Source organism: Castor canadensis, chromosome 6 (assembly GCF_047511655.1).
Source record: "Castor canadensis chromosome 6, mCasCan1.hap1v2, whole genome shotgun sequence".
Lineage (NCBI taxonomy): Eukaryota > Metazoa > Chordata > Mammalia > Rodentia > Castoridae > Castor > Castor canadensis.
Window position 1 is genome coordinate 119,816 of NC_133391.1, and position 69,743 is coordinate 189,558.

Genomic DNA, 69,743 nt, shown 5'->3' on the forward strand with positions numbered 1-69,743 from the left:
CCAAAACACATCCTAACAGGTCAGGGACTTCTGGCTTCCAGGACAAAAGTCAGGTCATCTGAGAGAAGGGCCAGGGTATTTTCTAAAGAAAACTCAGCACCCCACAGCCCTGTCAAGGATCTTCCAATGGCACTTGGTGGCCTTGGCACCAGCATGGACAGGGGTCAGATCCTCTAAGGACCCAGCAGCCTGGAGCAGTTCTGCCCAGAGGGACAAGGAGAGAAGTCTCCACCCCATGAGGAGCCTAGGGAGGTCAGGGTGGGGTCTCAGGAGCCCTTCTCAGCTGGGCTCTGTCAGTACTGCCCACCAGTACTCAGGTGACAGAGTTGTTCTGAGAGTGAGCTACACTCCCCCTCGCCCACCTGGCCTTTGGACACCTGCTGTCACATACCATCTTTTGTAAGTGGAGTGGAGCAAGGACGAGGAGCACTGGCTTTCAGAGATATTTCAGCCACTGACTGTTGGAGCCAAGTAGTGGATTCAGCTTTGCAAACACTGTTGCAATGCCGTGAGGCTGAGCTGTGCAGTGCAGATCTGAGCCCCGGTGAACCTGAGCCCACAGGGGGAGGGCCAGCCAGCCAGTGTCCGGCCAGAGTGAGCAGGGAGCACTACTGTGGCCTCCACCACTGGATAAGCCTGGATGGGGGCAGCTCAGCCTTCTGCCAAAGCATGGAGAGACAAGGTCGCCAAGGAAATGCACACATGTGTCCAGGAAGCTAAGGAAAGGAAGCAGGAGGAAATCTGGGACAGAAGCCCTGCATCCTCAGCTCAGCAGTGTGGCCAAGGCTGACCTGCATCAGGGCCAGGAGACCCTGGGGTACAGTGGTGAGCCCACGACAGCAGCTCATCCACAGGACTGGAGCAAGAACAGGGTCCCCTCTTCAGGATAGAGCACCCATCTGGGCTCTGTCTGCAGGGCCTAGCAGTCCCATTACTGTGATCAATCAGGCAAGGTGTGATAAAAGCCATCTGTCAGTCATAATGCGCAATGTTGCCTTTCCACAGAGCCATAAGTCACCCTGGGACTCAGCCAAGAAATGGCCTATAAAACTCTGAGTGTGACCTCAGGGCACACTTCCGCACACAGACAATATTCCAGGCATCTGTCCCTGGGATTTATCTGTGTGCAGTAACTTTACAGTCAACAATATTCCTGTGTCAGGGTCTGCCCCCTTTCTTCAGCGGTGCCTGTCCCATTAGCAGCATGAAAGCGTCTGTGACGTGACGATGGCTCTGGGTCTCCTGTCTGGTGATGAATGGCACCATTATGCTCACTGAGCTCTTCGCCACCACACATAGTGGTGGCCGTCCACCGCCCAAGTGTGCCAGGGTGCCAGGAAGAAGGAATCGTCTGTCTCAGAGATGCTTTTTCCTGTGGGGAATGTTGGCAAGAGTATGTGTCCTGGTGGGACGTGTGACCCCAATTCGGGTTTTGAGAGCACATACGGGTTCCGCAGGAGACCCCCTGGTCATGATGGCCAGGCTCAGGCAGAGCCTGGTGCGCACAGAGGATGGACCACAGGAGGGGCCTGTGGGAGCCGAGGGCAGCTGCTCCTGTATTTCTCCCACACGGAGCAATGGCGCAACCTTATGGGTTTGGCAGAGGAGGAAACGGGGCAGGATGGTTGAGCATGGGCAGGGGCCTGCAGCTGCTCTGGCACCTCACTGCACTCCACAGCTCAGCCACTCCAAGGGTGGGGGAGCCAAGCACTGAGTGGGAGCTGACACCCCCATACCAGGTGCCTGTGCCATCCTCAGGCTTCTGCTCCAGGCCCAGAAATTGAGGGCTCAAATCAGGTTCCCTGTAATTTATTCTCTCATTTGGATTTCTCATTTGCTTCTAAATACCCAGTCTTATTTGCCTGATATTTGCATTTTCCTCGCTAATCACCAAACCTGCAGCTTGCATCCACACATAAAGTGTGCCTTTTGACCTTACTGGATGCCTCCTCCTGAAGTGACTCAGGAAGGGAGGGGTGACCACATTGGCTACTTGGCGGCCACATCAGGGCCACAGTCCTGTGCTTGGTTTAATGCTTGTTGGACAGGAACCTGATGTCCACACCTGTGCTGTTGGAGGTCCAGTGGGGAAGGAGTCAGCCATAGTATATGGAGTACTCAAGGCCCTAGAGATGCCACTGGTGCTGCTGAGAAAAGCCTGGGGACAGCTAGGGAGCCACAGTCTGGGGTAAGTCAATCTCTCAGCCTGGGCCTCGGCCTGTGACAGGGAGCTATTGTGCCACACAGTGGTGAGGGCTGAAGGGTGGCCTGCACACGGTTGCTCACAGCAAAGCCCAGGGTCCTCTGGTCAGATGCATGCTCAGCTGGAGTGCCACACTGGGTCCCCAGAATGCAGTGCTGGGGTTGGACATGCCGGCCTCACGCCACTGGCATATTCTACCCTCGAGGTCGGCAAGGCACTGGGCTCTTCTGCACACACCTTCCTACTGGACATCTGCAAGGCACCTCACCCCTTAGGGCTCAGGGAGAGTAAGTATCCCTCAGCGTGGAGTGCCCCAATTCCGAGGGGCCTGCTGCACCCAGCAGACATCCAGCCCCACCAGAGATGCTTCTCCTTTTATGGGGTGGTGCCCACATGCTGCCCAGGCAGCTCTTACTTCCAGCCTCTGCCCTGGGCTGGGAACCAGGCTTCAGGGAGCCATGTGCCCTGCTCCTATCCTGGGGACTCTGTTGAGCAGACTGGTTATTTTGTAAATTCAAGACATCATTTCATTATGCAAAAGCATAAATTCACTTCCCTCCATGAGAAAGAAGGAAAATGTGGCCCTGAGGTCAGTCTCTTAGGAAGGTTGGTGTTCTCTCTGCAGCGCGGACAGTGGAGAGCTGGGAGACTCACAAGCTCTGTTCCTTGCTCCTGCAATGAAGCTAAGCATAAAATAAACTGGGTATGGTGGCTCCTGCCTGTAATCCTAGCAAGGAAGGAGGTGGAGGCAGAAGAATCTTTCTTTGAGACCAGCCTGGGTTACAAAGTGAGTTCCAGGCCAGTCTGGACTACATAGAAGACTCTGTCCATCGAAAAACCACTCCCCTCAAATTTTATTCACACACATAACTAACATACAAATGAACAGGAGGAAAATGACACTGGATAAGGGATAGAGGGGACCCTATGGGAGGGGAGTACCCCTGGAAGGCATTTTTGTGAGGATCTGTTCCTGTGTACCTGTGTTCCTGTTTCCTGTGTACCTGTATTCCTTTGTTTCTGTGTACCTGTGTCCCTGTGTGCCTGTGTTCCTTTGTACCTGTGTTCCTGTGTACCTGTGTATCTGCGTACCTGTGTAGGTGTCTTCCTATGTAGGTGTGTACTGTGTACCTGTGTAGGTGTGTACCTGTGTACCTGTGTTTCTGTGTAAGTGTGTGCACCTAGCATGGTTCAGTGAACAGATAGCTGATTCTCTGCCTTTTGGAATTTTTTGACATTTTTCTTATGGTCCAAAGATGGATTCATTTTTGTGACTGTCTGATCAGAAAGAAAATACACTGTGTATTTGAAGGATACAAAATGTACAAAATAAAGTCAAGTTTTTCCGTTGTTACATTTGCATGGTTTCTGGATCCTTCATCTGTGACTTTTACTTAAAACAAAGCAGTTCTATTTTGCAAGGAATCCTGGTCAGGGGTTGGGGAAAGGATGGTATGGATGGCCAGTGAGGAGGCTGGCTGGTGGCAGCCTGTGTCAGTCCCCAGCATGTGTCCCCCACCTGTCCCCAAGGTGCCCCTCAGACTCAGCTTGGAGGTCAAAGCTCCTAGTTGGCTCCCTTTGCATGAGAGCACCATATGATTCCAGTGTGAATCCCGACAACAAGGCCAGTCTCCCACAAGTACCACAGGGGCAGACGGGAGGTGGATGGCTGCTGCCCTGTTCCCACGAAGGGAAACACACAAGCACTATAAAGCGTGTGATGCCACAGCTGGCCCCCAGTGCATGCTCGACAGAGGTAACACCACTGTCCCCCTCCTGCCGTCTGAACACCAGTTCTCCCCACTCTGGCCAGCTGCCCACCGCCAGCTCCCAGAATAGTCTGTGGGCAGAGCTGGCCTGTGGGCAGCACCTCTGGAGCTTCCTGAGGCTCGTGGGTGAGGAAGCCTCAGAGAAACACCATAGGTTTCAGAGAGGCAGGAGCTGTCCTGAGCTAGGAGGGACCCTTCTCCACCTCATCTCGCCCTCAGGCTGGGGGGCTCCAGGCCTGGAAGGGGTGAGGGATGCAGGGGCCCAGCCAGTTCGCAGGCTGCACTACTCCCCTTCTCCCATCCAGGAAGGAGTTCTGCACCCTTCTGGACAGTTCCCCAGCCTCTGGGGCATGAAAGCCTATCCTGTCCTGAGCCTGGGGGCAGCTGGGGCTGGGCATAAGCAAAGCCTCTGTCTGCATGTGGACCACTTGTCCCATTGGCCTGAAATTCTGGAAACTTCTCCTCCAGATCCTCTGTTCCCACACTCCACAGCCCGAAGTCTCTTCCCCATGTTGCAGGCAACCACGCATCAGTTCCTTCAGCTCTGCTCGTTATCCCTGGGCACAGCCATCCATGCATGGTTCCTTCTCTTGTTCTCACTCGCTGCTCTGCCTGAGACTCCAGTCCCACCTCTGCCACCTGCCAGCAGCTTTGTTTGAGGCCATGGCAGCTGCTCAGCCAGGCTAGCCATGACTTCAAGGGCCCAGGGTCTTAGGACACCAGGTGTTCCTCTGAGAACTCCTACTTCAGTCAGGACTCAAAAAAGCAATGGACTGATGGGGGCTGAACTGAGTAGACACCTTCTCAGTCACCCCTGTCCCCAGCGGTCCACAGAGACCAACCCTCCAAGGCCCACACTGCTCGTGTGCCAAGCCCGTCTCTGCCTGAAGTTCCTCCTCCCTCCCTGGCTCACAGGGAACCCTGAGGTGTCTCTGGTCCAGCCACACTTGTCTTGTGGGGACCCTGCCAGCCCTGCATGACACTCCTACAGCCCAGTCACCCTCTTGGCTGCTGAGCCCACCAAACTTGGGTCTCCCTAGGCAGGTCTCCTTGGCACAAGTTGACAGTAAAATGCGGGGAGACAGGAGTCCCCTTTGAGTGTCCTCGGGACCCCTGAGAGCCCCTGTGGCCAAGCGCAGTGTGCAGGCTCCTGCATACCTTCCAGGAATGGTGGGATCCATCCCGCCTTTTCCCCCAGCCTCTACCTGTTTCTCTGCTCCCTTTCACATGCTGGAGATCAGAATATGCCCCTAAATGAGACTGTAGGAGACCATGTACCCACATGTGACTGCAAGAGATCAGAATATGTCCCCAAATGTGTGTCCTTGGCACACAGATTATTTGGAGAAGTTAAATTGAGAATCGGGAGCCACTAGAAAAGCCCCCAAAGCCAACAGAGTTGCTTGCATAGGAGACCATCCACGCAGGAATGGCTTCTGCAGGAAGAGACCAGACTTCTCTGGCCTCGTGTCTGGAGAATGCATGCAAGATCCGCACCAGCCCTTCCCAGGCCTCCCGCACCCTCTGTGCTTGCTTCATGGACAATGATATTTATGACTGGAAGCAGCCATATATCCTCACCGAGTGGCTGGGCCCGAGACACCTGTTTTTAAACACCCTCTCCTCTCTGTTGGCCTCATCACAGGGCCTCACAGTAGAGCCAGAAAGGGTGAGGGAAGTTACTTCTCCCTACGTCACAGAACCCTTCCGACTGCCTCCCAGCCACATCATGGCCATGCGGGTTAGAACCTCATCTCTCACCGGTGTCTGGTCTGTCATCTGCGTCCCAGGGTACCCACACTGCTTCTGGGATGCTCTGGGCTCTGGGGCCTCCCGGTGCATTCCCCAAGCATAAGTCACTGTACCTGCTAGGCCAGTGGTCCTCTTCATGAGTCTGTTCCTGGCTCCAGCACCCAAGCCTGCCCTCCAGGTAAGCCAGCTCCTCCCAGCCCTGTGGTGGGGCTCCCTCATCACCCCACCCTTCCCCCAGTGTGACCCAAGCAAGATCAGCAGCTTGGTACGCCTTCCTGTCCCCACCCTCCCCCTGCCCATCACACACAGGACATAGTTCACAGTCTGACGGTCACCTGCAGACCTCTCGAGGGCCTCCTTGCCCCTCGAATGGCCCCTGCCCTGCTCTCACTGGACGTGTTCACTCAAAGCTCCCCACTCAGCTCCAGCCTCTCCAGCCTCCTCTCTCTCCTGAGTGCCTCACGCTCTGCCTCAGGACTTTTGCACTTCAACCCCCACCTGGACAATCCACAGACCCTCAAGAGGCATGCATAGTCCCTTGTTAACAAATTTCCACTAGATGTCACCTTTGGGTCTTCCCGGCCACCGAGAGAAAGGAGCAAGGTCCTCACAGGAACCCCTGACGTGTCTTATGATGCTTTATTAGAACACAAGTCTTAGGAGGATAAAAAAGGCAAAACCATTCCCTGCCATTCCCTGGTTTCTGATGGGGCTACATGTGGTCAACAGGTGTCCACTACCCTGCAAGCCTATCCTGCCCCGGTGGGGCCTCTGCCCAGAGAACAAGAAGGCAGAGGCTCATGAGGCTCAGGCCCTTTGTGTGTCTGTGTGTCATGTGTCCCTATGCATGTCTGTGTTTCTGTGTATCTATGTGTGTGAGTGTACAGGTCTGTGTGTACTTCTGTGCATGTGTGCTCATATCTGTGTGTACCACTTTATGTCTATGTTTGTGTGTCTATACCTTCGTTTTTGTGTATGTGTGCCCGTGCCTGTGTGTCCATTTCTACCTCTGTCTGTATTTACCTGTGTGTCTGTATCTACCTCTGTGTTTATGTGTCTGTATGCGTTTATCTACCTATGTGTCTGCATGTCTGTTTCTAACTATGAGTCTGTGTGTCTGTTTCTACCTCTGTCTTTGCTCTCTGTGATTCCATGAATGGACTAAATCACATCAAATCACTCCTGAGGTCAGAGTAAAAGGAATGTATGTCGCATTCTTTCCTCTGTGGGGTGTGCTCTGTCCTTGGAGACCTTGGTTGCAGTTGTCACCTTGGCCTGGTGGCACCTGACCCCACGATAGATTGGCTGTATTTCCTTCCCTGGGCACTTGTTCTACATCCTGTCCCCCAGGTGGACTGTGAGCAAGGCCTCACCTGAAACCCCTTCTTGAGGGAGTACATGCATCTGGGACAGAGGAAGAGCAATGAGAACAGAAGATAAAATGGTGTCATCCAACAGTGATGAGGTTGCTGGAAAAATAGAGAGTGGGGCAGGGAGGAAGGGGCTCCATGACCTGGTTACCAGGCAATGGTTTTCTAGGGTGGAGGGAGTGACCTACCATCCAGTGGTGGTTGGGAGCATCCGTGACATCATGAGATCCCAGGGGATCCCAAGGAGCCCCCCCCTATAAACCTATGCCCCCCATAATTCAGGTCAGGCCACTCCACAACTGTCCTGAGGACACTGACCATAGCTCTGCTATTCAGAACCCAGAGACCAAAGGATGAATGAGCAGGAAGGTGCTGGCCGGCATCTTCCTGGGGGAGATGTGGGCTTAGACCCCATCTCCCCCTGCCACAGGTCACCTGTCCCTGTTGACCCCAGGCCTGGGAGGGGGACTCCCCTCTCACCCCCCACCTTAGGGCTAACTTGGCCTTTCTGGAACCTGCCAGTGTGCCTGGAAGGGAGGGCGGACTGGCTCCATTTCCAGTGTGAGCTGTGACTGCCCAGGTTTCCATCTCCAGACCACCTTCACCCTCAAGTCCTGTTCTCTAATCACTACAGCTCCTGCTCTAGGACAGCTGAAGTGGGCCCTTTCACCCTTCCAAATGGCCTAAGAGACGTGTCCACTGACCAGCTGGGCTGGTACCCTCTCCATTGTTCAGCATGTAGCTTGTAGGTGTCTACTGAATATCCCCATGGGGCCAAGAGCAGTCAGTGGTAAATATTCAAGAGTTAGGTGCCCAATGTGCTTAAAACCCAGAGAGGGCAGAAAGAGGTCCAGGTAACACAGCAAAGGGAGTGAGGGACAAAGAAATGGCTCCCCACCCTGGGACCACCCCACACAATCCCCTTTTTCTCTATTCTGCTAGAGTGGCTACTAGGCCAGGACCCTCCTGGACCTGCTTTGGACATTTGCAGGTGCATGGGCTGATCCGTGTGTGACCCTCCTCTACTTACCTTCCTATGATTTTAGGCAGACATGCACATTGATTCCTATTTCCTTTGCAGGGGGTGGGGGTCTAGAGATCCAGAAGCCCTATAGCGACAGAAGTGGCCAAGTTGTAGAAGCAGCGCTCCCTCCCCTGGGTGTGCGCCCCGATTTCGAGCCTGGGGTGGGAACAAGGGGCAGAGAGGCAGAATGATGCGCACAGCTGTTCCCGGGTGCTGCTTCTCGCACCCCCGCGACTCGGAGCCCAGCTGGGCGCGGCGCAGCCAGGGTTAAGGCGCAGGCGTGGTCCCTCGGGGCGGGGAGGGCCGGGCTGGGTAGGCGGCCGCCACAGGTCCAGGCTTCCCCGCGGACGCGTTCCGCGTCCTCTGCGCGGCGTGGCACCGTCCCCACCTGGTCCTCCTCCTCGCGGGCAACGGCGCCTGGACCCAAGCGCGGGGCGCAAGGTCGCCGCCCCGCGGGAGCTGGTCCGGCGGCGCAGACGCCCAGCGGCCTGGGAGGGACTTGGCCTGCTTCTGGCCACGGCCATCTGGGAGGAGCCGCGAGGCTGCAGCTGGCGGTGGCGCCGGAGGTCCCGGAGAGACGGCCAGGCCCAGAACTCGCTGGGCAGAGCCGCGGCCGGCGCCCGAGCTGCCGCCTCCGAGCCGGGCCTCTCGGCCTCTGCAAAGCGCGGAGGAGGCGCCGCGTCCTCGGCGGCCCAGCGGCGGCGGCGGCATCGCAGGGCGCGGCCAAGGGGAGGAGAAAGCGGAGAGGGAGCGGGCGGCCGGGCCCCGCCGGGCCTCGCGGGGCTGTGGCTCCGCCAATCTGCGGGCGCTGACGCGGGGGGCGGCTCCGCGGCACTCGGATATCAGCCTGCGGGGCGCGGGGCTCCGGGAGCTCGGCCGAGCGGTCGCTGCGCTCCGGGACAGCCGCTGCACCTGCCCGGCCCCGCCGCCGTCCCGCGCGCCCCTTCCCCTCGCCGGCTGTCCGGGCCGCAGCCTGACCGAACCCAGCCCAGCGCGAGGGGCCGCGCGTTCCCGCGCCCAGCGCGCAGCGTGCCCCAGCGGGAGGACCGTGCGGTGGAACGGACCCGGCCGGGATGGACAGCTGTGTCCTGGTCCTGAGCGCCTGATGAGTGCAGGCTGCGCCCCCTGCTACCCGCGCCCGCAGCTCCGCGGACGAGGGCTGCTGGCAGTCCCAAAGAGGCCGAGAGGCAAGGGCCCCCAAATGGACCGGAGAGCCGATGCTTTGGCGGCGGGTGCCTTCCACGTCGTCCGCGACCGGGGACAGCCCCGGAGCTAGTAGCTGCACCCGTGCCGAATGGACCTTGACCCGAGAGGCGGCGACGCGTTCGTGCCGAGCTCTGACTGAGGGACGCGGGCGGAGCGCGCTCCCGGAGGGCGCCCAGAGTCCCGGACCCCGCTTGTCGGCACGGCCATGAAGATGATCCTGGTGCGCCGGTTCCGCGTGCTCATCCTGATGGTGTTCCTGCTGGCCTGTGCGCTGCACATCGTGCTGGACCTGCTGCCCAAGCTGGAGCGGCACACCGCGCGACCCTCCGGGGAGCCCGGCTGCTCGTGCGCTCAGCCCGTGGCCGAAGCGGCGGCGCCCGGCTGGGCCCAGGCGCGGAACCGCCCCGGGGAGCCCCCGGCGGCCGCCGGCGACGCGGGCTGGCCCAACAAGCACACGCTGCGCATACTGCAGGACTTCAGCTCGGACCCAGCCTCCAATCTCACGTCCCACTCACTGGAGAAACTGCCACCCGCAGCCGAGGTGGCCGAGCGCGCCCCCCGTGGTCAGGAGCCCGGCCCCCCGCGACCCCGCGACCCTGCGCACCGGCCGCTGCTGAGGGACCCCGGGCCTAGACGGCCCCCGCTGTCCCCTGGCCCCAGCGGGGAAGGCTCGCTCTTGGCCCGGCTGTTTGAGCATCCGCTGTACCAGGGGGTTGTCCCACCCCTGACCGAAGACGACGTCCTGTTTAATGTGAACAGCGACATCAGGTTCAACCCCAAGGCAGCAGAAAGCCCTGACTGGTGAGTGGGGACTAGGGGTTGCTAGTGTGGAGTTGGCAGGTCTGACCCCAAAAGAGCAGAGCTGCCCTTCCAGAAAAAAGGTGCTTCCCCAGGAAACTGCTCTTTCACACCCAGGCATTGTGTACACAGCTTTGGGGACCCCTTGGAAGAGGCCAAGTAGGGGTGTACAGTGGGCAGGGCAGATGCTCCTCTTGCTCTGGGCAATGCTTTTGTCTCCACAATGCCTTCTAGCTGAGAAGGGCAGCTGGTATGTGCCCTGGTATGGGAGGCCTGGTGGACATCAGGAGCCAGGGGACCTAGCTCCACTTACAAGGAAGAACTCTGGCCAGACCTAGCCTGGGAAGCCCAGTCAGGCAATGAATGAAGGAGATGGAGAGCCAGGAGTGAGGGAGTAGAAGCTGCCTTTCTCAGGAAAGGGGCTGGGCTGCTGGATTTCAGATACTTGGACCCCTGGAGAAGGCCTGAATGTGTCTGAGAGTCTTTAAAATCCAGTCACTAAGGACCGGATCAGCAGAGCAGTGTGTGAGCAGCAAGGAGATGCAATACAGAGGCAAGGATGTGAAGGGGCCGGGGGCAGGAACATCTTCTCAATTGCCCTGCCTGGAGCCCTTCCTCCAAGACCCTGCCACCCTGATCCAAATGAGCAGATGCTTTTGGAGATCAGTAAAATATTAACTACCAGCAAGGCCGGAACAAAAACTACCTGCAAAGGTTTCTAGCAGCCAAGGGAAGGGCAGGCTTCTAAAACATCCCTGGAAACCCTTTCTTCCCTGAAATCCGACCAGACCATCTGCTTTGTGCCTGCACGTGTGAGCTGTTTGGTGACCTCTGAGCTCTGCTGGCCAGATTCAAGGAAATGCCCAGAAACTTGGGTCAGAGCAGTGGCCCTAGACTTGGGGGAAGGGGTGGCCCAGGGCGAGGAGCCAGGATGTGGCTCCTGGGACCCTTCATGTCCATCACAGGACAGAACAGGGACAGAAAGAGCCTCGCCCGTCAGGGAATCTGTTAAGAAAGTTCCTCTTTTCCCTCCAGCCCAGCAGGCAGACGGAGGGGCTGTTCTTCCTCCAGACTGTCCTGTGACCACGGAAATAAGGACAGGCCGTGTGGGCAGCAGGTCCCCCTTACAAGCCTTGGCTGGAGTGAGTGGCTGTCTCATCCCTCACTCCCCACCTAAAACTGCCCTCATTAAAATCAAATTTAGCCCTTTGCATCATTCCTGCCCCTGTTCTTGGAACAAAAGCAGAGGGCTGGGAAGGTTTCTGGTAGACTGGGTGTGCCTGTAACTTTCAGGCAGTGTGGTTAAGAGGTCCCCCTGGCTTTTGCTCCCAGGAAGGACTAACAGCCCCCCGCCCACACACACCCTCCTGACATCATTCATGCTGGATGTTTTTGGTGACCCAGGGAAGACACAGAGGATAGATAAGCGCTGACGCTCTGGGTCTCGTCTTGCTGTAGTTATAGCTGTCTGTGGTGTCTCTTGGGGGTAAACAGGAATTACAGGCCTTCAGGTGTGTTATTAGGTGGTAGAACTACAACCTCGGAGGAAAGTGCAGACATTGCAGGCCCCTCTTTGAGCAGGGCCCATTAGCAACAGACCTGCGCTTTGAACCCAAAGTCACAAACCCCAGCCTCAGAACAGGCTCCCCTCACTCGTCAGGATCTGGCTGTCCTCCTTGACTCTGAACCGTCTTCATTTTTTGTAGGCCACACGAAGGTGCTGAAGGTGCAGAATTCCTGCCCACTGGGGAGGCAGCAGTGGATTTCTATCCCAACTGGCTCAAATTCCACATCGGTATTAACCGATATGAGCTGTACTCCAGACACAATCCGGCCATCGAGGCCCTGCTGCAGGACCTCAGCACTCAGAAGATCACTAGCGTTGGTAGGTGCTCCCCCATACCTGCGGTGCATGTGTGCTGGCCAGGGTCACACAGGGCTGGCTTCTTGCACACATCTGGCAGGAAGCCAGCACTTCTGGAAGAGTTACAGGCACAAGGATGGAGGGGAAGAGGGAGGGATGCCCTCAGCAGCTGGAGTGCTGCCCTGCCACTGCAAGGTGAGCTGCAGCGAGACGGATACTCCCAGCCCTGAGAATGAGTCCAGCCAGACCACCAGGAAATTTCTTCCACGTTACAGAAACAGGGACATCTCTGGTGGCTGCAGCCTTTTCCTCCAGAGCCTCATGCAGTCGCTCTCTTGCTGTTCTCCTTCATGAATGACAGTGTGTATGTACCTGACTGAGAACTGGAGGCTTGCTCCCCTCAGGGCACAACAGGTGCTCAGGGGTCTCTCTCCCCTTGTCAGGGAGTGACCAGGATGGAGCCTGGGCATCCAGATTGGGGCAGTTTGAAGGTGACAGCTCTAAGGACTTTGCAATCTGCTGAATCAGTAAAAAAAAAAAAAAAGAAAAGAAAAAAGAAAGCATCCAGTTTCTGATTTCAGAGAAATGTGTCAGAGGTGGTTTCTGAGCGCAGAGGTTTGGTATCATTGTTCTTGGGCTGGGAGCAATTGTTTGTTCAGGTCCCTTAGTCACCCGTGGCTCATGAGGCTGCAGGGCACAGGTAGAGGAGGGCCTGGTGCACACAGCCAGGGTGGAGGGCAGGCCTCTGCACGTGTGTGGCTGCAACTCCAGGTCTGTCCTCCTTGTCTGCAAAGCGGTTCTGCTCAAAGGGCTTCCTCTGGCTTTGGGCTTCAGTCCAGCTGCTGACACAGGGCACTTAGGAGCTGCCCACAGACCTGCAGGTCCCTCTGTAGAGGTGTTTGAGGCTCAGCTGGGCTGTTTGCTGGGCTCTTACCTGGCCCAGGAAGTCAGGACCAACAGCTTTCCCCAGGACTCAGTCAGTTCACCTGTTAAAGTGCTCTTCCTGCTCACTCACTGCCAGGAGGGGTCCAACACGCGTGAGCACCCCTGGCTCTATGCTGAGTCCAGGGGCTTCAGGATAAGTGGGGGAGCAGTCCTTGGGGATATGGGAACTGTATCACAGCCAGCCACAGTGGGTCGCTTTTACTCTGGAATGTGGTCACAGCTCCATCTTTCTGGGTGCATCCTGGGTCTCAGACCCATTCTGGGTAACAGGGGTTATGAGTGAGTAACAGCCCTGAAAAACAGAGCAGTGCCTGCCACACAGGCCTCAAGGAAGGGTGCAGGCCACAGATGAAATGCAAGGAAGGCTGAGTGGGGAGACGGCTGCATGAGCTCCAAGGCTGGCCAGCCCCTGGTGGGCACTGCAGTTCACCATGTCTCCACACTCATTGGCACCTGCTCTGTGCAGAAGGGTGGAGATCTGTCCCAGGAGCTTAGGGAGCTGGAAGAGGCTGGGGCCTCCAGGGCCTCACTGGCAGCTTTGCCACTTGATGTCTCTCTGGTGGCCTGGCCTTGTGACACCCATTTGATCTGACTCTCCCAGAGAGAGAAATGGGTAGAAAGCACCCATTGCCCATTGCCAGGGGACCCCAGCTCTGGGCTCTGGCTGGACCTCAGGCTCTGTGTGCCCTGCAGTCAGCCCCAAGCCTGAATGGCTCAGCTCAGCTCACCCCTAGACCACAATGGATGACTGGTTCCAGGTCAGCCTTCCTTAGCAGGGGAGGCCATCCAAGCACAGGATGGGTTCCTCATTCTGCAGGTGTCCAGCAGGTGTTAGAAGGTGGATTTCTGGGTGGGTGTTGCCAGCTCTACCAGCCACTAGCCAGAGTGACTTCAGGCAAATAGATAAAGCCCTCTAGTGCCTCCTACCTGGAGTAGAGATGATGGTAACCTAGGCCCTGTACCTGCAATCCATCAACCAGACAATAACCAGACCTGCCCCGACCTGGACTTATCTGGGCAGAATCTGAAATATTGAGGTAGTTGTAAAAACAGGCTTTCTCCCAGAGTCGAGCAGCACTCGGTCTCTGAGGGATCAGAGGGTTGGTTTTGGGCTCTGCCCCCACTGCTAGGCTGGGCATGTGCATGGGGTGTGACTGCACTTTGAGCACTTCCCCTGAACCCCCACACCCCACTGTCCCAGAGGGTTTGAAAAGGTGGCTCTGTGACAGCTGCTCAGACCCTTCAGTGAATAAATACAAGTGAGGGATGTGAGCAGAGACAGGCAACTCTGCGGGTCTGCATGTGTCAGGCCAAGCCTCCTCACCCGGGGAGCCAGGGCTGGGCAGGCATCTGAGTGTTCCCAAGCCCTCACCTGACCCTGCTGCCCCTGGCCCACAGTCCCTAGGTGTGAACTCACACCCCTCCTCTTGAGGAGGCAGGCAGCCCTCACAGAGCTCTGGGTGTCCAGGCAGTCTTCCTGCTCTGCAGGATGGCCCTGACCACGCCACAGTGTCCCTTGAGAACACACACATTCCTGGAGGTGGCTGCCAGCTATGGCACCCTGGGCTGGCACTGCTGTGACCCAGGGCAGGGAAGAGCCTTGGGAGGCCAGATCTGCACAACTGGGGACACCGAGGCCCGGGGAGAGGTGGGCTTGCCAAGGACAGCACTTCCTTTCTTCTCCAGATTCTGTCGGGTCCCCCGGTGGTTCATTTAATCTTGAAGTTATCCATCTCAGTATTAAACACAATCCCAGAAATATTATTGTAATGTAGAGCCATGCCCAAGAGATTCTGAGTCCTGCCTTTCTCTCTCTCAGAATGGTCCCATTAAATCGTCCCTGTTCAGAACCACTCGATCCAATTCATGAGGCTCTGTGTGGCCTACAGCACAGCTGGCTGCGGCCAACAGAGATTTATTTATAGTCAGGCCACTGGCTGCCTGGTAACCGGCCTCTGCTTACAGAGGTTCCGCACATTACCCACCTCTGCTCAGCGTGAAGCCAGGCCACAGTGCCTTTGGCTTGAGCCGGTGATAATTAAATGGCTATCATGCACAATTATGGATGCAAAGAATAAATGATACAATTGACTTTGAAAAAGAAGAAGAAGTCACTGTAGTATGTGAGGATCATACTACTTGAGCCTGTGGCCCAAGGAGCAGGCTTCACAGCTCCTCTGTCCAGAGCAGGACAAAGCCAATGTCTAGGAAAACGCAGCTGAACAAAAGAAAAGGGCTCCCCAGGAAGGAAGTCCTCCGAGCTAATTGATCTGCCAAGAGGAAGAACGAGCCTGGCTGGAACCTAGGATAATTGGCCAGGAAGCTTTGAGGAACAGCACGCCCTTGGGGGGCAGCCCCAGGAGGCTCTGCCCATGGGTGCCCTGTCTCAACAGATGGAGGGGACAGTGCCAGTCCCAGCAAGGCTACAGGCACCTCCTATCCCAGGCGGTCACTCCCACTGTGGGTCCCAGGGCCTGGCTCGGACAGGAGAGAGAGACCTAAGTGCTGGACATACGAGAGCCCAGCCCTACAGGGCCCAAGTCCCCTCCAGAAAGGATAAGGACCCCTTTGAAGGCCGGTTGTAGGGTGTTGTCAACAGGACAGCCCCCAAGAGGTCAGGAGCCAGAGGTCAGGTCCACCTGCCGTGAGGACTCAGGGTCACCCGGGCACATCTTCTCTACATAGCCCTGAATCTGTAGGAGGGTATTGACACCTCACTGACTTCTTCCTGCCTCAGGCTGACATGTCTCCACCAGGGCGGAGCTGCAGTTCCTGGTGGCTGTGACTCTGGAAACAAAAGTGAGCTGCTTGGTAGACAATGTGATATAAAGAGCGCCAGGCTGGGGGCAGATGGGCAGAAGCAGCCCGGTGTACGCTGAGGTCTGGACAGTGGAGCAGGTGGCAGCTCTGCTCAGCCTCTTCCAGCCCCTCACGTCAGAGCAGGTGCCACCCTGGGGCGTCCACCACTGACAGACAAGTGGATGAACACCATACCTTTTTCCATGGGCACAAGGTCAGTGGGCACAAAGTGGAGGGTCTTTTTGGTTTTTTTTTTTTTTGGTAGCACTGGGATTTGAACTCAGCGACTCACACTTGCTAGGCAGGCACTCTTACTCCTTGAGCCACTCCACCAACCTTTATTTATTTATTTTTTTTGTGATGGGTTTTTTTTTCAAGATAAGGTCTTGAAAACTATTGCCCTGGGCTCGTCTTTGAACTGTGATCCTCCTGATCTCAGCCTCCTGAGTAGCTGGGATTACAGGTGTGAGCCACTGGCACCCAGCCCATGAGGGGTTCTGTGTCTCCACCAGAATGCACAGCTGGTGTGTTGCCGGGGGCCTGGACTCCAGTTTCCCCCAGAACCACCACTCTCCCTACTCACCACCTTCCTATCTTCAGTAGGAAAACCTGAACTTGTGACCCCTGCTGGCCCCTCCTGCCTGGGCACACAGTGGGGTGGTCCATTTAGCTCACAGGCTGGTGCAGTGTCCACATCTTTCACTACCCAGATGGACTCCTTTAGCCTCTGCTGTGACACCAGGAAGTCTGTGTGTCATTGGTTCTTGTGGGGTCTCAGCTCAGAACAGAATCTCCCATTTCAGCTGCAGAGAACTTTGAGGGCTGTGTGGTGAACCCAGTCAAGACAAAGCCTCACAGTCCTGGAGCCCATAGGCACTGTGAGGCGTTGTACCCTTTATTTCTCAATCAGTTGTTTGCCCCCTAGTTATCTATGGGGTCAGGGAAAACATGAGGATTCGCCTAGAACAAGAATGATTAAACTAGCCAGGCACCAGTGGCTCACGCCTGTAATCCCAGCTACTTGGGAGGCTGGGATTTGGAGGATCACAGTTGGAGGCCATTCCAGGCAATAGTTCATGAGACCCCATCTCCAAAATAACCAGCACAAAATGGACTGGAGGTGTGGTTCAAGCAGTAGACCACCTGCTTTACAAGCACAAAGTCTTGAATTCAAACCTCAATCCCCACCAAAAAAAAAAAAAAAATGATAAAAGTGCTGGGAACGGTGGTTCGTGCCTGTAAATCCCAGCTACTTGGGAGGCAGAAGGCAGAGATTAGGAGGGTTGTGGTTCAAAGCCAGCCTGGCCAAAAGGTTATCGAGACCCCATCTCAGTAATCTGGGCATGGTGATGTCCTCTGTGATCCCAGCTACATAGAAAGTGTAGGTAGGAGGGCCGTGGTGCCAGGCCAGCCTAGGCAAAAACTCCCAGATGCTACCTGAAAACGACTGAAGCAAAAAAGGGTTGGAGGGGTGACTCAAGTGGTAGAGTGCCTTCCTAGCAAGTACAAGGCCCTGAGTTCAAACCCCAATACTGCCAATAAATAAATAAATGATTAAGCAGACCAGATTTGCATTTGTTATCTAAAAACCAGAATTAAAATTCCTGGAAAGAGCTAATGTGCTGGACCAGCTTAGGGAGAAATAATTAAATCCAGAGACTCCGGTACTAATAGGGCCACTAATTTATTAATCGTCACCTCTTCTTCTATTTTTGTCTACCAAAAACGTGGCAATGTTCGCTGTAGAAACTTAGGAAGCACCGATGAGGATGCACACATGCATCCTCCTCCTGAGAGGTACCCGGGGCTCTGTGCCTGTCTGTGCATCACGGTTAAACCCCATGGTGTCCGTGTTTCCAGAGGAAGCAGCCTGGAGGATAGACACTTTAGCGGCTTGCTTAAGGGTCGACTGTCCACACCCTAAGAGGCCTGTGGTCCCGTCAGGAAGGTGGGAAGGTGTCCTATCATGTGGGCATCACCATCTCCCTCTTGCTGCATCCCCCTGGGTCAGGTCCAGGCACTGTGGACACCGGGACCCCCTCTGCTGCAGGGTGTGAGGGGGTGTGCTCATGTATGCATGCGTGCATGCATGTGCGCACACCTGGCTGGCAGGTAGGTACACCTGCCCAGGCATCTGCCTGTGGGTCCACCCTGCAGCTTGTCCCAGCTGGGAGAGTGCCGTTGCCAAAACCCAAACTTCATAAGCAGGATGGGGACCCTTTGGTTGCAACCAGAGGACCCTGCTGCCCAGTGGGTAGAACCAGGAGCTGGCCCTGCTCCCTGGGGGGCGCCTGAGGCCACAGGTGACCTGTTTCTCTCTCTCTCTTCCTGCAGCCATGAAGTCGGGGGGCACACAGCTGAAGCTCATCATGACGTTCCAGAACTATGGGCAGGCACTGTTCAAACCCATGAAGTAAGTGGGACGCTGGATGGGGGCGAGGAGGGGCGCAGCACAGACAGAAGCCCAGGAGGAAAAGGCAGCATTGCCCCCAAGAGGGCTGAGCTGTGGGCGGTGGCTGGACGGGCAGCCAGACTGACCTGCTCCAGGGCCCTGTCTCCTCACCCACATTATACACCCAAGAACATCCTATCCATCTTCCCCGGTCAGGTGGAGTGTTGTAGGGTCTGGGTGTGCGGACACTCTGGGGAGGGGATGCACTGGCCGGTGGGCCCAGGGGCTGCAGTTGCTGGGCCTCTGTAGGCGGCATGGTCTCTGTGTCACACTCTGCCTGCTGCCCCAACTTCATGGCATCCAGATGCAGTGACTGATGATGAGGCCCAAACACCCTGAAAGGCCATCGTGAGATGAGTGACGGCTGCAGTTTGTCCTCTGCCCACAGCCTGCCCTGCGTCAACAGTGTCCATACAGGAGTACTGTATGGCACACAACCCCCCAGGGATTGCAGCACATGCTTCTGGGGTCTGTGACGTCCACTGTGGTCACCATGGGTGTGGACACCCCATGTGACCTGAGGTTGTTCTGAGTCTCTGTTGGTTCCAACCAAGACTGTATTTATCCTGGCAGGAGAGACATTGCTGTTTAAAGCATGGTTTGCAAACCCAAGTCCCACGAGGACAGCAAGGTGTGGAAGTGAGGTGGCTGGGCCAGGTGGGGACTGTGGCACACTGCAGGGTGGGGTCCTGTAGGAGGGCCGCTGTCTGTAGGCTCTCCAGGTCTCAGCCATTTGGCTTGAATTTTAATTTTCAAGATAAGCTCAAAATATGGCTTGTTTGGGTTTTTTGCCTGTTTAATCTCCAATTGTGTGTGTGTGTGTTTGTGTGTGTGGTACTGGGGCTTGAACTCAGGGCTTACATCTTGAGCCACTCCACCAGCCCTTTGTCATGATGGGTTTTTTTGAGATGGGGTCTTGTGGAACTATTTTACCTGGGCTGGCTTTGAACTGCGATCCTCCTGATCTCTGCCTTCTGAGTAGCTAGGATTACAGGTGTGAGCACCAGCACCCGACTTAATCTGCAAATTTGCAAAGTGTCAGTAACTAGTCTAGAAGCACTGAAGGTCCTCTTGTCATTCCTAGGTGTCCTGGCTGGACTCAAAGAAGGGACAGTGCCCTCCCCAGATTCCCAGGGGGTCTGTCCCTGATAGGAGCAGTGTGGACGGCCAGCCTGGCTTTGCCCCCCGACCCTTGTGACCTATGCATCTAGAGGGGAGCTGGGGCTAGGGTTGGGGTGGGGTCCTCCTGGGACTATTGGAGGTGGAGGCCAGGCTAGGAGGGACATGACTACAGAAACAGGATTGAGATCCTGCAGCAGCTGTGGAAGCTGGGAAAACTGAGGTCCATAAAGATAAAGGATGTGTTCAAGGCCTGGGGTAGAACGCCTGCCTAGCCATCTCAAGGCCCTGGGTTCAGTCCCTGCTACCCCCCACCCAAAATAAAAGTATGGATAGGGTGTGGGGCACAAGTGTGCCCACACCAAAGACCTGTGCGCTGCACACCACCTGGACCATCCCCCAGTTGCTTCCCCTGGGTCGGGGCCAAGCATTCTGGACACCCGGGACCCCCCACCCCCCGACTGACCCAGGCCAAATCTGCCACTGACTGTGGTCACGTTACCACAGCTGATGACCCCAGTGACCTCAGGCTGGGCCCAGAACCTGGGGCTGCTTCCTGCAGGGTTTGTGCTCCCTGGTGGATGTGGTTTGAATACAAAACAGCTGTGGTTTATAACCGTGAATCAGGAAATTAGAATTCACATTTGACAGTTCTCTTTAGGAAGGGACTAGCCCCCTGGGTCCTCAGTACAGAATGGTGAACTAATTAGATGGATTCAGGATTGTTCCACGGGGATTTTTTTTTTCTCTTTTTGCAATATTGGGGTTTGAACTCAGGACCTGGTGCTTGCTGGGCAGGAGCTCTCACTTGAGCCATACTCCCAGACCTTTTTTTCTTTAGTTGCTTTTCAGATGGGGTCTTGCAATTTTGCCTAGGTCTAGCCTCAGACCTCCATTGTATCTGGGACTGTGCCCGGATTGAGATGAGATCTTGCTGACCTTTTGCTTAGGCTGGTCTAGAGCCTCAATCCTCCCAGTCTCTAATCTGCAATCCTCCTGATCTGCCTCCCCAATAGCTAGGATTACAGCAGTGAGCTATTGCACCTAGCTCTCCTTTGGGATCTTAACGGGTGTGAGTGGAAAGGGTCCTGAGGGGCAGCCGGTGGTGGCAACACAAAGTGGCAGAAGGGAGACCATCTGAGATGTCGGTGGTCACACACAACCTGCCAGGTATGGTGGTGCATGCCTGTAATCCCAGCACTAGGAAGCTGAGGCAGGAGGATTTACGTAGCCAGCCTGTCTCAAAAATCCAAAAGAAAAACACAACCAGCACTGTAACTCACGAGCTTCTAGGTGTTTTTGCTCTGGGGTTAAACTTCTTTTAAAAACAGCTGTATTGAACTAGAATGTACTCACTATAATTCACCCCCTCAAAGTCAGCTGAGTCAGTCACCCACTTAAAGTTTAGTATTGTGAAAGTTGCTCAGTCCCTCCCTTCCAGCACCTGACAACCATTCACCTCCCTTTTGCCTAGGTACGAGTTTGCTTATTCTGGGTTTTCACAGGCGTGGAACCACACCACATGTTTGGGCTTGTTTCACGTGACATTAAGTTCACACAGTTCCTCAGCACTGTAGCGTGTGTTGGTTGCTTCATTCATATTCATTGCTGAGTAATATTCCACTGTATGGGTGGGGACTGCCACTTCTTGTTCTGCTGATGGGCATTTGGGTTGCTATTACTGTTTGTCCATAACCATTAATACTGCTTTGAACATTCACGTGTGAGCTTTGGTGAACACGTGTTTTCAGGTCTCTTGGATCTGTGTCCTGGGGGTCTCTGGGTCTCATGGAAGCTGTTCACCTGTATGTCTGCCTTCCATGGTGGCTGTGCCATTTTGTAATCCCACCAGCAAAGCATGGCTCTGACTTTTGCACGTCTCTGCGAACGCATGTTGTTACGTGTTTCTGATTACGTCTGTGCTCGTGAGTGTGACGTGGCACCCTGGGTGAGTAATGACGTCGAGCAGTGCGTGAGCTCGTCTCCCGGTGGCACTTCTCCTTTGTGGACATGTCTGTCTGAGCTGGTGCCCTCGGTTTCAGTCAAGCTATTTGTTCTATTGTTACTGAGTGGTAAAGAGGCCCTTGTGTATTCTAGATACAACACTCTTGTCACTGAGGTGTCTTTTTTGGGGTTTCTAAGATACACAGATTTTTTTTTATTGTTGCTTGTGTTTTCGTGCATTATTTAGAGGTTTTTTGGTGAGACGGTACTGGGATTTGAACTCAGGGCTTTGCACTTGCTAGACAGACACTCTACCACTTGAACCACCCGCCATCCCTAATATTTAAGTTTCAGTATTTAAAAAACATGCTTGTTAGGGAAACCATGGCTCAGCGGCACCTGGTCGTGGCAGAGTCGACAGGGCGGCTGGCTCTGGAGACACAGCCAAAGGCGGCCATTCATCACGAATGCCTTCCCTGTCTGTTCACAAGGCCCGTAGGAAGAGTTTCCGAGGTCCTTTCAGGTCTAACCTGGAGCCAGCCACACACTTCCCTAAAGCAGCTGGGAGAAGCGAGGTTCAGCAGGCTGGGTGGGATCGGGCAGACGTATCCACAGCCCAGATTGCGGCCTGCTTCTTGGAAAGGAACCTTCCAGGCATGCCCGCAGCTGCCCATGACAGCGTGACCGCCTCCCTGCAGAAATACTCATTTAGCAAACTCTACAGACTCACAGAGCCCCTGGCGCCAAGTGCTGGGGATTCAGACGTGACTCAGGGCCAGGACTCTTTCCCCTGGACGTGGGTCCACTCCAGGTGCTCCCTAAATATTGCTGCTGCTCGTGGGGACAGGCCAGTGTATGTCTGCCCCCACAGTCTCTGCATATAGGGAGACATGTGCAAAGGGGAAGAGCAGGTGAGGTGGGCATGCAGGTGACCTGTACTGCCCTCCAGAAGGTGCAAGCTGAGAGGAAGGATGGCCAGGGGTGGGAACCCTGAGGCCAGGGGGTGAGGGTAAAGGTCAGGTGAAGGTCGGCTCCTTCCAGGCCAAGGCAACAGCTGTGCAAAGGCCCAGAGGCTGCAGTGATGCTTTCAGGGACTGAGCAGCTTTGTGGTTGTACTGACAGGTGGGGTCACCAGCACAGAGATGTCATGTCCTTGCTCTGTGTGGTGGCAGTGCCAGGAGAGTAAGGCAAGTGGGTGACTGTGGACAGTCAGGTGACTGGACAGTTGTCATATGGCTGTGGGAAGTTGTGTGGTTGCAGACAGTCAGGTGGCTTTGGGCAGACAGGTGGCCATGGACAGTCATGTAGCTGTAGACAGTCTTGTGGCTGCAGACAGTTGGGTGACTGTGGACAGTCACGTAACCGTAGGCAGGCAGGTGGCTGTGGTAAATGACAGAGCTCTCTAGGACACATGATTTCGCTGGTCTTTCCCGTCACCCATGTACAGGTATTATTTTTATTAGGGACTCTTCTTCATGGAGGAGAAGACCGAGGCTCAGATAGGTTAAAGGTAAGCAGAGAGCAGGCCAGGGAGTGGGTCCCAAGTCCCTGGCTTTGGGTTCCAGGTGCTCCAAGCACCATCCTGGTGAGGAAAGGTGGCCGGCAGCCATGGGCCTCCATGCTAACTGGGAGGCTTCCCTGGGGAGGCCTGGCCTTCCCATTTCTACCAGCGGGGAAGGTTGGAGGGTCTGCAGCCTGGAGAAACCCTGACCACTCCAACTTGTCCCATGTATGCCTTGAGACTGGACCGTGGTCCTCAGGGCAGCATTTCTGCCCTCCATACTCACCTCTGTGATCTCCCGCTCCTGGTCAGCTCTGGCCTGTGGGCTGCAGGGCCTTCCCTGTGCTGTCCACTTTTCTTTCCTTTCGCAGAAGATAGAAGCGTGCATGCATGTGTCTGTGTCCCCCCAGGGAAACTGAACAGCTATCTTGAGGCACAGGAATTCCTTGTGGCTCAGTCACATAAACATCGTCAGCTACAGAGAAACTTTGGGCCATGGCACAATTTCTAAATGCAGAAACCTGAGCTGTCTTTCTGGGCTGCGGGGCCTGGCCCCCTGGGAGCAGACATGAGCAGCCCACCCCTCTGTAATGTCCTGTTGGTTTGAGACGGGACCTCATCCCATCTGATCACCCCCTGGGACCCAGCTCAGCTCCGGGACCCTGGCCAGATGCCTCCCCACTGAGCTGATGGGACCGGGGAGTGTGGCTGCTCTCTGCGGGGTGGCCAGGTACAGCTTGGAGACTCAGGGAGCCTGGCGTCGGCCTTCAGAATACTGATTGCTGGGACCACTGTGGAAGCCAGTGCAGCCCTGTGCCTTTGCTGACCCCATTGGATGAAGGACCCAGGCCCATCTGGAGTATAATTTAGGTCAGAGACTGGGACAATCACCTTCTGGGGTCATCGTCCCCAACCATTATCACTCCTGTAGGTTGATGATATGATGGGTCACAGACTGAGCCCCTCCCTGGTGTCCCCTTTCTCTCTAAAACTTTGTCTGGCTGTCATGATAGGGAGAGGTGACATGCACAGTCCCTGGGAACTCTCACAGCATGGGTTGCACTGGAGACAGGTCCTGAGCTGATGACCTTGGGCCCAGCGAGAGGGCACACGTGTCCCTGGGGATGCTTGTTGTAGCTGGCGGCTAGGGTGTCTGCAGGAGAGGCCCCGTGTCCACGGCGCACGACCGCGGCGAGAGAGGCATGGTCACACCCTTTGATTGATGCTCCATTGATGCCCCCATCAGATAAGCCATGTGGGACATAGTAGGGCAGGACTGCAGCCACTGCCGCTTTGTGGGGGACCTTCAGATGCTTTGTGGGGCTAGGTGTGATACAGGTAGGGACTGGAATGTCCCTAGGCCCCAGTAGCAGGGCACCCTGGGACTCACTGACCCACCCAGATCCCATCTGCTGTAGGATTTAAGCATAAACAGTGCCGCTGGCCTCAGCCCTTCCTGACCTGCACCCTGGAGCCCCATGGCCCTGAATGCTGGAGCCGTGGTGGTTTTCTCGGGTTTTGTTTGTTTTTTGGTGGTACTGGGGTTTGAACTCACTCTGCCACTTGATCCATGTCCCTAGCCATTTTCTCTTTAGTTGTTTTTTGGGTAGGGTCTTGCTTTTTGCCTAGGGCTGGCCTTGGGTGGTGATCCTCCTGCCTACAGCCTCTCATGTAGCTGGATTACAGGTGTGAACTGCCATGCCAGCAGTTGACTAAGACAGGATCTCACTAACTTTTTGTCTGGGCTGGCCTCAAACTGCAATCCTCCCAATTTCCACCTCCCAAGTAGCTGGGATGACAGGTGTGTGCCATTGCACCTGAACTTTTTTGTTGTTTTGAGACAAGGTATTAATATGTAACCAAGGCTGGCCTCAAACTCATGACCTTCCTGCCTCCGTCTCTTGAGTGCTGGGATTATAGCTGTACCACCAGAGCTTTGTCCAGCTGATGACCTCAGTGGGTCCTCTCTGTGCCTGGGGCATAAACATTTGACACTACTATGTGGCCTGCAATGTCCCCAGGAAGACACGACTGAGCTGGAATAGATGGAACCTCCAGGCTCCGAGCCTGGTCTCCAGGGGAGGACAGCAGAGGCTGAGTGATGACTGAGAGATGCCAGTGGCCTCCCCACTGTGCCCACCCTTCCCACACTGTCTGTGCAGGACACCCATCCACAGCCTGGCTGAGCCCGGGGCTGGCTTCGGGGCCCTTCCTCTGCAAGACCACCCTTTGCTACCACTTGCTGACTGATGTGATGGGAATGGAAGTGACAGGTGACAGCCAGAGACCCACAGCTCAGGCTCATTTGCCTGAACCCAGGTGGGCACAAGATATGACCTGCTCAGAACCTCCAAAGGCATTAGTGGCTTGGCTAGGGTTAGCAGTGAAGGTTCCCACTATAACAACTGGGTTAGGGGTGATTAGGGGACCTCTGCATGGTCCTGGGGTGAGCAGGAGACCACTGTGAGATCCTGAGGGTGATCAGGGGTCTTCTGCATAGTCTAGGATGAGGAGGGGACCTCTACATGGCCATGGGGCAAAAAGGGACCTCTGTGTGACCTAGAGTGATCAGAGAGACCTCTGTGAGGCCCTGGGATGAGGAGGGGACCTCTGTGTGGTCTGGGTTGAGCAGGAGACCTCCACAATAGTCATCCCGGGGTGACCATAGTAGAACCTTCTAGGCACAGGCTCCACAGACCAATGCTTGGGGCAATAGAGTGCTTCCTCCAGAAAGGGAGTGGTTAGGAATTTTCAAGGATTTGCTGTCCTGCTGATAAATAATTCTTCTTTCCCTGCACTGTGTCCCCTCCAGGCCCCAAAGGCAAACAAATTGCCCAATCCCCAGTGGTGGGTGTGGGGCCAGCAGAGGCCTGGGTTTGACCAGAAGCAGACAAGGACCTTTTGTGTCCACTCTGGGCTTGGGCCACTTCCCAGCCTGCTCCTCACCCCAGCTTTGGCTGCCACAGGGCCTTCTGGTTTCAGAAGCTTCGTCCTTGTCCTCAGTGGGGACACCAGGCCAGGATCCTTAGTCAGCTCCTGGTCCACTGAATGAGGAGCCGCCTGGACACCTCCTGCCCTCTGGGCTGCTACAGGGCTTGCCACACTGAGGGCAGCTGGGCCACAGCACACAGGTCCTGCCTCCCCTGTCTGAAAGATGTCCCTGTAAATGTGGGTGACCAGGTCTTTGTGGGAGACCAGGTCCGTTCTCCCGTGTCCCAGCCTCCACCCAGCATGTCCATCTGACTGACTCCTGAGTGTCCACCATGAGCAGGACACAACACAGCCCCACCTTGCACAGAGCTCAAATCCCAGAGGGAGACAGTAACCGTGAACAGACACCGGGCCAGGATCAGACGGGAAATCTCATGGGGAGAACTCAGGCCGAGGAGCAGGGTGAAGGTGGGCATAGGGACAAGCAGGGTGATTCCAGGGATGTCACCGTTCCTCCCACAATACTGGCCAAGTGCCTGTTCTGCCTCGCTCTGGCCATGGTCGGGAAGGCGGTGTTTACACTGAGGGCTGAGCAGCAAGGTCGAGACAGGCAAAGGTCAAGAGCAGAGGCAGGAGGCCCTGCAGGAAAGAGGGCCTGCGCTCTGAGCAGTGGGGTGGGACCCATGACCCATGGCCTGTGGCACAGGAGGCCCTGCCTGGAGCCTAAGACGCCCTCTTACTCATCTGATGAGGAGGCAGGACCGTGGCACCCTTTCATTTTCTCTGGGCACCGGTTGAAAGCCATGCCAAGCAAGGGCAGGCAGTGACTCTCCCTGAGCACATGGGGCAGGAGTATGACAGGCATTGGTGGCACAGCCACATGGAGACACCGACTGGGAGCAGCTCTGGGGCAGGAGTGGGGGCTACGTAGTTCTTTAGATCTGGGCTCTTTTTTTTGGCGGTGCTGGGGTTTGAACTCAGGGCCTCGTGCTTGCTAGGCTTGCTCTACCACTTGGGCCACACCCTCAGCTTGAATCTGGGCCTCAAATAGACACCATCATTACTTACTGGCCCAGGTGGAGATGCTGGGTCATCTCTAGATTTGTAGATTATTTTTATAGTTAGAGAAAAATGACTCGTATGAATTTGAAAACCCCACAAGCAACGGTCCTGAAAGGGGCTTCTGAGAGACCGTGGGGCCCCTCAACGTTGCGGAAGCGGAAGTGAAAATCAGAGATTAGGAACTCCAGGAGAGCTGGGCCTGGCCGCCCGTGGGGAACGTGCCCCAGCTGAGCCTGCCCGGCCCCCGCAGCTCAGAGCTACCCTGCGTCTCCCTTAGCTCTTTGCCCACCAGGTGCCATCAGAGGACTGGGCCAGCCCCACACTCACTGAGGACAAGTGGACTGTGGTGAGCTCCACAGAATGTGGGAGACAGAGGGGAGGGGAGCTCATCTATCAGGAGTACCATTTGGGTTCTCCAGAAAAGGGTGTTCCCTCACCACACCCCACTTTGTTCAGGAGGCCCCTGTGGCCTTTCTCCTGATGTCCAAGTGTCACTATGACCAGCTGCCCAGACTGCCCTTGCTGCCTCTGCTTCTTGACCACTTGAGTTCTCTGGGTCCCTGGAAAAGGCCACCAGGAGTTCAGGGGATCCTAGATCGTCACAGGTATGTGTCCAGCTCTGCTGACTCTGAGCTTGCTGTAAAGGTCTCTTAGCCACCCTTACAAGAGCTGTTATGTCATCATTATTTGTTTACAGATGAGGCCCCAGAGCAAGAAAGGGGACGCACCGTACAGCCACTCAGCTGCACAGCCAGGTCTCACTGTGGCCTTGTGACCCTGTGTCGAGGCCAATGCAATGAGGTATTTGGGGTTCATCATTCCTTCTCCCCAGGGCCCATGTGGTCAGCACAGCTAGTCACACTGTGCCCATAACTCTGGGGACTGAGTGGAGCAGAGCTGGTCCTCAGTGGCAGGGGCCACACCGGCCCAACCAGCCTCCAAAGATTCACTTAGGGCCAGAATGTCATTGACTGAGGCCATCTGCCGTTTCCTGCCCTTAGTTAGCAGCTAGACATTTCTTTTCTTAATATGATAAAGGGAAAGGAAGTAAGGAACAGAACACAGCAGTGGCAGAGCCCAGCAGGGAGATAAATAACTGGTAAGACCCAGAGAAGCCTTCAGAGCACGCAGCTATGGCCGAGCCCCACTCTCCTAAAGGGAAGCCAAGGCTGTGCCCGGAGCTGCTGGGGCCAAGCCTGGGACAGCCAGCAACCCGGCCTCCCCTGCTGGCCTCCCTTCTGGCCTCCTCCTTCCAGCCTCCCTTCCTGGCCTCCTCTCCCAGCCTTCTGGGATACCTTAGCCTGCTGCCTGGACACACAGGGGAGCAATTCCTGAGGGCTCATAGAGATGTGACCCTTTAAAGAAAATCAAAGTAGCCATTTCCCCACAAGATGTCCTGAACAGCAGTACTGAGAGCATCATCTTGGGTTCTTCTCTGGTTAGTAGACCAGGGTGCCTGTTTGTATGGGGAGCAAGCTTCTAATTGTCACAGAAGGGAGGGAAGATTAAAAGAAAATATGGTTTTCATTTTCTCCATTCCGGGGAGAAAAATGAAAGTCAGGGATTTCATTCAGAAGCAGTTTGACCAGCGCTGGTCATTTTTAATGACCCCAAGGGAATCCTGAAGATTTAAGGTCCCCCGTAAGCCCAGAATGGGTGAGACGTGAGCCCTTCGTTCTGGATTTGGTGTGTTTCTTCTATTGGTATTTTCTAAACCTCTAGGGCTCCCTGGAGAGAAGAGATAGCAGTAACCTTGTGCTGAATATTTAATCCTCAGCTCAGTTGTGAGAGGTGCCTCATCTTTTTATTACCCTTAAATAAAACGATGAAGCATGGAGCTGCGGTGCAGAGAGAAGCATGCACCTGTTTCCAGGCCCCCGAGGGAGCTGTTCACTTCCACCTGCGTCCTCCCCCCACCCCCCAGCCACAGGCACGAATCCTCCGTGAGCAAGAGGAGGGGTATTTTTGCTTTTTTGGTAGGACTGGGGTTTGAACTTATGGCTTCTCACTTGCAAAGCAAGTGGGACTAGAGCCCCACCTCCAGTCCATTTTGCACTGGTTATTTTGGAGATGGAATCTCGAGAACTATTTGCCAGGCTGGCCTCGAAATGTGATCCTCCCAGTCTCAGCCTCCCAAGTAGCTGGGATTACAGGCATGAGCCACTGCACCTGGCATCAGGAAGATTTACAAATACAGGAGATCTCACTTTCCAGTCACGTTCCCCTCTTTGCTTTGAAAATCAAATCTGCCCCATAGCCATTATCTTTAAATGGAAATGACTCAGACTTTCCTTGTTACTGACCTTTGATTCACTTTCAAGGTGATTTTCTTTAAATTGGCCCAAGAGGGGGAAAGAATCCTCTGCCCAGCCAAACAAACCCGTGAGTTTGTTCTCCTGTCCCACTGTGAAGGGCAAACACTGAGCTTCCTGCAGACCACAGGAGGGGTCCATCAGGCCATCGTGAAGGGTCTTAGGGGTCATCTGAAACAGCAGCACCTTGCTGCTTGGTTCTGAAGCTCTGACCGTGTCAGGAAGAAATGCACATCCTGTGTGATGTCTGGGGCAATCCAAAATCTTGCCAAGAGGAAGAAGTAGGTCTTGGGGAGCCCCTGCCCTGAGCGTAGTTTAGATGTGATGGTTCCTGCCCTCTGGGTGCTGCAAAAGATGGTTTCAGCAAAAGCTGAGAAATATCCCACTCCACAGAGACCTGGGGACTCTGTAGCACAGCAGGTCGCAGGCACCGTGAGGCTCAGGACCTGTGCCCAAAGGGGACACCCCCAAGGTCTGGGCTGTGCAGGACTGGCCTCAGCATGGGGTTAGGGAGCTAGGCCTGCCTCCGGTCCTTCACCTGCAAGAGTCTGACCCCGTGGAAGTGGGGAGGCCAGGAGGATGATGAATCCCGGTCGGCTGTCAGCAAGCTGGCATGTCCACGGAACAGTTGTCTCAGAGGACAAGCAGTAGGTACAGACCACCTGTCACTGGAGCCAGCTCTGCAGTCTTTGTCTGTGTCATCCTGTGTCCACCAAGTCTGGCCTTGCTGGATGGCCACTGCTGGGCATTTCTGTTGTTGACACATGTGAGGCCTGGCACCCTCCTGGACACATTTACATAGAATAGCCAAGCCCGCACCGCTCCATGACCCCACACTTGGGGACACCCCATCCCTGACTTAGCCTGACCATCTGCCAGGTAATTCAGAAGCCAAAGGGCACCAAGGCCTGGTCAGGACGCCACCAGCTCACACAGGCAGGCTGCATCCTGACTCTCAAGCACCGTGCCCCCCAGAAGCCTGCAGAGACAAACCTACCAGGACAGCCAACGGGATGCTTCCTACCCCTGGCAGAGGCCTGTCCTCCTTTGTCAGAGCCATCATGGTCTCCAAACGCACGCAGGGAAACAGGCTCCTTCCCAGGGCCAAGGCTGACGGAAGTGCATTCCCCGCCACGACGCTCTGCTTCTGCGGGCTTCTCTGCAACCTGTTTCCACTGGCGCCCAAGTGGCTGTCCTCCCTGTCCTTCCTCAGTTTCAAGTTACCTGTGACCTGGGCCACAGCAGGGGAAGAAACCCTTATGGCCGAGCCCAGGGGCCACTCCTGTCTGCAGCTGTTCAAGGCCATCCCCCGTTCAGAGGTAGCTGACCTGCTAGGGCAGGCGGACACCCGAGGCAGACGGACACCCGAGGCAGACGGACACCCGAGGCAGGCGGGCACCCGAGGCCTTGCGTGTGCACAGTGGCTTCCCTGCAGGGCGATGGCGGCAATGCCACATTCAGCATGAAACTCCGTCTAAGGCTCAGGCTGTGCTGAGCAACTGCTAACAAGAAGCCCCCTCACCTTCCAGAACATTCACCGCTGAAAACCTGGCATTAAGCAGCTTAATATATCTTGTAATGACGAGGTGGCTGTTTTCTGCAGAGTGAGTGATGGGAAGATTACCAAGACAGGAGGCTAATTTTCACCTCCACGCCGTCATTTGGTGAGTCAGGGATCCACTGTGTACTCAGGAGGAAAGTGGTGGATGTTTCCTGACGATTGGCCCTGGGGTGGGACACCCCAAGATGTCAGGTCCTGATCCCCAGAACCTGGACAGTTCACTGTATTTGAAATGGCACCCTCTCTTTGGAGACGTGGGGAAGTGCGTGGCTTGACTAAACACACCACATGTCCTCATAAATAAGAAGAGCTGGGGCGAGACGTCATGTGCACCCGAGAAGCCGTGTGAAAGTGGAGGAAGGGACAGGGTGATGGGGCCACCAGCCAAGGGACACTCAGAGCCTCCAGAAGCTGGAAGGGGCAGGAAGGACCCTCCTGGAGCCCCCAGAGGAAGCCCAGTCCTGTGACGTGGTGACACTGGACTCCTCCTGATTTCTGGACTGAGACGGTATGCACCTCTGTTGTCTTCAGCCACCAGCATGTGGGTACTTGCTGCTGTACCCCAGAAATTAGGGAACCTTCCATGTCCCCATGGCTGGGCCAGCAAATAGTGAGGCTTGTGTGGAAGGTGGATGGAGGGTGTTGGCCCGGCAGGCGACTCACCAGCCGGTGACCTCAGACACCTTCTTCAGTCTTGCTAAAATGGGACTACTGAGCACGCATCACAGACCCATGAGGGAACTGCTTGTCAGAAACACACCAAGCCACCGACCACCTCACCTTCCCACCAAGCAGCACCCCAGGATGGTCGCACCAGCCCAGGATGTACAATGTGGTGCTGGACAACCTCTCCTGTGACCTTCCTCCCCATGGAACGCCCTGACACCTGTGTTTAAGCATCATCAATCCTGACTGAGCAGAGCTCCACCAGCTCACATCCTGCTCCAGTTCCCTGGAGCAAGCCCACTATCATATGTGGCCATCCCCACAGCCTACCATGTTCACACACAGTGCTGCAGCCTCCTTCTTGGACAGAGGAGTCTGCAGGAACCTGTCTGCTTCCACCTCAGGACCTTTGCACATGCTGCCTGGGATGCTCTGACCCTTGTCTTTTGGTGTTGGTGTTGCCATCCATCCAAAGAACAGACTCACCCCACTCACAGGTCCAAAAGGAGCCTCAGAGCACAGCCTGGTTTGCAGGTAGTGACTGGAATATGCTTCTGGTCCCTTAGCCATTGGCTGAGGCTGCTTTGATCCAGGACAGGGGAGCTGAGCCCTCAGAGCAGAGGCAACATTCACTTCTGTGTGCTCTGAGGAGTTGGCAGACCAGGTCTGAGCCTCCACCTCGTCTTGCTCTAGGTCACTGCTCCCCACAGCTCAGAGAGAGGGTATGAACGAGCCAGCATCTCTCTACACTCATCAAGACACCCCCAGGGCCATTTCACTCCCCACCACTGCTCCTTCAAGGAACTGGCAGAGTCCATCAGAAAACTTCTGAGTCAGACATGGCTATGGGAACACTGAGCTGTCCACCTGCAGGACACACAGGCCCCGGTATCACAGTTGTAAGGCCCAGCTGGTGACTAAGATTGCTATAAGGCTGGATGCCACTGAACACCCACTTTAAAACCTCTTGGGAACTCAGCATCTGTCATTTTACCCCTTGTGCAGATGAGGAAACTGAGGCATGGAAACGGGATCTCCTGCCGAGGCTACAAAGAGGCACAGATAATCCAGAGCTTCCCATGTGGAGCCCAGACCTTTCCAGGATGGATCCAGACCTCTGTCCCTGGGGAACCAGCCTTCTGAGGATGCTGAAGCCCTTTTGGGGGGCAGCCAGCACCTTCATCCTCACTATGACAGCTCCAGTGCCTGGGAGTCACAGTGCCCAGAGGCAGCTCTGATCCAGGAGGGAACACAGACTTTGAGGATCAGGTCTGACTTTGTGACCCTCGGGATTTAGAATCACAGACACTGGTTCCCAATGGCCCCGCCGTTTTCTGACCATGTGATTGCAAATGCTCCTCCCCTCCAGCCTCAAGTTCCCTGTCTTTACAAGGAGGACAGCAGTGGACTGTGTGGGCCCCGGTAAAGACTAATCGGCTGCCCAGGGACAGGCATGTGCTCGTCCCTGGGATTTTGCCCCTCTTGGCTTTTTCCCAAACAGCAGTACCTTCTCTCAAAGCATTGTGCATTTCTTAAAAGTGGCACAAATTCTGTCACAGAGGACACAGGCGGGAATTCTGCCACCTTCCCAATTACACAGCCAAGTCGCTTTGCCAACGATTTGGTACTGGCTTCCTGAGGTCGTCATGATGAATGTCACAGATTTAGTGCCTCAAAGAGCACGAACTCCTTGTCACAGTTTAGGCAGAGTCTGACACAGATGACAGACTCCACAGGCCTTGGGAGGCCCCTCTCCTGCTTCTTCTGTGTCCTCCCACGTTCCGTGGCTCATGGCTCCTTCCTCGATCCTCAAAGCCTGGGAACTCAGATGTGGACATTTTTGAAGGACGTTATTTAGCCCCACAGATTGCCTGGGAGCAGTCAGCAAAGAAGTCATTCTCACTGCAGTATGGATTAGCACTTCCTTGTTGTCTTCAGAGCTGAGGGAAGTTGTTCTAAAGGAAGGGGCGTTGGGTATGTTTGGCCCTGGAGGTGAGGGAGAGACAGTGTGGACAGCTAGAAGTGGTGAGAGGCCTCTAAGAATGTGAAGCCCCTCGAAGGTGTTTTAATTCAGACTTGTAGGTGTCATAGTCGCTGAGCAAACCCTAGAGTCTGCCTGCTGCATTTCTAGTGGCCTTTGGGGCCATTGTGGCCCTCCAAGTACCAGAGGTATGACGTCTGGCCTCTTGAGAGAAGAGGCTCTGGTTTTCTACCCTCTCAGTCACCATGACTGCATTAAAAGGCCACCTCAGAGCATGGCTTGTGCCTCACCCCCAGCCCAGCTCGGTGGTTTTGAAGTCAAACTTGAAACCTCCTCTTTTTCTTGCTGAGGACAGAGGCCAGGCAGGTGTGGCTGACTCTGACCTCAGAAGCAATCATGGGGAGGATCATGGGGACTGATGGCTCCCTATTGATGGTGGTGGACCCACAGGCAGCCCCAGCTCCTGGTAAGGATAGAGTGAGACCCAGGGACACCCCTGTCCCCAGGTTTCCAGGATCCTGGCCACAAGGCATCAGTGCCTCAAGGCTGCCTAGGGGTCTCTGTACAGAGCCTCTTGTGGAGGGGCTTACACAATGCCCTGTGGACCCCCAAGTGCAAGCCCCCCAGGACCTGGTGTTTTGCCCAGTGACCCAGCATGTGGGTCTCCTTTGGGTCTTTCCCTCTCCGATGGTCCTTCCAGAGCCCAAGTGAGGAGAGACAGCCCACTGTGCTCTTGGTGGTATGTGACCGTGTGGAGTCCTGACCTCCATCCTGAAATTCTATCAGCACAGCCTCAGGGCCCACCGCAGCTCCGAGGGCCAGCCAGGTGGGCGAGGCCATGCAGGGAAAGGGCCATGGGCCACTTGCTTCTTCTTGGAGAATCCTGGCATATTGAAAATGAGGAGTGTCAGAACACGTTCTGGAAAACTGTGAGACATCCTTGTCATTTGTGTCTAGCATACCAGTGACTGCACCACCACCACTTGGCACCCTGTCCTCCCCCAGATAGAATTCAGAAGTGCCTGCTCCTGCGGGTCTTGATGAACACACACAAAGCAGCATTTGGGGGCAGATGGCACTGGAAGAGGGATTCCTGCTAGTTCACCCGTGCTTATTTTTACCTACTTCCTTCTGTGAACTGGTGTTTACCTGTCCTACTGCAGAGAGCAAAGCTGGGCCTCTCCCCTGACCCTGAGGGCCAGCCTGGCCAGGCAGCTGGTCTGGAGTGAGAGGTTGTGCAGCTAGAATGGGCCAGCGGCCTGGCTAGTGCTGTGGGGCCACACTTCTGGGCCTATGCTGTAGAGAGTGACTGACAGATGGGAGAGGTCACCTGGTCTCTCCTCCGATCTCCTGTGACCTGGCCAAGCTGTTAAGGATGTGACTTTGGGCCCTGGGCCCTCAGATGTTTGGACAAGGACCCTCCTGTTCCAGGAAGCATTTGTCCCCAGCCAGCTAAGTTTCTGATAACATCTTTCCATCCTGAGAGAAGAGGTCATGCCTTTCCCCTGCCCTCCACACCTGGGCACACCTTTCCCCTGAACCCTGCCAGGTGGCTGAGGTCACCAAGTCTGTCCCCTGCCTGATGAGGTAGGTCCAGTACTTTTCCAGTCTGCTGCCATGGGAAAGAGGCTGAAAACGTCCCCAAAAGGGTGAGAGTGATGTTGTAGCACCTGATGGTCTCCAAGGGGACGTCCTGTCTCATTACAACCTCCACCAGCCACTCATCCTCACAGGTTGTGCGAAAAGGTCCAATCTCACCGCTCGCTCCCACAGTCCCAGGGACATGCCCAAGTGTCAGCACCTAGCACCCTGGCCCTGAGAAACCCTTTTGCCACCTGCCCAGCGACACATCTCAGAGACCAGAGTACACTCAGCCTTTGTTGGCTGCTGGGGACCCCACTGGGAGTGGGCAGATGGCTACATGGAATCGTCATTTCCCCCATGTGGTTTGGGCAGCTGAAGGACCAGAGTGGACCCTGCACTGAGGGTTTTCTCCTTCATGACTGGCCGTCCCTTTCCCCCTCAGTAAAGACCTTAAACAGGGAGCCCTGCTCGGGACCCACCTCGCACTCAGTACGTTATGCTGACCAGGATTCTCTCATTCTCCCCTCACTGCCTCCAGCACTTGAGCATTCACTGTGTGACAAGGCCCTCCTGCCCTCCAGGAGCCTCGGTGCCAGCTCTGCCCAAGGCCTTATCAGCACAGATTAGACTGGGCGCCTGCCAGAGGGTTCCCTGCCGGAGGGAGGCCTGAGACAGCCCCAGACTCACTGCCACCTGGAATAGACCAGAGCTCCACATGGCACTGATGAGGACGGCTCCCTGGAGCTGCCCTTGGACAAGGCTCAAAAGTCAGGTGTGGAGGCTGCTCCAGACCGAGTGTCTCTCAGCATAATAGAGGGGCTGGTGTGGCAGGGGTGGAGTCCAGGGACCGGGGGCTCTGCAGTGTTAAAGCTGTCACCACCTGGCACACTGACCCTGGAGGATATGCAAGTCTAGGCTCCTTGCTGACTGACTGGGGAGCCTGGAGGCTTTCTGTGCTCAGAGTGAGTTTTGTGACAGGGCTGACATGTGGATACCCCAGGAGGCATAGAACCTGTCTGCTCCCCCCACCCACAACCCCCCAAGTGACAACACAGGTGAGCCACAGCCACTCAGTGGGACACTTAGCAAGAGAGGCCATCCATGCGAGGTAACAATCCTGTCTCTGTAGCTGGGCAGTGTGCCCCTGTGTGGATGTGCCACGGGCTGCCACCTGTGATTCATGGGCACTGGAATTGCTTCCATTCTTGGCAATCAGGTATTGTATTGTCACGGCCACTCGAGTGCCTGCCTCTGTGACACCACAGGCAACAGGACAGGGGCTGTAGGGAGCAAGGCCTGGAGCTCAAGGTGGGCCCTGGGCTTCTCTCTTCATGATGTGTCCTGGGAGACGGTGGAGGCAGCTGGGGGGCTGGACACGCATGAGTCAGGACTCCTGAGTCCAGAGCCTCGGTGTTCACAGGGGTCACATCAAATCAGAGTTGTTCACTGAAATAAATGCGGCTTCCCAGCCCTCAGGATCCTGATGCCACAGGCCTGGAGTGAGCCTGGACCTCCTCATTTGTAATGGACCCCTCTCCCCTTGATTTTACTGCAGGCAGCCCCAGGACCTGGTTTTGAGAAAAGCACTCATAAAGTGTGGCCACCTTGCCAGAGCCAGGTAGCTAGGGCACCCTGCAGGCAGCAGGTGGGGTCCTGGCTAAAGGGGTGGGGGCAATGGTGCCCTTTGCTGCCCTCTGCACACATATCCCCAGGAGCATCCAGCAAGCAGGTGGGGAGGGAGGGGTCCCCCATTGGGTATGAGGTCATTTGTGACCCCAGCACACAGATGACCCTGGGGAGTGGCAGCTGGGGATGGCTCCTTTCTCCCTTCCCCTCACCTTTATCTGAGGACCCTTTCAGGAATCCTCTTGTGCCTTTTCTGTCATGCAGAAAGGGAAACAGGCCCACGAGTAAGTGCTGTTCCTGCCCCTCATCAGGGGTCAGGGGTCAGCAAAGCAGACACTCAGCGGGGAGGTTGGACTCCTGGCAGAAGGCAGGAGAGGCACCCGCATCTGGGTCTAAGTTGACATGGGATACATACGGAGGCACTGGAAGTAAGGTTCTCGGAGCCTCTTTAGAGAGGCCCACGGGGACAGAGCGTCCCTCACCCCTTCCTTGAACTCCTGGGCTGTTCTGGGAAAAAGGGCACCAGGAAGCCAGGGAAACCCACAGGCTGTGTGTGGCCAGCTGTGTGTGGGGGGCTGGGACAGCCGCCCACTTCTGTGAAGGGTGAGAGGTAGATCCTCCAAACTCAGGGATGCGGAACCAGGAACTGTTCTGGGCCAGGCTGGAGAGGTCTCAAGGAAGTGCCAGGATCCTGCCTGGAGCTACAGGGCTCAGAGCCACCTGGATTCCAGGTGTGGGACCTGCTCAGAGGGCCAGGCAGGGAGAGGGAGAGGGAGAAGAAAGACTGCTTGTTGTTTAGCACAGTGCACAAATTTAGCCTCTGCAGCGAAGTGTTCAGCTGGGTTTTGGCCCCAAGTCTGTGCAAGTGACCACAAAGTTGGTGGTGATTGAAGAAACAAGGAAGCAAGAGATGGAGGATGCAGAGAGCCAGGAGCCACCCCATGTCTCCCACTACTGCTTGCTCATCCTTTGTTCACCTGCTGTGCTGTCAGGCCTCTGGCTGTGCTCAGGATCCAGAGGACAGGACATCCCTGCCCCCAGGCCCTTCCAGCCCTGCAGACAATACTCCCCAGTGTAGCAGGTGCCAGGAGCTCCGGGGGACAGAACCTTGCTCTGTCTAGGGACAAGGAAGGACCTGCAAGGGGCTGAGCCAGGCTGGAGAGGAAGACCGGCAAAGGCTGGGACTGCTGGGGTCTCAACTTGGCCTCCCTGGGAGGGACAGCAGGAGCAGGAGCTGGCCAGGATGCTTGTGACCTGCAAGGAGCCTGCAGAGTTTCCACCTGATCCCCCAGGGCAGGGATGGGCCATATTTGGGGGTGAAGTGGCTGGGCCTTCTGTGGCCTTAAAGGGTTGGCTTGTTGGAAACCAGCTCCTTCCTCTGCCCTTAGGCTGCTGCCTTCTGTTTGCATCATGCACAGAACTGAGCCATGAGCACCTGCCTGAGCACCAAGCCCTGCTCATTCTAGGATGGACAGGGGCCTGGCCCAGAGCTGGCATGAAACTGCCACCAGATTGTCTGCCCCTGTCCTTACCAGGAGCAAAGCAGATTCAGGCAGGAACTGCCAGATGGGTTTCATTTTAGTGACTGGATTTATACAGTTTACTGTGCTGCAGCTGGGCTCCTAGGTTCCTTTTGAAGTGGGGAAGGAAGCAGACTGTCTTCACCCGGCTACTAATTCAAGTTCCCAGCCCTTCTGTGCAGCTGCATCTGGAGAGGTCAGTGGAGCTCTGTTCTAATCCTGGTCTCCAAGGTCCTCCTGCTGACTCTGCCCTGTGGGATGGAGCACATGTGCACACAGCATTAGTGTGCATGAAGTTGTGTGTGTGCCTATAGTGGGTGGTTAGAGCTTAACCACCCCTCATCATGGCCCTGCCCTGAGTGGACCCTCACTGGACATCCCCTGGGTCAGCCCCTCCCTGGGCCCAGGCCTACTTGAGCTCCTGAGGCCCTGCTGTTTGTGATCACTGAGGGCTGACTCTGAGGGGGCCAGGCCAGCAGAGTTCCCAGTGGACATCTAGTCTGCATGTGAAGATGAAGGTCCAGCACCCACTGACCACCAGCAGTGCCCCAGGCCTGTGTACACTCCATCTCCCTGAGAAGCAGGCATTCTCATTCCTCCTCTAGAGCCTGGACACAGGACTGGGGCTATTACATAGCCGGTCCGTGGCAGAGCCCAAAGGGAGCCACAGACCTGGACACTGTTGTCCGTGCTGCTGTGGAAGTGGTCCTGACAGGTCCATCTGCAGCCTGAGGGCCCAGGATGGAAGCAGTGAGGGGAATGCATGCTGTCATTGACAAGTGATGAGCACAGGGCAGGGAGGTGCAGAGGCCCCCAAAAGACCTGAGTATCCCAGCATCGGTGGCCAGGGAAGCAGCCTGACAACACATAGGTGTTTGGGGCACAGAGCCACATGGCCCAGCACCAACAGATGCACCTATTTGCATATAAATTAATTTAAGTGAAATTTGAAAGCTGGATTCTCAGTGGCAATAGCCACATTTTGAGTGCCCAGTAGCCACATATGGCCTACGGCTGCCATTGTGGATGGTATAGATGAATAAGCCCATCACCAAGGGAAGTTCTGTGGGCCTGGGCTGGGCAGGCACGGAGCACATGGTCACAAATCCAGCTTGGGGGCAGAGCCCACACAAGTACACTCAAGACACTTCAAGTACCTGTGTCCCCAGATGTGGTGGGGTCAGTTGTCCCCAAAGAAAGTGCCCACGGGAGAGCCTGCTGCTAGGGGGTCCAGGAGCTACTCCAGGCTGAGCTGCACTGAGCCAATGGTGAATACTCCCTGCCCATGAGCAGTGAGGGAGCTCAGCACCACTTGGGTGGCCATGGGTAAGGGACAGGCTGTGTTCCAGAGGGCGGGGGTGGGGACAAGGTGGAGTAAGTGATGTCATGCCTAGCACCCATCCCTCTGACTCTGTGACTCTGCACTTAGCTTTTCTGATGTTGAGGGGTATCCAGGCCATCAGGGGTGCTGCCAGGAGCAGTAGCCAGGTCTGAGTGTCCCTAAGTTATGGATAGATGGGTGTCCCACCAAGGAGAATGAGCCCAGAGAGCAGCCCCTTCAGGGGACCTACTGTCCCCCAGGTGCCCACTGACCTGAGGCCATGTCTATGCTGAAGGAAACTTAGACATCATAACCGACCCACCTTACAGATGGACAACTGAGGCCAGATCAGGGAGGGACTTCCTCAGGGCCTAGTAGTGTTGGTGGCAGAGCCAGGGGAGTCTTGGGCTCCCATCTGATGGGCCTGTCTGGCTGTATATCCATCCATCCCTATGTCCACTGTTTGTCCAGCCAGCCTGTGAGCTTGGTGTGTTCTACCATCACCCTGGCCCTGAAGGAGCAGAGGGGCAAAGCAGGGTGGATCCTCCCTCCCCATGTGCACAACTGGGAGCATTCAGCACTGGCCAGAATTTCACTTAATGCCCATTCTGCCCTACTGTCCAGGGCCCTACCTCTCACAGCAGCTCTGGGCTTGTCAGGGGCTGGGGCCTGGTTTTTTGAGGATGGGCCAGCTCTGCCTACATCCTTCCTCTGGGCAGACAGGGCATGGAAGGTCCCAAATCACTGAGGCAGGCTGGCCAGGGTTGCCCAGGGAGGGCAAACTAGGAAGTACCAAGCTAGTGCTGAGGAGGTCAGAATCTGCTTCTCATGAGGAAAATGAGTCTGCACTGCACCATGCCTGCGTCTGCATCCCTGCACTAGGGGCTAGAGTCGTAGGCTGTGTTCAGCTTCTGCCAGGTGATCTGGGCTTGCTGATAGTTACTACTGAGGTCAAGCCCTCTGTGATGCTCAGGGGCCAAGTCTCTCATCTCATGGGACATTTCCATCTGTAGAATGCCAGGAAGGATGGGCCCTTGGGACTGTGGGATCCTGGCTGTGACAGTTGATCAGGCAGAGGGCCTGCTGGATGGAGAGGGACCCAGGGTCCTGGCCAGGCTGTTCCTTAAGTAGATGGTTGAAGAACTCCTCCTTTGTTGGCTGGGTCTCCCACACATCTGTCCTGGGTGCCCGGCATGTGGCATGCATGGCCTGCACAGCAGGGCTTCTGCCTTCCTGTCGGGCCTCCAGGAACCCCTGGACCCTAACATGGGTGCCTCCCATAGTGAGTGGTAGACAGTAGGGAGGAGTGACACTTGCCCCTCACATCTCTCCTCTGACCAGGGACACGAAGTCACAGGCTTTGAAACATTACTGTCATTCCCAAGCACTGAGGTCTCCAGTGTCTCAGGCTGCTGATGACAGACTGCTGGTGAGTGGGTAGGGGGGCTAGGCCAAGGGGCTCTTGCGATTTCGGGTCAATGCAGTTTGACCCAAATGCAGTTTGGAAATGTTAACATCTTGTCACCGCAAATCCTGCCTGAGAGCAGCAAGGTGAAATCTGGTCCGCCTGCGTTCCTGCCTCTGCCTCAGGCCAGTCCGGGGAGGGCTCAGCCCTCTGCCCTCTGAGGATTTTCCAGGTCCACACCAGCCAGGTGTCCAGGTGTGCAAACTCAGGCCTGGTCCTCACACTTGTGTCAGCCGGCTTCCCACACTTGGATACTAAGTTTAGGCCTGGACACTACCATGGCGGACCCCACATGGCCTGGCCACGTTCCCGTCCTTCAGCTTCTCAGACTGGGTCCTTCTTTCAAAATATGCAGCCAAGCTGCGGGGCCTCTGAGCCTCCAGCCCCATAACTGGCCGAGGTTACTGTCACACACAGCTGAGGATGGAGTCCAGGCTGCAGGCAGTGGCCACAGCTCAGCTTGGGGCTCTCTCTGTGGGTATTCCCCAAAAGCTGTGCACAGCTCTGGTTCCCAGAGCTTCACTTGGTCCAAGAATGATTTCCCCTTCAGCCTTCCATGAACCAGTGTGGACAGCTGGGTGTGTGGGGGGATAGGCTGTTTCTGTGACTCCGCGGACATGCGTCTCAACAGGACCTTGGCTGGGAATGGTCCTGCCCGTCCATAGGCCACTTTGGGAGCTGTTGAAAGCACAGTGCAGATGCACACTGCGAACCAAGTTCACTGGCAACCACACTAAGGTGGTTGTCATGGCTGGCCATGATGGTGTCTCAGCCATGTCACAGCTGACATTGGAGGGGACTGGTGGGCAGGGTGGGGAGGCTGGGACAGAGGTGGCATGTGGGCTGAGGTTCAGGAGAGAATCTACACAGTGGAACTGCCTTGTTTTTAAATGTGGGCAAGTGAATTCCAGTTTTTTAAAAGCACTATGGGTGAAACCAAGCATGTTGGCCTGCTGGGTACAGTGTCAGCAGCTTCTGTAGCTGGGATTCCTAAGGAGAAGAGTGGCTGTTGTGCCTAAATCAGAAGGAATTGCTGACTTCCCACAAAGCCAGAACATTGGTGCTACTGGATCTTAGTAAGTTTGAAACAGAAAGGCCTAAGGACTGAGGCACAACTCCCATACTGCCAGCTTCTTTGAGCCTGGCATCTGCACAGTATTCCCCTAACGGCCCTGGGCACCTCAAAACACTCCCCTCCAAACCCTCTAGTTGCAGAACCCGGCGTTCTGGGTTTTTTTGGTGTGTTGTGGAATATGGAATTAATTTCTTTGGAAAATACTGCCATCAATCACTAACATGCAGGAATAGGTGGTGGTCTACCTCTGGCTCTGTGTCACATGTCATCAGGTGGCTTGTGGCTCCAAAGTGTCCCCATCTGCTCCCAGGCAGAAAGGGCCCCACGGTGGTAGCACCTCATTTGTGCTAAAGTTGGTAAGGAGTTTGTCGTACAGCTGGGTGGACTTACATCCAAATCCTAACAGATCTCAGAGGGGCAGGCGCCATTACAAGCTGTTGTCCAAATGAGGCCTGCCATCCCTGCAGGACTGCAGACATCAGGAGTGCAGGGAGGGGAGGCATGCCAGCCTCATCAGAGCCTTTATGGTGTGAATGTCACTGCCAAGGCTCCAGAGTGGGGTCTCAGGGACTCTGTCACCCAAAGTCCCTCCTTCTCTGACTGGGAACCCCAAGTGCTGTACGGTCCTGGGCCTAGCATTCTGGGAGACACACAGTTGGCTTAGCCGTTTGGACATGTGAAGGGAAAGACATCCTTGGTGGAACAGGGTGAGCAAAGATGGGAAGGAGGGCCAGAAGACACGTACATGAAACCTCAGGTGGTTGTGACCCAGCAGGAGAGCGGGGAAGCTGTGGCACAGGTCCAGTGCCAGATGCCTGAAAGACCCCACATCCTTCCTTCCAGGGAGCTGACAGTGACTGTGCGAGAGGTTGTCCCACCTGGTCCTGGCCCCAGAAAAAGTCTGTGTCTGGGTTAAGTTAGGGGTGACCCTATACAGCCAGGCCTGTCCTCCTCTGCCCTTGATGGCAGAGCCCTGGCCTAGCATACACAAGGCCCTGGGTTCTATCCCCAGCATTGCAAGGTCAAGATAATGTATTTACTGTAAGTTTAGATCATTTGTTTTTATCTTTGATGATACTGGGGGTTGAACTCAGGGCCTTGCAATTGCTAGGCTAGTGCTCTATCACTTGAGCTAAGCTCCCAGCCCTTTTGGCATTAGTTATTTTTTGAATAGGGTCTTGTGTTTATGCTCAGGCTGGTCTGGACCAGGATCCTCTATTCATGCCTCCCGTGTAGTTGGGACAGGCACACACCACCACGCCCAGCTTTTTATTGGTCTCACTAACTTTTTGCCTGGGCTGGCTCGAACTGCAATCCTCCTGAGTAGCTGGGATTACAGGTGTAATTCAGCCACAGCACCCGGCTTGATTTTTAATGATGACTGTGACAACTGGTTAGCAGAATTCTTAGAATCAATGTCAGCTCCAGAAGCCAGCCCGAGCTACATCCAGCACACAGTAGCCTTTCTCCTTCAAACAGAGCTCGTCCCAATGACAAACCCTCTCTTGTGTTTGCCCCTTTTCCTCTAGGCAAACAAGAGAGCAGGAGACACCCCCTGACTTTTTTTATTTCTCGGACTATGAGAGGCACAACGCAGAGATCGCTGCCTTCCACCTGGACAGGTGAGTCACCCCCTGTCCTCTGCAGTGGAACCACCCAGTGCCAGGCCCATGAAGGGTTCACCGTGCAGCAGGTCCACTGGTTCACATCCACGAGGAGCCACAAGCCTGGGCTCTGGGGTTCACAGGGCCTCACCATCATTCGGATACCACCGTAGCTGCTCTCGTCATGCCGTGCTCTCTGTTCTCAGCTCATGACACACACAGATGGGTGACCATCATAGGTCCATCTCACAGACCAGAACACTGAGGCTCTGATAGAACAGTATGCCCAGAGATGGCCTCTGTCCTCACAGCACTTGTGATCCTCCCGGTGTGCCTAGCAGAGAGCAGCACAGGCAAATGGCAAATGATGATCGTTTGGGGAAAAAAAGGAAAAAGAAAAGAAGGCAGAGGGAGAGGAGGAACTGCCAATCACAGGTCTGACTTTTCTGGGAGCCCAGGAAGGCTTCATGGAAGAAGTGGTGTTCATGGTGACAGCAGGAAGGAGACCCCCTTGGTGACCTGTGTCCTGCAGGATGCCCCCAGCCCAGCAGAACATGGTCTCTGTTTAGGTTCTGCTTGGCCCTTTGTTGCTGGGGATGTGGGGGATGACGCCTAACCCTATGACACAGCCTCAGTGTTCTGTGCCCTTGGGGTCAAAAGGACTGAGGGACCCCTGCTCAGATTGCAATAGAGGGCAGAGTCTCCACCTTTGCCATCTGGACCCTTCCAGCTGACCTCAGACCCAGCTGGACATGGCGTGTCAGCTCTACTGTCCCCCAGACAGCTGTGGGTCACCAGGGCTGGCTGGAATATGGAGTCCAGTCTGCACCTCAGACCCATGGACCAGAACGGGGTCTGAGGTGCAGCCTGGACCCACCGGCTCCCAGGAGACCTATGTGAGGTTATAAACCTTCTGTGGTGACTACAGAAAAAGTCAGACTTCCAGCTACCTAGAGCAGCTCAAACCTGGCAAAGCCTTTCTGTGCAAAGAACATGGGGGCCTCAGGCCAGCAAGGCCACTTCTTAAGGAATGGGGACCCATCGGGCAGACTGGTTCATAAAACAGGGCAGCAAAGTCCACAGTGCTTCTGCCATTGGGGAAAGTGGCAGGATGCTGGCCTATGTGGGATCCTAGGGCCTTGGTCCTGGGCATGTGGCCTGTCCCTCCCTGCCTGGCCACCTCTGCACAGAGCACAACTGACCATGCCACACAGCCCATCCCAACATCCTGTGTCAGCAGAAAAGCTGGCATCCAGCACCTCCATTCAATTAAGTAAACAGCAGTGTGCACAGGCAGAAAGAGTCCTATTAACAGCGGTTAATTTAATTTAATTTTGTTTTAAATTTAGCCCTGGAATGAGGGCATGTTTTAGTCCCAGGCACCTGGCAGAGCTGACACTAGCATGTCAGGAATGGACCACAGTCCAACTGGGTGCATTTTGTGCTGGCACTGATGGTACCAGGTAGAACCACTGTCCAAAAGTAGATGTAGACGTCGATGTAGACGAGGACAGGAGAGGTGAGAATTAGCCAAGAGCCGAGAATTAGCCACAGAGAATAAAGACTCCTTTCCTCCCTTTTCTCACCAGGATCCTGGACTTCCGCCGAGTCCCTCCCGTGGCGGGCAGGATGGTCAACATGACAAAGGAAATCCGGGACGTCACGAGAGACAAGAAACTGTGGAGGACTTTCTTTGTCTCTCCAGGTAGCTATGCAGGGCCGCCCTCACCCCTGAGAAATCTCTGCAGAATTCTGTCCATCTGCTCAGGAGTGGGCTGTGTGTCCTCCATGTCCAGGGGTGCTAACCTGCATAGCTGTGGAGGGCTGTCGAACATGGCTGGACCCTCCCGACTGACTCCTTTCCCGTGCCGGGCACAAAGGTGTTTCCACCCTGTGTATTTTTAAAGGTCTCCTCCAGGCAGTCTGGCTGTGGGAAACCTGTTTTCCAAAACATCCCAGATCCTAAAACCCAGCAGGACCCACGCCTGGTGACGGGCTGGTGGCCTTCAGCTGGGGCAGGTGGTTGTGAGCTGGTGCCTGGCTCTCGGGGAAATGTGGTCTAACTGAGGTGCTCGAGTTTACGAGCCTTTGAGACTTTATGTCATGAACCCCAAGTGCACACAGAAACAAATCCTGTTCCGTTTATGGTCCACCTGTGTGCTTGGGACCCAGCATTAGAAAATCTGCTGATCCGTCCAATCTGTCCGTCCTCACAGTTCTTCCTTGGCCTGTACCGAGCCTTTCATTCCTGGTCCCCTCTGCCACGTGCTTGGGTTGTAGGAGCCCCTTCTGTGTCGGGTCCATTCTCAGAGGTGCTGGGTGGTCCCAGCAATACTGTGTGATGAGGCCGTGTGGTGCATCTCCCACCGCAGGAAGGCTGCAGCTGCACCTCCACCTCCTCCAGCTCTGCACTCCGTGCAGATAAGTACAATTAAGGCCTTTGATTAGCTGAGTCTTCAGATATGCACACACAGAAGCCCGACCTAAAAGCTCATTTCTTGTAGCTGCTTCAGATCGATATACTCTGTACTTTTTCTTAACTGCATCCATAAATTTGTCAGAATCGAGGGCCATGAATCCGTCCTTTAATTAAGCTCCATTTTCATCAATGAGAGCTCACCCTCGTCCTTGCATGGCCTCTTCCTCTCAGAGCTCATTAATAAAAGTAGGACAGAAACCCCCAAAAGGCAGAGAAGAATGTTCCCCATTCCCTGGTGCCCTGATGCCTGGTCTGCCGTGACCAGCAAGCCAGGACTGAGTAAGAGCCTGTGTTGGGAGGGTCTTTGGGGTCGGGGTCAGGAGCTCGCACCCACAGATGGCTCAGGCCCACCTGAACGGCCTGTGCTATTAGCAGAGGCTTCCCTCCCAAAGGGCTGAAACCACCCCCAGTCTGTACTCCAAGGCTTCCTGTTGGGATCCTGGTGTCTGGGCTCCTGCTCTCTTCAGTCGTGAGAACTTAGCCCCAAATCCCAGTACCTCCACCGTCCAGCTCCCGCCGTCTGCCTCCACTTCCCATAGGGTCAGACCACCTTTCCATCTGGCTGTGCACAGTGATAAATTTCAAAGTTTCATGAAATTAACAGTGACACCCTGTACTTGGGTGTCCCCACTCTGGTTAGCAATTAACAACTCCTGTCTGGCCCAGTGCTCCATGTTTCAGACCAGGCTGCCTTCCTGGGCTCTGAATTCAAGATAGAAGATGAGAGCTGGCGGAGCAGCTCAAGTGGGAGAGCACCTGCCTAGCAAGTGTGAGGCCCTGAGTTCAAACCCCAGCACTGCCAAAAAAATAAAAATTAAATTAAGATACAAGAGAAAGACCATCACAGACTGGGCAGGAAGGGGTCCGAACGCCCCATCACTGCTGAGAACACGCAGGGAGGACTGTGTTATCTCTACCTCAAGTTACAGCCCCGCAGGCTTAGTGTCACACCCTGGGCAGTACCACTCCCAGATCCCTCAGACAGTGCATGGACAGGTGGGACAGCCATTGGGAAGACCACCTCCGGAGACTCCACCTCTCCATATCCCAGCCAGCCCTGGTGGCCCGCAGCTGTCTGGGAGACAGTAGAGCTGACACGCCATGTCCAGCTGGGTCTGAGGTCAGCTGGAAGGGTCTGGATGGCAAAGGTGGAGACTCTGCCCTCTACTGCAACCTGAGCAGGGGTCCCTCAGTCCTTTGGACCCTTTAGAGCTGACCCGACAGTCAGGCCTATGAATGGCCCCTCCAAGGGCACAGAACACTGAGGCTGTGTCACAGGGTTGGGCATCATCCCTCACATCCCCAGCAGCAAAGGGCCAAACATGCACATCCAGGCCCCGGGAACCTGGAGCCATGGGAGTCACAGGGCTCCTAGCGTCCCACAAATTCCTGTGGGTCAGAGCACAACCTCCACAGGACACACAGTGACTCAGAACAGGTAGAAGCAGGAGAGCAGCCGGGTGGCCACCCCATAACAGACCAGCAATGAGGTCCAGAGGGAGGGGCAACCAGCACTGCGCACAGCTCTCTCCACCCCTGGGCACAGCAAGTCCAATCTCCCCACCTCCCCTGGCCTCGGCACCCCAGAGCCAGCGCTGGATAATTACAATGGGAAGATCAGAGGGAGATCAGCCTGCCCAGCCCTGGGCTGGACCCTGATATGGTTTAACCAGCAGCTATAAAGCCATCAGAGCTGAGGTGGCAGCTCCATTTTCAGGAGTGAAATCTCTATCCAATCTCTTACTGACCAGAGCTATGAAATTGGATGGCTCTGGTGGCCTCCCGTCCTACCTAAGCTGGGCTTGGGTGAGATCAGAGTGAAAGGAAAGGCATGTCACAGCCCACTCCTTCTGACACATGCAGATCCGGTTTTAAAGGGGCACCCAGGGCAGGGAAGACGGTGCTCCGAAGCCCAGGTGTGAGGCCAGCACCTCTCTGTGCTCCCGTCCCTCACCTGTGCAGTGAGGGTGGAGCTGCATCTACCACAGGGACTGAGAAATTATACAAGGCAACTGAATAAGCCAAGCTGAGATCGCCCCACAGTGAGAATGGGTGGGCTTTGGGGAGAAAGGGAGTGCATCCATTCAGGGCTGGGGCTCCAGGTCCACCTCCTCCAATGGCCTGAAGAGGGGGCCCATGAGCTCCCTAGGGCCCTAAGTGCTCAGTTTCAAAAGTCCAGTGGTCCTGACCGAAGGGGTGTGAGCAAGCAGAACAGGCCTGTGTGAACATCCCACGGTCAACTCAGTAGGAAGCAAGTCTCCAAGGAGAATGTCTGCCCTTTTTGCCCACCGTGGAACATGGCCACCATGCCACACAAAGGCTGCACACATTGGTGGACATGTATTACTCAGGTTGGCACTCTGGCCACGACAGAAGACCAGGTGGAAAACCTCGTCCCCTCTACTTACATTAGAAGTGGACACAGGTACAGACAGTTCCCATGATCTGATGACCACCCGCTCAACCCAGGAGCTGTGTCCTGTCTTGGAGGAGGCCACTCAGGCACTTCCACCAGCATAGGCTGAGCACAGGCGATCAAGGTGTATGTGACATGTCAGGACACATTCACAGAGTCAGGCTGGGCTGTGGCTCAAGTGGTAGAGCACCTTCCTAGCAAGCGTGAGGCCCTGACTTCAATCCCCAGTGCCACCAACAAAAGAAAAGGATAAGAAACTCACAGAGCAAGCAAAGGAGTATGTTCCATGTAGAGTTTGGGCTTTGAAAACTAGGCTGTGACCTGGACCTGCTTCTCACAGCTGTGTGGTGTTGTGACAGTTAACTTCCCTCTCTGGAGTCCCTACCCTGCACTGGGGCTGGAGCTTAGGCAGGTGGCCAGCCTGGGTTTGTAGAAGGACTCAGAGTGATCCATCTTCCTGCAGTGGTCCTGGGAGTCCATGGCAGAGCCCACCCCACCCCTCCTATCCGCTCCCCGCCCACACCACAGAACTACTCAGCACAGAAGGGCGTCGGCTGTGGATCAAAGCCGCCCCGCTGCACTTGGCTCTGGAGAAGCAGCGATGGCAAATCCAGCATCAGAGGAGCGTCTAGAAGTGCAAGCAAAGCAAAACCAACTTGGATGAATCCAAACAGACTTCGTTTTCTAAAACAAGATCAAAGCTTCCTCGCCAGACCCCATGCTTCAGAGGAAACCAGACGTTCCTGAGGGCTTTTAGAAGAATCTCGCTGGCAGAGCCTTACTGACAGATCACACAGGGACATCCAGGTCAGCTGCTGTGCTCAGAAGTGACCAGCAAAGGCCAGCCAGAAGACATTTTAAGAGCAACACTGGACAAGGCACTTAGGGTCTTGCACTTATGCCAGGGCCAGCCTGGACTGCCTTCCTTCTGTTTATGTTTTCAGCATGGCTGGGATGGCAGGTGTCATCACCACATGCAGCATTTTACCAGTTGAGGTGGGGTCTCATGTTTGCCCGAACTGGCCTTGAACTATGATTCTTCTGATCTTTGACTCCTGAGTAACTGGGATTACAGGTCTGAGGCACTGTACCCACCATATTGAGCAGTACTTTGCTGTGTGAGGACTGTGTTTATCTAAACCAGCTAATGGGCATCTGTGAATATTGTGGCTGGTGCTGCCTTGAGCACAGACAAGCTTCTCAGTGGTACTATTTCTGTTAGATGGGTGCCTCACTGGATGGATGGCGTTGCTGGATATTGAAGTGACACTGTGTTTAACCATTTAGGTAACACAAGTTGTTTTCCCAGCATCTGCACTGAGGTCCCCATGCCTCACACCATCACCAACACTTGCCACCAAACAGCCGTGACTCACAACATCCCAGTAGGCAAAGGTGGCATCCACTGTGGAGTAACCATGAGCTCCTTGGCCATTTGTGTTTCTTCTTTGGAAAAAGATCCCATATTTGAATTCACTTGTCTTTTCGAGTTGTAAGAGTTTAGATTTGAGGTTGGCAGTTGGTGGTACTGGGATTGAACTCAGGGCCTAGTGCTTGCTGGACAGACGCTCTACCACCTGAGCTGCACTCCAGTCCTGCTTTTAGTTCACTTTGGGTGCTTTTTTGTGGATAGAGATCCTCCTACCTCTCTCTCTGGAGTAGCTGGTATTACAGGTGTGCACCTCCACGCCCAGCCCAAGAGTTCATCACATACTGTAAATACTCGATCCTTACCAGATGTACAGTTTGCAAGTACGTTCTTCCATCTGTGGATCACGGCTTCTCTTTCTTCACAGAGTGAATCATGGCGGGGGGTGGAGGGCTACTGAACTTTGATCCCTGAGTTCTGAGGGTGAGAAGGAGTCAGGTTGGGTTTTGGCTCTGACTCTGAGCCCCATGGCCCTATCTGCTTTGCTGGGCCATCTCCCTCCCTCCTGTGACATGGGGTTGGAGGTGGTGGCTGAGGCCACATGAGGGCAGTGCTGAGTCCTCCTCGAGCAAGGCCAGGCAGAGCCCTGGAGGGCCCCAGGATAGCTTATGGGGACAGAAGTCCCCCTGGGGCCATGTCAAGGGTGTTACTGGGGAAGATGGCTGCAAGTGACCACTCTGTCCCTCTCTCCATCCAAGTGACCACTCTGTCCCTCTCTCCATCCAAGTGACCACTCTGTCCCTCTCTCCATCAGCCAACAACATCTGCTTCTATGGGGAATGTTCCTACTACTGCTCCACGGAGCACGCCTTGTGCGGGCGGCCCGACCAGATAGAGGGCTCCCTGGCGGCCTTCCTGCCCGACCTGTCCCTGGCCAAGCGTAAGACATGGCGGAACCCCTGGCGCCGCTCCTACCACAAGCGCAAGAAGGCAGAGTGAGTGTGGGGACCTGGCCACTAACGTCCCTGCTACAGCGAGGAGTGATGGAGGGGACGGGTCATCCATGGCCCAGAGAAGGTCAGCTTGTCCATGGTCCACAGGCTGAGGAAGGCTGGGCTGTTTGCGGGCAGCAGGTAGAGGCGGGTTGTCCACAGTCCCAGGATTTGGGCTGTCCATCCCCAGGGCAGAAAGGGGTAACACCAACAGCAGATGCAAGCCCGGCTGGCATGGCACGATGACAGCGCGTGACCAGACAGCTATCGAGGCTCCTGTCTGAGAACTAGAAGTCCCCAGAGGCGCTGGCCTGCCGCTGAGGTCCCTCAAATCACAACCCCTCAATGTTTGAACTCAGCCTTGCTCTTGCCCTGCATCCCTGTGGTTAAGTGGCACCCCTGCTGTCAGCCAAGACATCCTTGTGACTGTGGTGTCCAGGCACTGTCTTTATAGTGATCTCCAAGCCACAGAGCCCAGATGATGGTGCCTGGTGCCTCTGGGACTAGTGAAGCAGTTCGTCACCTCCCAGCCCTGTACTTCTGCTGATGCAGCCTCGTGGCCTGTGGCTGCAGCGTGTCCTTCTGCAGACAGCCTGAGTCCTCCTTACAGTGTGAGCCACTGGCTCAGTGCTGACCTCAGCTGCCAGAATCGGGCCTGGGCCTCCCTGTCCACACAGAGGCCATTGTCTCATGCTGGCTCCCTGCAGGTGGGAGGTGGACCCTGACTACTGCGAGGAAGTAAAGCAGACACCCCCCTATGACAGCGGCCACCGAATCCTGGACATCATGGATATGACCATTTTTGACTTCCTCATGGGTACGTCCGTGGGGCTGCTGGCTGCTGGGAATGCAGACCCAGGCCCTGCCCATCTGGCACCGAGCAGGCGGGTGACACCCATAGCCAGTGGTGGGGGCCATGTGGTTTGAGGGGGGCGGGGTTGGGACGATGCTTGGGAGAGTAGGGGGACAGAGGCCCCTGAGCCCTGTGCTTGTCCCCACAGGAAACATGGACCGCCACCACTATGAGACCTTCGAGAAGTTTGGGAATGAGACGTTCATTATCCATCTGGACAACGGGAGAGGGTGTGTCCTTTGCACTGCAGACCTTGACTGACTAGCTGGCCCACCCATGTCTCCCCCCGACGTGGAACTGGCTCAGGGGGATGCAGGCCTTGGTGGGGAAAGAGAGACGTCCCCAACGGCCCATCCCTGCTAGAGATAGAACACACATGGGCAGGGAAGTGGACACCCTACCTGCTTCAGGGTCCCTGACATTCACCCTAGGAAATGCATTCTGGTGAGCCCTGTCAGCCTAAGGAAACTGAGGCCAGAGAGGCTGCTGCTCAGAAGAGCAGGGCTGATGAGCTAGGGAGAGGGTGGTCCCTGATTAACGAGGACTCTCCATAAAGACAAAAGCGGCCAGTTGCTGGATGCCACAGGGGTCAGCTTGGCACCCTGATGGTCCACATGTGGTCACAGGCCCCTGAAGAGACACCACTCTGGCTGCACTGTGGGCTGAACCTGGCCCAGGTGAGGGGCCAGGACCCCTCAAGGCTGGGCAGATGCACTGCCTGGTGTTCCCAGCCTGGTGAGGGGCCCTGACGGCTCTGCCCTCCTTCTGCAGGTTTGGGAAGTATTCTCACGATGAGCTCTCGATCCTGGTTCCTTTACAGCAGTGCTGCAGGTACGGCCACCCGCAGCCTCCACCCTCCTCCCAGTGAGCCCGACCATGGGTACCTGGGAGTGGCCTAGGCCCATCCTGCCCAGCCTTGCCCAGCTATAGCCGAGAGGAGAGAGGTGTCCATAGCCCCAAGTTCCCACCCACCCCACCACCATGGTCCCTGACTGCCCAGTCCCCTTCCTGGAGCTATCACAGGTAGGCTCCTTCCTGTGAAGAGCAGGTTATGGCCCTGGACAAAGTGGTCCTGCTGTACTGACCAGGGCCGAAGACCTGACCCTGCCACCTCTCCTGGGTTGTCAAACCTGGCCCCTGCTTTCACAGCTAAGAACACAGGCTTGTGGGGCAAAATGGTTTGTGCGTCCATCAGGGGACCCTGTGTCTCCTGTTTAATCCCAGGCAGACAGCCAAGCCCAGCTGGGGACTGTCCCTGGGGGAGTGGCTTGCCTTCCCTGGGTCTGCCCTGGGGACACCAGTCCCTGCAGGATGGGGCTCACCCACCATACACATTCGAGGCAGGGCCGACCCACACCCAGGCCTCTTGCTCTATCTCTGCCTATGTCTCTCTTTCTCTGACTTCTGTGTCTCTGCCTCTGTCACTTTGTCTCTCTCTCTCTCTGTCTGTCTGTGTCTCTCTGAGTCCCTGTGTCTCTATCTCTCTGTGACTCTGTCTCTCTCTGTGTCTGTGTCTCTCTCTGTCTCTCTAACTGAGATGCTGCCCTGCCCCAAGCCCCACTCCCCATGGCCAGCACCTCCCGACCTCTCTCTTTCCCCAGGATCAGGAAGTCCACCTACCTGCGTCTGCAGCTGCTGGCCAAGGAGGAGCACAGGTTGAGCCTGCTGATGGCTGAGTCCCTGCAGAGGGACAGGGTGGCGCCCGTCCTGTACAGGCTGCACCTGGAGGCCCTGGACAGACGGCTACGTATCGTGCTGCAGGCCGTGCGTGACTGCGTTGAGAAGGACGGGCTCCACAGCGTGGTGGAGAACGACCTGGACGCTGAGCACAGAGCCTCCACCAAGAGGTAGTGACCTGCAGCTGCCCACGCCAACCTCGAGGAAGGAGGAGGGCTTGGCCACGCACACCACGTGTGAATTCAGTGAATTCAGAGACAAGATGGGGGTTGTCCCCTCGCTGACCTGCAGCCCGGAGGGCGAGGCCTTCCACGTGGCTATAGCAGGGACTTTTGAGCCTCCATGTCCAGGAACAGCTAGGGAGGCACCAATGCTCATGGGAGAGCCCAGCCATGGAGGCTGAGATGCTCCGTCCTTTTTCTTAGGAAAGGAAGCCTTTATTTACTGTTTTGTATTTATATAAGGTGCACACACGTGCAAATGGAGAGCTGTCCACACAGAGCACGCGTCACCTCCTAGACTAAGTGGCCGGTCCTGAGTGGCTCCCACCCAGGCACAGGCACCATGGTGCACTCTCACCTCTGGACCTCGGTTGCAATAAAGACTTCTGCTCCTCTGTCCCTGGGCCTCAGCAATCAAGCTGGGGAACCCTGTTGGGGGTGGAGAAGGCTCCCAATGGACGTCATGTCCTGTAGTGGGCAGATGGACACCTGAGCGTGGCTTTCAGGGTAAACAACCAGTTATCCACTTGTCAAGTGCCCAGCAGTGGCTGGACCTTTCCTGTTGGCAAGCGGCACTGCCCGCCTTTGACTTTGCTCTGGACAGTTGGTGTAGACGCACAGGGTCCCTGGGCCGTGAGCAGTAGGCTAACCTTGAAGCATTTCTGTGGCATAGTTTGCAGTGTGGTAAAAGAACAATAAAGATACGGCAAGTATTTGTCTGCGGCCTCTCTGGGGCGGGGCCCTCTCGCTAGCCCTGCCGAGCACTAGGGCTGGACGTGGCTTGTGGAGGAGTCTGCGGGCCTGCTGGGGAGCCGCCTGTCAAGCCCTGGGTAGACAGGCCGGGGAGGCCTGCAATCCCACAAGGCAGAGGTGGGTGAGGGTACAATGGAGGGCAGCCACCCACTCCCATGAGAATCTCAGAGGGCTGGACAAGGTCCCTAAAGTCACATGAGGGCCCAGAAGGCATCCGGCATGGGGGATACCATGTCCCAACAGGAGCTGAGGGGCAGCTGAGAGCTGAGTCTGTCCACTGCTGATCCGGAGCTGAGCTCCCCTTTGAGTCCTGCCCTGAGGCTCCAGCTCCTCCACCTGGTGTGGCACTGGGCAGGGGCCTGGCTCAGAGGGCAGGGTCCAGGGAGAGGATGGTGGCAGTGGCTAGGCACAGGCCTGTGCCCTCCTCAGTCACAAGAACCCTGAGGCAGGGGGTGGGTAGTCACTGCCCCGTCCTCCTCCTGTCACAGGTCCCCTTTGTCTGCTCACCTCTACTACCAGGGTACACAGCTACAGTCAGTGGCAACCCCCAGGACACCAGGCCCCCCACAGACAGTCGGCTAAATCAGGCTGGTCTCTGAAGTAACACAACAGGGTTGCTCTCATTTTTCCTTATGGTAAACTGAGGCTCAGAGAGAGGATGTCAGGCCAGAGCCAATGAGGTTCTGGTAGGACAAAGTCAGTGCTGGAATCCACAAGAGCCCAGAGGGGTGCAGAGACCCGCCCCCCGGACTCCAAATCCCCAGCTAGGCTCTGCATAGCCAAACCAGCAGGACCTCAGAGTAGTGAATCTTTAGAGGGAATAAGTGGGTGACAGAGTGGCCCCAGAAACCTGCCTCCTCATCTTCCTCCTTTAGCACAAGGCCCAGCATTCACCACATGTGGCCAGGGACACACCAGCTGCACCCCCATATGTAAGTCGAGGCCCATTTCAGGCTTCCTGGGTAGGACAGAAAGCTGGGGTCTTGACTATCACATGTCCAGGGCTGCACAGCCCAGGAGTCCCATGATATCAGCTTGGCAAGGGACATCACAAATGTCCCCCCACTTCCAAGGCCCTCATTGTCAACAGACCTACTGAGCCCTGCGACAGGCCACACTGTGAGGACCTGTCACCATCACTGGGTGGCCAGAGCAGTGGCGCACAGAGGCATGTAATCAGTCCCAACATAGCCAGTGGGGAGGGCAAAGGGTCACCTCACAGGAGCACGATGGAAGGTACCCGTGTCCTCGTGTCCATAGGTTGTTAGCTAACCCTCAGTGTGACAGTGTTTGTGTACAGGGCCTTTGTGAAGGTGAATATGGTAAAATGAGGTCACTGGAGGTTCCCTGGTCCAATCTGACTGGTATCCTTATTGGAGATTAAGACTCAGACACACAGAGGGATGTCCTGTGAGGACACAGGGTCAGGAGGGGGCCTCAGGAGCAACTGCCTGACACCCTTGACCTTAGACTTCAGCCTCGAGCACTAAGAAAATATATTCCTGGGGTTTCACCACCTGATCTGGGGTCCAATGCAGATGGCCCCCAATGCTGTAAGGAGTCAGAGCACCACAGCAAGCAGGCAGGAGGTGCAGATGGAGACAGGGAACAGGCCATGGAGTGGAGGGTCCATGCTCTAGGGGGTCATTGTGAGGGCATGGAGCCTGCAGGAGGGGAAGACGCTGGGTGTCCTTAACACATCGGTGATCTAATTAGTGTTTAATAAATTGGGGGTCTAGAAGGAGGGAGGAAAATGCAGGGAGACAGCAGGGGCTGCCACAGACCTCCAGCCATCAGGGCCAGGTCATGACTGCCATCCAAGGACTCTGCGAGTGCCAGGGAGAGAAGGAGAAGGAAGTGTGCCTCCAGAACTGGCAGGAGCCCCCAGGGACTGGGGCGCCTGTCCCTGTGTAGGTGGACGAGGTTGGCAAGGGGCACAGGACAGCACACACTGAGACTCATCTGCTGTGCTCTCTGAAGAGGGGCTCCAGCACCTGAGCTGGTATAAAACTCAGGGCCGTGGCCTGGGGTTGAGCCCAAAGCCCTGGCCACAGGCAGGAAGGTGACCAAGGGCCACATCCAGCTTTCGTCAGCATTGGGAAGCAGCATCAAAGGCTGGAGGCAGCCACCCAGCCACGAGGAGGTTGGGTGTCCAGAGCCACCAATTCCTCACTGCTGACCACAAGCAGCCATGGCCACAGAAGAGTCCGTCATGGACAGATAGCTGAAACCAGGAGGAGCCATGACCTCAAGACACCATCAGAGAAGCTGGTCACCAGTGATGGGCCAGAAAGAAACCAGAAGGAGCAGGACATGAAATGGAGGATGTCACCCAGATAAAGACAGGGAGACCAGAGCTGGGACAGTGGCAAAGCAGAGCAAACCCTGGGCTCCAGAGCTCATGGGTGTGAGGGAAATAAACAAGGTAAATGAACAGACAAAAGCAAAACTTAGTCTGCAAACTGGGTGTGGTGGTTCCTGCCTATATTCCCAGCACTCAGGAAGATGAGACAGGAGAATCCAGAGTTCAAGGCCAAACTGGGCTACATAGAGAATTCCTGTCTCAAACAAACCCAGCACTGAAAGATGCAGAATTCCTGATTACACAAGCCAAGTTCCAGCAGAAAGAAAGAGAGAAGGGGCAAAAGCCCCAGGGTTCTGGAGGAAACCGGACCTCGGGTAGGAAGGAGATGTCTTGGCCTCCTGTCTCCAGGGCCCCTGGAAGGTGCATGCCAGGCCCAGGTCTGCGCTTGTCCTTGGCCTTCTATGCAGCCATCTCAGACGCTGCTCAACGGCAGAGCTGAGACCTCAACATGTCGGCCACTCCAGCCCACGGAGATGGAAAGATATGTTCAGAAAGCAGCCTCTAAACCTCACGGGAGAACAAGCACATCCAAAGCAGAATCTGAATCAGGACAAAGCAAGAGGACACAGCAAAGAAGCGAGGGCCAGGAAAATGACAGTGTCCCCAGAGACACCTGGCCACCCTGGCTCAGTGGACACATCAGGTCCTGGGAGCTCCACGAACAAGATTCTGCAGGAAAGACACAGGTGCCACCCAGAAACCAGGCCAGGGAGACAGTGCACCCAGGAGAGAAAGGGTCACCAGGGTCATCCAAAGACAGGGAGCACGCAGGGGCACTGGCTCAGCTGGGGGGATTCAAATGACATTTTCCCTTCCTTTTTTACAGGCCTGGAGATGGGACCCAGGGCCTCACACATGTTAGGCAAATCTGTGCCACTTGAGCCACAAACCAGTCCTGGTTTTTGTTTTTGAGATAGGGTCTCACTACCTTGTTGCCTGGGGCTGGCTTCAAACTCGAGACCCTCCTGCCTGGAATTACAGGCATATGTCACCATGCCAGGCTGGGAATTTTCAAGGGAGGGAAGCTTATAGATAGAGTGTAATGCAGGTCTGTTGTTCACACAGAGAGATAAATACAAAAACAGAGCCAGGGACCAGGGAGACACAGAAACTGCTTTTCTCTGAGTCTGCTGTGGGAAGATGTGGGACCTGCTGCCTTTCATGATCTGACCATGATGTCATTTAGGACTTTAAAAGATATTCATGTATTGCTTTGATAAAAAATTGAAATAAGGTATGACATTGCTGGGAAGAAGTCAGTGGGGTCAGCCCAGCACTGGTCACCGGTACCCAGAATAGGCTCCACTCTTTTCTTTTTTGGCAGAACCAGGGTTTGAACTAAGGACTTTTCAATTGCTAGGTAGGCACTCTACCACTTGAGCCACCCCGGGCCCCACTCTTAATCTCTTTGTTCTTCCAGGTGACTCTACAGAAGAAGTCCCTCTTACTGTGCCCACTTCACAGCTCTGAAAAACAATGAATGACGTGGCTTAGCACAGGCCTGTAAGACCCCAGCTGCCTGTCACTCCAGAACCCCACACTTCCCACCCATCTCAGGTTCAACACCCAATGCTAGGGCTACAGTAACACAGCCCTGCAGCCTGAAGCAGGACCCCACCCAGTGTGGCCCAGCGGTGCAAGGGGAAACAGGAGATCATTCCCCTCTCAGCAGCGAGGAAGGGCAGGGCTCCACCAAGAGGTCAGCAAGAAACAGGTGGGCTAAAATTCAAACATGAATTTTAAAAACTGGAGGAGCAAAGCAAACCCCTCCTTACTCAGCCTGAGGTTTCATTTTGGGGAGTGAGGGGGGTGAAAAGCAGAGGGCTCCCTGCATTAAAAAAAAAAAAAATGAGATGGGCCAGGCAGGTGGCTCAAGCCTGTAATCCCAGCTGCTTGGGAGGTTGAGATCAAGAGGATTGAGGTTCAAGGCTAATATGAGCAAAAAGTTCAAGAGACCCCATCTCAACCAATGGCTGAGTGTGGTGTTTCGTGTCTGTCATCCCAGACAGGTTGGAAATGTAAATAGGAGAATCACACTCTAGTCTGGACCAGGAAAAAATCAAGATCCCCATCTCAAAAAGAACCAATGCAAAAAAGGGCAGGGGGAGTGGCTCAGGTGGTAGAGCCACCTAAGGCCCTGAGTTCAAACCTCAGTGCTGCCAAACAAACAACAACAAATGTAGAAGGTGCCTGGAAAGCTGTAGAAGGCCCAGGCAGACAGATCCAGGGCTCACACAGAGAGCAGTTTGTCAGGGTTTACAAGAGCAGCTGTCCAGGCATCAAAGGCGGGAGGAAGTTTGCATGCTGGCCTAGGCAAAGGTTGGCTACGGCCAGCTGGAGGGCACCTGGTCCTCCTCAAAACTCCTCACATCTCCAGTGAAAGTTAAGGGAGAGGCAGGTGTCGGTGGCATGTGGTTAGGCTCCCCTCACCATCTCACTGTCTTAACAACTTGCCCCGTAGGGCTTGGGGTGCAGCCAGGGCCACCTGGAGCACAGGACTACTGCAGTCCTGTCTCTTGTGTCCCTGCTCCCCTGTGTGTTTGAAGTCCCCCTATGCACAGGCATTTTTCTGCCTCACTCTTCTCAGAGCTGCACTTACAATGTTGCCATCTGCTTTCAGAAGAAGGGGTTCAAGGCTGGCTGAAAGCAGCATCCTGGAGGCGTCCCCTGGAAGGGCTGGGGCTTCCTGACCCCCCTCATTCCCCTGAAGCAACCCCTAGGACAGGGGAGGCACAGAGTGTCTCTAGGGCCAGCACTGAGTGGGGTCCAGGTGGGTCAAATCAGTGTCCCTTGAAATGCCACTTCCAGCAGCCTCAGCCTGGGTGGAGATGGCCCCTGCAGTACCCTGGGATCTCAGGTCAGCCAGCCTCTGCCCAGGGTGCCCACTCCACCCCTTTTCCCAGGACTGGATGTCCCATGAGGCCAGGTGTGTCCTACCTGGTACGGGCAGTGAGGCCAGGTCCCTGGGGCACGGGCTCCTGCCTGGTCCCCTTGCGCCATCTAGAGGAGAGATGGAGAAAGGCATCAGCCACTGAGGCCCTGGCTGGCCTTGTCCTCCGTGTCCAGGGCTTCAGAACGTCACAAGCCAAGTCCCTAGTGGACAGCTTTTGGTCTGTCCCTCTGTTGTCACCCAGGACCTAGCACAGAGCTGACACTTCATAAACGCCTGGGATAGACGCGTCCTCGAGTATGTGTGTTCATAATGAAGGCAAATCCTGCTCCTGGCCAGCAATGGCCACCCTTAGGCAGAGCCCACTAGGAATTTATCTGAGGGGCAGCAAAGGCTATGCTCTTTGGCCTTCTGGAAGCTTCCACCTTCATGGCATCGCAGGGCCTTTGCACAGCCGGGATTCTACCCTGGAGCTGGTCACCCCTGTGCCATGTCCTCACTTAGCACAGCCAGTTCCTCCTGCCTCGCCCACCTCCATCCTGTGCCTGGGATCCTTGACCAGCATCCTGTACATTGGACACCACAAGAAGATGACAGCTGCAATGTCCCCACCTGTGACATTGTGGCCACACATGGCGGGTCCTCACCAAATACTGCAAGGCCGGTCCCTGCAGAACTGCTCAAGCCTGGCCTCTGCGCTCAGTGAGTTTAACCAAGGCACAGACTCTACAGCTCAGCCCTGCACCCTCGAAGGCTGAGGGGTTCACACCCCATTTTCTTTCTCCCTTGCCCACATCTGTCAATGCTCCTTCACCTCCCCACAGCTCCATATATCATCACTAGAGGTCCCTATATCCCCATGCATGGGCGCCAGTCCCCAGAGACCCAGGGAGCCCCCCCCTCTGGAACTCATGCCCTGAAAGGCCCCCACCATTATCCCTGGGCATCTGAGAGACCAACAGGAGACACACAAGTGGGGGCTCATGGCTGCCACCAGCAGAAGAAAAGACACTGTGACAGCCAAGTGTGGTGGTGCACACCTGTAATCCCAGCCACTTGGGGGGACAGAAATGGAAGGATCACAAGTTTGAGGCCAGCCTAGGCAAAGTTAGTGTGAGACCCTGTCTCAAAACCAAACTAAGCCAGGCACCACTGGCTCGCACCTGTAATCCTATCTACTTAGGAGACAGATCAGTTCCAGGGAAAAGTTTTTGAGACCCCATCTCAACTGAAAAAAAGTTGAGTGAGGTAGTACAGGACTGTCATCCCAGTAACTCCATCTTAAAGTGTAAAATAGGGCAACTGTGGTTCACACCAGCCTGGGCAAAAAGCAAAACCCCATCTCCAAAATAACCAGAGCAAAAAGGGCTGGAGGTATGATTCAAGTGCAAGCCCCAGAGTTCAAACCCCAGCATCTCCAAAAAAGACAACTATAAACAAAAGGCCTGGTGGTGTGGTTTAAGCAGTAGAGAGCTCCCCTAGCATGAGTGGGGCCCTCAGTTCATCCCCCAGTACCATGCCTTCTGCGTGCTCTCCTATGTGGGATGTTACCTGCCATGGCTGGCACCTGTAGGGGCCCAGTGGTGAGGAGCGGAGACTGCAGGCACCAACCATGGAGGGCACCACAGAGGACATGGGTTCTGCCCCCACAGAGCTCAGCTGAGGCAGCCTGCTGACTCCTCCCAGCTGCTTCAGTCTTGAGAGTCCCCAACCCCGACACCCCAGACCTCTCACCTTCTCAGGATTTGATTCTGAGTAGAGCCAAAGGACCCCAGCCAGCTGACTTGTAAGGCTGGGAAGTCCTTTCATTTCTATTTTTTGTCAGTATTGGGGTTTGAACTCAGGACTTTGCACTTGCTAGGCAGGTGCTTTACACTTGAGCCACACCCAAGATGGGACACCTTTTTAAAGTTTTTATTAGGACATATTCGTTGTGCAGGAGGATTCATTGTGACAATTCCAAATAGGCTTACATTGCACATTGGTCAGATCGCCCCTACCGCCTCTCCCCTCAACCCCTGCCCCAACCCTCTTAAAGCAGTTGCAAGAGGTTTCCTAGTTCTGTTCATATAGGTATTTGAAGTCCATCACCATAACCCTCACATCTCATGTTATGCGATGTTACTGATGCTCTTTCATTCTCTTTGCCTTTCCCTTCTTCCCGAGTCCCACAGAGTAGCTCCACTGTCACAAGCACGTTCTACATCTGTTTGCGTATGATCATGCTTGTTTTTGTAGACAGTTTCCAAGACTGGACACGTTGGTCAGGACAGCAACGCCTCTTGCCCTCTCAGCAAGTCTGATTTCACCGTAGGAGACGTGGTGCGTTAGAGACACGAATTAACTTCAAGAATCACAGTGGCCACTCGGCCTGGATTTCCTCAGGGATGTCCTCCTCTCTCCCAGTGAGAAACATCTAAGGACTGGCTAATGTCCAGGTCTCCAGGAAGTGGAGATCACAGGCAGCATTCCGTGACACAGACGTCCTTAAGTCTGAAGGAAGCAGCTCACCAACTGGGCAGAAAACCCTGTCCCGAGAGGCAAAGACAGCATTTCTGTAGCTGCACCCATAAACCACCCACAGGGTGCACAAAGTCCCTAGACCCCGAGCCAGGGATACAGCACAAGTCCAGACGCCCTGTGGCCCCTGAGGCTTCGCCTGGGCCTGCGGTCACAGACTTGTTCATCAGCCACCCGCTCCACATAGCCACCAGGTAGCAAACACCATCCTCTATGTCAGGGATAGGACGGGGACAACACAGCTCTGTCCTTAGAAGACGCTGTCCCAGGGAGGTGTCCAGTGAGGAGGGTCAAGTCCATGCGGGGCACATGGCCACCCCATAGAAGTGGGCAGCCCAGAGCAGGTGGGTGGTCTGAGATTGGACAGCTGGAGAGAGGGAGGAGAACGAGATACGGGGGCTGGACACCAGTGTGGTCATGGGCTTCGGGCTGCATCTGACAGTGCTGGTGGTAAGGACAGCCAGCAGCCACCTCCCCCTGAATTGCCCATCTCCTGGCACTGGGTGGAAACTCAGCAGCCCTGGACTCCCATGGCCATGGGAGCAGCATCAGAGCAGTTGAGGCTGTCCACCCGAGCCTCCACCGGTTCACAGCTGCCTCCACAGCACAGCAAGTCAACCATGCTCCCCTCGGTACCCCAGCCCAGGCTCTGTCCTCAACCATGCCTTCCCCACCAGAGGCCAGAGCCAGGCGAGCTGAGACAGCCACCAGTCCTTCTGTCTTGCAAGACACTTTTCTGTGTGGGGCTCTGTGTGTGGTCTCTTGCTCCTCAACCCCCTTCTAGGACAGGGGCCACAGCCAGCCCCTCTCTGAGCTTCTGTCCTGGGTCCCTCTTGTCCCTCATCTCCTGCTGAGTCACCAGCAGTGCGCCTACTGGCACAGAGCCTCTGTCTCCTCTGCTCGTCTTTCTCAGGTGAACTGTGGCCTTGTCACATCAGGGGACCAGAGCCCACAGCAGCCCCTGGGGAGGTGGAACAAGCACCTGGGGAGGTGGACAAACCCCAGACAGGGCTTAACGTCTTCTGATACCTGCCATTCTGCACGAGCCAGGTGCGTCTCCTACTCGCTCATAACTGAACCTAGAGCAAGGCTGTATTCTGAGACCAAATCCCAGGAGAATGGCTTGGTCCCTGCTACAGGCCTGTCCCAAGTTTCTGTAAGAGACAGAAACCTTTCCGTTCGGTCTCGCAGGGTCGCTGTGAGTTCAACGTGACTGCTCACACAGTAGGTGGGCATTATCGTTCTTATCGCTGTTGTCACTTATTCACACAACGTCCCAGCATTTGCCCAACTGCACAAGGGTGTCTTCTGCCTGCTGGCTCCCGGGGCCACTGGCGCTGGCAGGTGCTGCTCCTCCCAGTCCTTGGTGGCACTTCATTCACCCTTCAATTCCTCTGTCCAGAAGTTGAAGGAAAGTCTGCAAGTTCATTTTTCTTGAGGAGAAAGCATGCCTGTTTAAAGACTGTGATGGCTCATATCTATAATCCCATCTACTTGGGAGACAGAGATGGGCCAACCCAGGGAAAAAGTTAGTGAGACTCCAATCTTGACAAACAAGCCAGGTGTGGTGGGGCATACCTGTGATATCAGCTATGGAGGAGGCACAGATAGGAGGATCAGGGTCTGAGGCTAGCCCTGGGCAAAAACACCACCCTACCCAAAAAATAATTAAAGCAAAGAGGGCTGGAGGTGTGGCTTGCATGGGACAGCAACTGCCTAGTAAGCACGGGGCCCTGGGTTCAAACCCCTGTACTGCCAAATTAAATAAATAAGCAAACAAACAAACACATAATCCCAGTGCTGCTCAGGAGGCAATTCCAGGCAAAGTTAGTGAGACCTTGTTTCAAAAATAAAATAAACAAAAGAAGGACCGAGGCATGATGCAAGTGGTAGGGTTCAAACCCCAATACCAAATGAAATGAAATAAAATTCTCCATGCATGGTAATCATCTAACCCCCCAACACAGTCTGCACCCCCTAAGCAATGGCATCTCTTCCTCCCCTCCCTCCCTAGCCCCATAAGCTCTCTCCTGGTTCTGTCCCTGTGAGTTTCCCCACCAGGGACCTGATGTAAGCAAGGTCACCTGGCCTCGTCCTTTTGGGTCAGGCTTAGTTCACTGGGCAGGATGTCTTCAATTCCATCCATGTAGTGGATCACACCAGATGTCACCCTTCCTGCAGCTGAACAGCTCAACTCTTGGAAGCAAACGGCAGGGAGATCGCCTGGCAACTGCTGAAGTGCGCATGACCAAAGCCTGCAACAGAAGAAAAAGTAGACACAGTAGCTTCACCAAAACTCACCACTTGGTGCCTCAGGGGACGCTCTCAAGCAAACGAAAAGACACCCCACCAGTTTGCAAATCTAACCCTAATCTGACAAGGGATCGACAACTTTATTTAACACATCAGGCTTTTTATCCAAGTGCTGTACAAAATTTACTTTGTCTGGAGTAAATTGTTGGTTTTGGTGGTTGCCTTTCTCAGTGTTCAGCTCCTTGTGTGTTTTGGTCTACAGGTTCATTTTAAGTGGAGGATTCTTCAGCTCTTGTCCGTTCCCTCTCGTCCTCCCTCTCTGGTTCTGTCATCCACTCTGTGCTTCTGTAGTGCATCTCATTTTCCAAACATGGCTGCATGGCACCTGCTATCCAACCTGCTCTCCTCACAATGCAAAGATGGATGCACGGTGCCAGTCATCCCACCTGCTCTCCTCACAAGGTGGCTTTCACTCCTCCCTTTGGAAGGTGACTGAGTGAGATCATAAAGTGTGCCCTGGGCAGTCACATGTTTCATTTTGCTTGTTTTCTGTTTTCCGTTTTGTGGTCCTAGGGTTTGAACTCAGGGCCTTGTGCTGCTTTAGTTGTTTTCCAAACAGGTCTTCTATTTTTGCCCTGGCCACTCTGGTCCCCAGTTCTCCTATTTTTGTGCCACCATGCTTGACCATTGATTGAAATGGGGTCTCACTAACCTTTTGCCCAGGCTGGCCTCTGATCCTCAGTCTTCCTGATCTCTGCCTCCTTAGTAGCTGGGATTATAAGTATGAGCCACTGGACCAATCTGACATGTTTAGTTTTTTTTTTAAAAGAAATTACCGAACTGTTTTTTTTGAAGGGGGCTGTGCCATTTTATATTGCCACATTCCTGCATTTGACTTTGACTTCTGATGACCAGGACAACACCACTGCTGACTCAGGGCTGGAACAGAAGCCAGACTGTTCCATCCCCAAAGTAGAGGGACAAGGACATGCCCTGTCAGATGGCTAGGGTACTTGGCACACTCAGGCTTCTCCTCCAAGGACAGCCCCTAGATGCAGGAGCCAGGACCATAACCCCTTCTTTCCCAGGGGTAATTTCAGGGTTCCAGGGTCTGCTATGAGGGGAATTCTAGAAAAAAGAGAATCTGGCTTCCTGTCTCTGGCAAGCTCACAGACATGGCTGTCCATCAGACTCAAAAGCATGTCCACTGTGAAGCCAAAGGCCCCCTTCACAACCCACCTCTTCACTTCTTCCAGATGGAGGAAGAACCCTCCTCTTCTCTGCTTGCACCTGCCCATCCCAGTACCAGAGCTTGGAGCTGGGGTGCAGCTGATGACAGTCCACTCTGGGGGACTGGAGACCTCTGTCCCCACCCCGGGGTCCCAGGAGGGATGTAAAGTGGGCCCTGGAGGGAAGCTGGACCCTGGGTCTCTGGACCAGTGGGCAGTTTGGGAGGCAGGGAGACACCCTTGGGCACCTGGATCCACCTGGACCCTACTCTGTAGGGGGGAATATAGGGGGTGGTGTTGACCAAGGCCGGGTTGCAGAGGGGACAACACACGTTTGTTCGTGGCTGGACCCGTAGCTGTGGATTCTGCAGAGAGTTGGTGTCCATCCTGGACACTCCACCCCTGGGGGCGCACGGAGTGCCACCGGCGCGGAGCCTGTAAAGAGTCGGATTTGGACTGCGGGACGTGCGGGCTGGGGGTGGCCGCCAGTGCCTGGGTCCATCCTGCGTGTCCTCGCCCGACCGTCCCCCTCCTCTGCGGGTCAGAGGGTGGCCAGGCAGCCTGGGCCCGCTCTTCGCTGCTCCGCGGGTGGCTGGGGCCTCCCCTGCTCCAGGATTGGACGCGAGAGAACCGGGCGGGGCGGACCGGGGACCCCAGAAGCTCAGGCGCCCTGCTGCCTCCGTGCAGACGCTGCTGGCCGGCGCCTGGGAGAACCCGGCACGGAGCCGGCGGGCGGCGCGGAGGAGGCAGCGGCGGCCCCGGGAGCGTAGGAGGAGCACGATGTTCGACAGCTCGCAGTATCCCTACAACTGCTTCAACTACGACGCCGACGACTACCCAGCCTGCAGCTCCGACGAGGAGAAGCGGCTCACGCGGCCTGCGTACAGGTGACCGCAGAGGGGGCTTTGGGCACAGCTAGGGTCGCCAGGACCTGCCCAGGATGGAGGGAGAGGATGGGCTTCCAAAAGACATGTTCGGGCGCACACGTCGGGGTAGCCTGAGGGGTCCCCAAGACTGAGGAGCCCATCTACAGTCTACAAGGAAGCAGAGAACAGCTAGCCAAGGGTCACCAATCCAAGCAGCTCTGCTCCAACAGCACCCCGCTAATGTCCCCTCGAGGCCCAGGGAGACGCGCTGGCCAGGGGCTCTGGGGCTCTGGGGAGTTCTGGGGGGTCCGGGGTTCTGGGGGTTTAGGGATGCTCCAGGGCTCGGGGACCACAGCTGCCCTGCCCGGCGCCCGGGTTGCCTGACACTCCCGCCCGCAGCTACATCGCGCTGATCGCCATGGCCATCCAGCAGAGCCCCGCGGGCAGGGTGACCCTGTCCGGTATCTACGACTTCATCACGCGGAAGTTCCCCTACTACCGCGCCAACCAGCGTGCCTGGCAGAACTCCATCCGCCACAACCTGTCGCTCAACAGCTGCTTTGTCAAGGTGAGCGTCCCCGCGCGCTCCCCACCCCATTTCCCGCGACCGACCTCCTGAGCTTCGCTGGGTTGGGAACACCTGGGCCACTCATCCATCCCTGGGGATGGAGAGGGAGTGTCTTCCCAGCAAATTGGGCTCATGAACAAGGCCACCCCTGGCGGCCGGCTGCACCTCTCCAAAGGCGGTTCTGTGGTGCGGACCCGGGACCGCACGCTGAGCCCCTCTCGCCGCACAGGTGCCGCGGACCGAAGGCCATGAGAAGGGCAAAGGCAACTACTGGACGTTCGCAGGCGGCTGCGAGTCGCTGCTGGACCTCTTCGAGAATGGCAACTTCCGCAGGCGGCGCCGGAGACGCTGCCCCAAGCGTGAGGGGCCCCCGGGTCCCCCTGGGGAGCAGGACGCGGGCAGGTCCCCAGACCCCAACAGAGCGCGCGTCCCCCACGGAGAACCCCCGGCCACCGCAAGCCCCGCTGCCCACAGAGACATCAAATTCAGCATCGATTACATCCTCTCCTCCCCAGACCCCTTTCCCACGCTCAGGTCGCCCTATCTGACACAGGAGGCCAAATGCCCCCCACTGGAACCGCAGCAAATGAACCTCCACTTTCGGGCAATGTGACGGGACTGAGGTTCTTCCCACCTCAGTCTGAGTCAGTTTGAGCGCTCCTACCTGATCCTCACCTTCAAGTGCATTTCCAATTCCACCCTGAGCCACACTCACAAACTTCTCCAGAAGGTCCCCAGAGCTGACTGGGCCCGAGGTTGGAAGGAAAGGCAGACTGCTCTCATAAAAGGTATTTATGGCGAAAAAGACTGCTTGCAGGCTTGGCTCCAACTTGACTTCAGGGTTTGCTGTGGATTCCCAGATTGCTGAGGTTGAGAAGAAGAAGAAGCCAAGGAGTGTCCCCTGGATTTTGTGAGACTGTGTGTGGCTTCATAGACAAACCCATCCCAAGCTGACAGTGCTCAGTAAACTACTAGTGAAGCTGTTTTGCACCTTCCCTGAGTTAAAAATAAGAAGGTGAAAACACTGCAGTCAGACCTTCACTGATTCTGTGAAATTAGTTACCCAGTTTTCTGTCTGTTACAATCAGAAGTGACAGTGTATCTCGTGTTGTCTGCAGTATGTTTTGTTGATGGTTATCAAAGTCTCTGCACTTTTTATCCAGGAAAGACAGAAGGGAGAAGGAAGGGTGACAGGAAGGCACCCAAATTTGGGAGGACACTGAGGGCAAAGTCCCAATTTCTTGATTCTTCTGAATGGAGTGTGGGCCCTACTCAGCCACCAGCTGGTTTCTTGCAACTCCCACAAAAGCAGGCACCACAGAGAGCAGGCTGTGCCTAACATCATTGCCATGCTACGAGGTAGGGAATTGCGAGCATTGAGGTGGGTACACTCCATTTGAAATGTAAATGGTTTAATTACTGTGTAGAGACGGGCATTTTAAAAAACACAATTATGCACAGTGAAACTATTTGGCCAACCTTATCATTTTTCACCAGCCCATTTTTTGCAGAGTTAATTGCTTTCTGTGACTTAATTTGAACATTAGTATGGATTACACCTAATTCGATGTGCGAGGTGATGGTGATTGGCTAATTCTGTGAACAGCAAAAACACACGCAACGAGGTTGCTGTCTGGGTTGGAAATTACAGTCTTGCTTAGAAACAGGTGCTGGGGCTTGTGAAGTTAGCCAGGCTGCAGAGACTGACCTGAGCCACGCCAGACACTGGCCTGCTTAGACTTGCCTGTGTTTCTGTTTGGAAAGCCTGACCTCTCATTAATTCCAGTATTTCTTTGTTCACCTGCCCTGTAAATAAAGCTTCAATGTGTGGCTTTAATTGTTTTGGGAAGAGTACCACCTCTGTGAAATGCCTGGCCTGTGACTCTGTGATGAGACGGGGATATGGTGCCTGCTTCGTGGCCTCCAAGCCCTGCTCACCACAGCCTCTGCCCAGGAGCTTCCCCAGTGGTCCAGAGGGAGGGGGAGCTGGCCGGTGAGGCCCTTCCTGAACCCATACAGGGATGTCTCCTTCCAGAACTCTGCTCCAAGGCAGCCAAGTCCTTTGTTGGCCAGTACGATGGGGAACCTGGGTCATGCTGCCTCTGTGGCCTGCACACCCCCTGGGACACTGCCGGCACCCTTGTACCATCTTATGGACGGGGCCTTCACACGGGCTCCATTCTGGCTCCAGCATGTGTGCATGTCATAGGCGTGCATCGTCTGTGTGCAGCACTGCTATTTAAACCCCTTTGTTAGATGTGCTAGAAGTACCCTTGCAAATTGTACTAGATGCAGTGTAGCGTGTGCTCAGATGCAGAGCACTGAACGCAAGAGAATGGCACAGAGTATCCGAAGGGTTATTTTTCTGCTACCAACTGAGCAAATAAAGTTTGCATTTTTATCTTTGGGGTTCTTGCTTTATTCCTGCATGTTGCTCTAGTTAGTAAAGGCTGATCTGAAACAAAATTCTTTGTCAGGTGGACAGAATCTGTGGAGGCCTCAGGCTCAGAGGAGAGAAGTTTTTGGTGGCGTCCACCATCATAGCTAAGCACCAACTCAGCCGTTGGACAAGGCAAGGGCGGGGGGTGCCAGACAAAGTCTGTAACGATGAGGTGTAGCATTTGTTTTGCAAAGGATATCAATCATGTTCCTAAAAGCAAAGGGACATTTTCAATTTGGCAGCCTGTGATATCCTACACCTTCAGAAGTGTTCCCAGCCCTTGGAGTGAGTGGCATTTTAATACGAAGAACATAGCAGGGTGAGGGCTGGCCGTGACCTATTCAAATGTCGCTGCCACTGCACACACCCGCCTGACGCAATTATAATTAAATGCGTTA

At 55.3% G+C, this 69,743-nt stretch overlaps 2 protein-coding genes across 2 annotated transcripts; both read left to right on the forward strand.

The window, feature by feature from the left end:
- Nucleotides 1-9,529: 9,529 nt before the first annotated feature.
- Nucleotides 9,530-54,174, forward strand: Fam20c (FAM20C golgi associated secretory pathway kinase). Its single transcript, XM_074075369.1, has 10 exons — nucleotides 9,530-10,125; nucleotides 11,829-12,007; nucleotides 18,065-18,143; nucleotides 43,380-43,472; nucleotides 45,044-45,159; nucleotides 50,533-50,713; nucleotides 51,418-51,527; nucleotides 51,712-51,793; nucleotides 52,335-52,394; nucleotides 53,165-54,174. The coding sequence occupies exons 1-10, from the start codon at nucleotides 9,530-9,532 to the stop codon at nucleotides 53,412-53,414; spliced, it is 1,746 nt and encodes a 581-aa protein (XP_073931470.1). The 3' UTR covers nucleotides 53,415-54,174.
- Nucleotides 54,175-66,251: 12,077 nt separating this feature from the next.
- Foxl3 (forkhead box L3) lies at nucleotides 66,252-67,518 on the forward strand. Its single transcript, XM_020160897.1, has 3 exons — nucleotides 66,252-66,358; nucleotides 66,737-66,905; nucleotides 67,135-67,518. The coding sequence occupies exons 1-3, from the start codon at nucleotides 66,252-66,254 to the stop codon at nucleotides 67,516-67,518; spliced, it is 660 nt and encodes a 219-aa protein (XP_020016486.1).
- The last annotated feature ends 2,225 nt before the right edge of the window (nucleotides 67,519-69,743 follow it).

Excerpts from the sequence above, each read along its gene's own strand:
- Fam20c (XM_074075369.1), top strand. The coding sequence starts at position 9,530 with ATGAAGATGATCCTGGTGCGCCGGTTCCGCGTGCTCATCCTGATGGTG. Across the intron at positions 10,126-11,828 it reads GCAGCAGAAAGCCCTGACTG|GCCACACGAAGGTGCTGAAG; the intron begins GTGAGTGGGGAC and ends CATTTTTTGTAG. Across the intron at positions 51,528-51,711 it reads CATTTTTGACTTCCTCATGG|GAAACATGGACCGCCACCAC; the intron begins GTACGTCCGTGG and ends TTGTCCCCACAG.
- Foxl3 (XM_020160897.1), top strand. The coding sequence starts at position 66,252 with ATGTTCGACAGCTCGCAGTATCCCTACAACTGCTTCAACTACGACGCC. Across the intron at positions 66,359-66,736 it reads CTCACGCGGCCTGCGTACAG|CTACATCGCGCTGATCGCCA; the intron begins GTGACCGCAGAG and ends TCCCGCCCGCAG. Across the intron at positions 66,906-67,134 it reads TCAACAGCTGCTTTGTCAAG|GTGCCGCGGACCGAAGGCCA; the intron begins GTGAGCGTCCCC and ends CTCGCCGCACAG.